The sequence below is a fragment of the Calonectris borealis genome, chromosome 18 (assembly GCF_964195595.1).
Source record: "Calonectris borealis chromosome 18, bCalBor7.hap1.2, whole genome shotgun sequence".
NCBI classification, from domain to species: domain Eukaryota; kingdom Metazoa; phylum Chordata; class Aves; order Procellariiformes; family Procellariidae; genus Calonectris; species Calonectris borealis.
The window spans coordinates 11,727,630-11,797,260 of NC_134329.1; the positions used below are offsets into that span (position 1 = coordinate 11,727,630).

At 45.2% G+C, this 69,631-nt stretch overlaps 3 protein-coding genes and 2 long non-coding RNA genes across 7 annotated transcripts; 4 read left to right on the plus strand and 1 right to left on the minus strand.

The window, feature by feature from the left end:
* The first annotated feature begins 981 nt into the window (after positions 1-981).
* Positions 982-19,571, plus strand: UBE2L3 (ubiquitin conjugating enzyme E2 L3). 2 transcript variants are annotated; one of them, XM_075167968.1, is made up of 4 exons: positions 982-1,147; positions 9,747-9,842; positions 13,795-13,981; positions 17,435-19,571. In XM_075167968.1, the coding sequence occupies exons 1-4, from the start codon at positions 1,121-1,123 to the stop codon at positions 17,587-17,589; spliced, it is 465 nt and encodes a 154-aa protein (XP_075024069.1). In that variant the 5' UTR covers positions 982-1,120; the 3' UTR covers positions 17,590-19,571. The 2 variants fall into 2 exon arrangements, with proteins under 2 accessions (XP_075024069.1, XP_075024068.1); XM_075167967.1 differs by lacking the exon at positions 982-1,147 and adding an exon at positions 1,809-1,865.
* On the minus strand, positions 17,539-36,923 carry YDJC (YdjC chitooligosaccharide deacetylase homolog). Its single transcript, XM_075167965.1, has 6 exons — positions 36,866-36,923; positions 35,865-36,037; positions 27,046-27,205; positions 26,193-26,292; positions 25,052-25,229; positions 17,539-22,877 (listed from the first exon to the last, which is right to left on the minus strand). The coding sequence occupies exons 2-6, from the start codon at positions 36,020-36,022 to the stop codon at positions 22,547-22,549; spliced, it is 927 nt and encodes a 308-aa protein (XP_075024066.1). The 5' UTR covers positions 36,023-36,037; positions 36,866-36,923; the 3' UTR covers positions 17,539-22,546.
* Positions 36,924-37,285: 362 nt separating this feature from the next.
* LOC142090303 (uncharacterized) lies at positions 37,286-40,890 on the plus strand. Its single transcript, XR_012676488.1, has 3 exons — positions 37,286-38,315; positions 38,995-39,260; positions 40,152-40,890. It is a non-coding gene; the product is annotated as an uncharacterized LOC142090303 (long non-coding RNA).
* A 76-nt stretch (positions 40,891-40,966) lies between these two features.
* LOC142090304 (uncharacterized) lies at positions 40,967-43,944 on the plus strand. Of its 2 annotated transcripts, none has more exons than XR_012676490.1 (2): positions 40,967-41,208; positions 42,872-43,944. It is a non-coding gene; the product is annotated as an uncharacterized LOC142090304 (long non-coding RNA). The 2 variants fall into 2 exon arrangements; XR_012676489.1 differs by having other exon boundaries at positions 40,967-41,152.
* A 3,441-nt stretch (positions 43,945-47,385) lies between these two features.
* Positions 47,386-53,568, plus strand: SDF2L1 (stromal cell derived factor 2 like 1). The gene is made up of 3 exons (XM_075167966.1): positions 47,386-47,635; positions 48,464-48,660; positions 50,622-53,568. Exons 1-3 carry the CDS (start codon positions 47,467-47,469, stop codon positions 50,898-50,900), a joined length of 645 nt encoding a protein of 214 aa, XP_075024067.1. The 5' UTR covers positions 47,386-47,466; the 3' UTR covers positions 50,901-53,568.
* Positions 53,569-69,631: the final 16,063 nt, after the last annotated feature.

Genomic DNA, 69,631 nt, shown 5'->3' on the forward strand with positions numbered 1-69,631 from the left:
GGCCAGGCCTCAGCAGGGCAGATCTTGGAGTAATTCCTGAGTACACAGGGTCAATGGAGAATGTTTTAGGGAGCGAGTCAGGTGCCTGGACACAGATGTCTGGTGACATTTTAGATGTCGTATAGTACAGTAACTTCTGTCCCCTGCCATATCTTCTAGCCCTGTGTCTTGGATACCCCAGGGCACCTGAAACAACACTGGATGCCTATGGTTAGACACCTGAACTGCTCCTACGAGGCTGCTAGAGGCCAGCTGGGCAGGATCAGAGCTGGAGAGCAGTTACAATTAGAGCTCCATTAAAGAGCTAAAAAGCACATGGCAAATTACAGTCTTGATTAATACTGACAGAGACATTATCTCCTCTTCCACAGCTTTCTTTTCCTCCAGGAGATTGCAGGACACAGCAGGCTGGAAGCTCGGGGGCGAGGCTGGGTTGAACCGGTCGTGGTAAGGGCGGGCCAGCGATGCACTCAGAGGTGGGTTTCGTCAGAGACCAGCAGGTACCTCTCCTGGAAACTCTTTCCACAGTATTTTAAGAAACTAAGAAATAAAGGTTGTGAACGTGATGTAGACTCATTTGATAAAACCTGTAACTGCAGGTTGTTGTCTCTTTCCCCACAAGGAAGACGGTACCGAACGGGGGGTGATGCAGGGTAAATGCCGCACCAGCGTTTTAAAGCATTGGTCGATGATTAAAAAACGCACTCGGACAAAAGACATCACCGAGTACTGGAGGAGGGCAGGCAGCCGGCCTGCCGCAGCAGCCCTCAGCCCCGGGCCGCAGGAGGGGCCGCACGGCGGGCTCCGGGCCGGCACGGAGCGTTCCCTGCCCTCTCTCCCCGCGGGACGAGGCCGTGCGCCCCGCACAGGCGCTGCCCGAGCCGCCGAGCGGAGCACGGCCCCGCGTCGAGGAGGGGCCGCGCCCCGGGGGCTGCGGCGCGAGGAGCCGCCCGCCGCCCCCCGGCAGCGCTCCGGCGGGGCGGGCCCGGCGCGGCCCGCGGGCAGCCGAGCCGATCCCCGCCGCCCCGTCCCGCCCCCGCCTGCCGCCCCAGGAAGCGCAGGGCTTTAGCGCCCTGCCCGCCGCCGCCATGCATTGTGGGGCGGCAGCAGCAGAGCCAAGATGGCGGCCAGCAGGAGGCTGATGAAGGTAACAGCCAGCGCCGCGCCGGGAAGGGCCGGCGGGCGGGCGGCGGCGGGCAGCCCCCTCCGCCCCGGCGGCCCTCCGGGTACGGGGGGTCGCCTCCCCGGCCGCGGCCCGGCGGGGCGGCCTCCTCCCCTCCCCTCGGTGGCACCCCGGGCTGGAGCGACCGGAACGGGAGCAGCCGGCACCTAGGCCGCGGCCGTGAGGGGCCTCGCTGTCTTCCCCGCCGCCGCCCCGGGCTCCGGCAGCGCTCCGCCGCCCCCGGCCGCCGCCCGGGGCTGGGCGGGGGCGCTCGGCGGGCGCCGCGGGCCGCCCCGTCCCCCTCCCTCGGGGGGCTCCTGCGGTGACTAAGCAAAGAGGAAGGGCCGGGGGGGAAGGAAACGCCGCTGCCGGGACGCCTCGGCCCCCGCCCGGGACCGGGGCAATCCCCGGGGCGGTGTGAGGGGTCGCCCCGCCGCCGGCGGTGCCGCAGCCGCGGCGCGGTCCCCGGCCCTGCCCGCGGGGAGGGCTCGGCCGGGCGGTGGGGAAGCGCCCTCTCCTCCCGCCCTGCGGGTGGGGGTTCTCCGCTCCCCCCGCTCTTCCCTCGGTAAGGAGCCTTCCCCAAACGCCCAGGGATGAAATAATTTCGTTTTCGGAGAGTAACCTCTTCCTTGTATGAGTAAGAGGTTTATCACACTGAAATATGGACCTGGGTTCAGAAGTTTCCTCATTCACGGCAGACGTGGTAATGTTTTTGTCTTCACTCTATTTATTCTAAAGCGTGGAGGGTACTTGTAAATGTAAACTCAGCCTCAGTTGGGTTTTAACCAAGAGCACGTATAGTTTATTGTAAAATACTGTTTGGGATTAAGTTTCTCATCATTTTGCTTGAGAAGTAAGGTGGTACTTAGCAAGAAAATGATAACCATTGCCCCCAAAGCATACAAGTTTGTTTTATGTGTTGTATGTAATTGCCAATTAACATTACAAACTGTCTGCAGTGGGGTTTGCCTAGGACACGCATACATAGTGGCGTAAAATTTAGTCATCTGTAAAACGCTATGGCAATACCCTACAGTATTTGCATGCAGAGTGCCTGTAACGTAAATCAATGAACTTTACAGGCTAGCCCTGAGAAATGTAGGGGAAGGACCCCGTAACTGTCAGGCAATGTTTTAGCCATAATAAAAAAACCTGTCCCTGTGGGGTGCAATGTAACCATGCACTAGGATTTGACAGATATATGGGCGATTTTGTTAAACTTAGTATTTTAATATCAGATTTGCAACTGGCTTCAAGGACGTGGACCCCTAATAGGGCTGGGATTTCACTAAGGCATGTAGATGGTAGGTTTTGAAGTTGCATTCCCTTAATTGTGTAGATATATAATTAACCATTAGAACTCCTTCATGTTTGAAGGAACCAACAGCTCAGCAGTGCTTTCATAAGGCTAGTTTTGTTGTTTTCAATGTGCTATGGAGCGATTAAAAATTAAATAGTAAATACATTGTGTGCAGAGTCATTCATATATACTAAATCAGTAGGTGTAAATCTTTAATTGTCCTTAAGGATCCTGATGAGCTGGCATTAATTTTTTTATTTCATTTTTGATAGCTGTTATGTTTTGTCACAGCTTTAGTGTCATAATCAATATTTCTGTTGCTTTATCCTCAAATAAGGTTCCCCTTGGTTTTGGATAGTAAACAACCATTTAATTTTATCTTTGTAAGGCAGTTTTTCTGCCTGTTCTGAAAAAATCCATTAATTGTTCAAAAGCACATCACTATTACTCTGGTAGGAAAAAAATATATTTCCAATTATTTTTTATTTTTAGATTTAAAATAGAACATAAACATCTGAAAGGCAAGAAAAATTGTTCTTAATATCTGCAGTGCCTCTTGCTTTTCAGCACCCCCCCTCAGTTCCACTATAGTTCTGAAATGTTAGTTAGGACTTTAATCTTTCACTAAAATGCTGTAAAAATGGTTTTTGACGTGACCTCCTCCTTTTCTAGAAAAACGGTGTGGCAGTTGCTTTTCAGAGGGAGTGGTGTAGGAAGGAAGGAAGGAGACATTGATAACTTCCCTCTTACATTTTTACTTTCGTTTTTATTTCCTGACGTTTGTGGGTTGTGCATGTTGTGTGCATTTTTTATGCCAGTTCAAGAGCTGTGAGATTCTGTATCATATGACTGGTAAAGGCTATTAAATAAGCAGCTACCATGGTGCCTTTTGGAGAGTTGAGTCAGCCCAAATGGCTTTGGGTTTTGCCATTCATCTCAGTAGGAGCAAAGCAGAGCTCTTGTACAGGTGATGTAATCTGGATTCCTGCACCATGATGTTTTGAAGGTCCAAACTCGCATGTGTATCAACCTAATATCATTATTTAAGTTCCAAATTCACAGATCCACTTTAAAAAGTCTTTCACTATTGAAATTTTGCAATATAGAAGAGCCTGTGGTGTGCCTTTCTCAGGGTCGTAGAATGATGAGTGATTATAACTAAAGGAAATAGAGTTTTTCCCTGTGTAACTCAATTATGTTTAAAATAATTTAAGAAAAGCATTAACTGTCTTTTCTTTGAGCTAAATATCAAGTTTGTCTTTGGTAATTGAGAATAATCTTTGAACCTTTTATAGATCACATAAAATAAAGCAATTCCCATTTTCTTAAGGTCTTGCCAACATTTTGAAGCACTGCATTTTTTCTGGACTCGTGTCATGCATCATAGTTATTCATATTAATCACAGTGGCTCAAAGAGACTGGATGTAGCAAGTTCATCATAACGCGCTGTCTGCCTGTAGAAAACTGGGAGTACGAGTGTGGGTGTCCTTTTCAGATTGTGGAAGCCATTTGTATCCTTCAGTTTGCAAACCTCCTTCTGAAAGAAGTATTACAAATTTTGCTGTTGTACTGGTGCAGTTCAATTTTAAACTTAAAGTCAAGTTATAACAAGAATAAGATTGTCTTGTTGTCTCAGGCTCTGTTTGAGCAAATTACATTTCCTAGGCCAAAGACCTTATTTATGGCCTATTTTTGCAGAGCTTTATACCATCAAGTAGTCTAACTGAACTTTTCTCTACTGACTTACAAAAAATCAGCCCTTTCCAGGAGCACACCTAGGTTAGCAAAAATGGGAAATAAACATAGCTAATGAATCATATTCCAGCGACATCTGAGGTGGAGTTTTGATCTATGAGCCACCATTACACCTCTTCAAAGAACCACAGTTGTCAGATCTTGACTCCTCTTGAAATGTGAGAGGTGGGAATAAAGCAGTCTTTGTCAAGGATATGTTGTTATGGACGATCTCTCAGGTTAAAAACGGGCAAATATGGAGTAATTTGGGAAAGGATCTAAGGCTTCTCTTTTAAGGGGGCTACTTTGCTTCACGACTCTTTCTCGTAAAAAGCAAATTGTCTCCAAACATGTATGATTGGGAACATAGATCTCCAAGGGACATACCAGAGATTTCAATGAAATGCTTTTCACAGTTGCCACCCACTAATGTAAAACAAGCCGTTTTCCATGCGAGATCTGTGGCTATACGCGATGTGAAGAGGTGGTGGGTAGTTGCAAAGGGAAAGCTATTTCGGTGCTGGATAGTCATAGTACTTGGTGGTGTAGTAGCGTGTGGTACTGAGATGCACCTTCAAGAGGCGTTTTTAGGTAGTATTTGAGAAGGCTGTCCTGTCCCGTGTGTGGAGCTGCTCCCTTCTGTGCTGATCTGCCATACGATCGAGCTCAGGTGTCTGTAAGATCCGCGCTTTTGTCTCCTGGTTTTTAGATGTTCAAAAATACCTTTCGTATTAAAAATTGAAAATAGATTTAAACGGTAAATAACACTTCACATATGAAGTGAGGTACATAGACAATTATTTTAATCTTATTGTTTTAACTCTGCTTCCATAATTGCACAGTCAAACATTTATGCAACTGTTGAACTCCGTGATAAAATACAAACACAAGGCCACACCCGGGTACCTGCTGTCGATGGCCTGCAATCTCCAGTATGCTGTGGTCTTGTAAACACCATAGCCCTTCCAAATAAAGGGGTTATAACAACTTTGGTATTTGAAAAACAATTCTAAATTAATCCAAACACTGGTTATCAGTAAGCGGGGAAATGTGGTTTTGAGCAATGTATGATCGTCCTTACGCAGAAGTGAGAATACCGATTCATTTTCCCTCTTTGAAACTGAGAATTGACAAAAGGATTTTTAATCAAATGAAAATAGTTTGCCAGTAAGTAGCATTAGTCAGTAAATCAAAGGCATGTGAATATACAGGGTTATAATGTTGCAGTGGAAACTTAATAATAGTTCTTATAAGAGCTAGAATCTATTTGTTTTTTTGGTTGGTTTTGTGGGGGTTTTTTAAGTAAATTAAATTTTATTTTAAGGTGTTCTAACACTTCTCTGTACTGTATGAGATTCAGAAAGTAAAACTGGCCAGTTCCTTATCAGTGTCTTGGAGCCTGTTTAACTTTGTCACGCTTCTCTTGGAGAGTGTATTTATAAACATAAATTGTACACAGTAGAGAAACATGGTTTAGAGTTATTTCGGTAGACTTTTGTTTTTCTTTATGCATTTAATAGCATTTTGGGCTTGATGCAGAAGAGCAGTATGAGCTCTTACACTTATTCCCATATTCTTGGATTGCACTCTTACAAGTGTTTGTCTTCACTGCATTTTCCTATCTGGCTTCGTTTTTCTAGAGAAGTCGCAAAATTTGAAAGATGCACGGGAAAAAAACAGTTGAAGTTGCAGGGTTTTTAAAATACTTACTACATTTTAAGCTGATGCCACTTACTTTTCTTTTTAATTTCAACATTTAATTTTTGCTTTGAACGGCACAAGTGATTATACAATACTGAAAATCAAAATTTGAACTCCTTGTTGATTATATATGAGAGGTAGCATGTACTTTTATGTAAAATATCTTCAGCATTATACTTGAAGATCAGATGCCACCTCTGAAACAATGTTTTCTCCATTTCATGTGCTATGTATAACACTTTCTCTGAACGTATCCAAACTACAAACATCGCATCTCGAGAGAGCCCCGTGAAATAAGAAGACATTTCTATTTTACAAATGGGGAAACCAATGCAGCAAGGTCACGTGCAAGGTTGATAAGAGTGGGGAATGAAAGACTGATTGAAATTCTTATTGCAGTCTTTTAACCTTTAGTTACACTCCTCCTGTGCTCCTTTAATTATGTTACTGGACAAAATTAAGGGGTGGAGGACAAGAAAAGGAATTAATCTATTTACTGTCTGCCTGGACTCTTAAGTATTATTTTGACATAAATATCTGGACTATATCCTTTTACCTCATCAAGTAATTTTTGTCCCTTTGGAGTTGCTCAAGCCAATGTTAAATGCAGTATTAAGTTTTAATCTGTGCTGTTTGAAAGTATTTAGTAGCTCATTCACTTTTTAACAGTACGTTTATACTGTAGTTGTGTCTGCCTCTGTATCTCTGAGGCGGTTAGATCTTTATTATGGGTTTTGGCAGTTGCCAGGGGAAAAAAAAAAAACCCTCACAAAACACACCCCTCCCCAATCCTTAAATTGTGAATGCTGAATCTCTTACCACTCCTGATGCACTGGACACTAAAAGCCTAACTTGCAAGTACAGTATTACATTGTATTTGTGGGGATAGTAGTAGGAAAAAAAAGCTATTTGTAAATAAGTCTAACATGGAATTGATTAATTTGGAGTGGAGTATATGAAATCTTAAACACTTCTAGTATAAGAAAAGTGATTTCTCATGTAAATTGGAACCTGTCTTAAGCGTGTAGTTCAGGCAAGTCCTCTGCTCAGGTGGGCTTGATTCTGCGTGACCTTTGCAGTCATGCCTGTGTGTGAGGAAAAAAATTGCCTGGTTTATCCCCATCTAGTCCCTTTTTCGGTTGTCAGTTATTGCCGCGGGACCCAAGGCAGCAGAAGGAGAAGCACAGAATATGGTCCGGATACGCTGCAGTAATTTACCACTTTTTTGATGTTGAAAGTGAATTCCTGCAAAGGCTTCACGTGTCAGTTTAAAGAGGAAGATGTCCTGAATCATTTTTTGCCAGTTCTTTAGTGTCTTCTAGGCTGTTTAACTTCCTCTCTCATGTGGTGGACTTGAGGGAAAATGGGGAGCAATTTGCATATTTGTTTTAAACTTTTCTTTGCTTTCATACAAAGTTGTACGATTTTGTAATGATCTCTGTGCTGGATTCTTGCATTTCTTAATTCAGCATCCAATTTTTTAACCTGAATCTAATTATGAAATGTAGGTGTTTAATTTTCCAGTAATGTGAAGCCATGCTTTTCTAATTTGTTTTATTAGCTTAATAACATACCTGAATTATAGAGTCATAGTCCTCCCTTTTTCTGTGTCTGGGCAATTGTTCTCTGGGCCAGAAGCAGTGTAATGCTCTCATCTGAACCTTGATAAAAGCTTCTGCAGGGAAACTGCACTCCCACTGGGATGTTATGGGGGAGATTTCTGTCATATGTATATGTTTTTAATATAGTAACTAGAAAATTGTCTAAACCCATTTTCCTTTCCTTATTTTAGAGTGAAGGCATTTGTGATGCATATTTATTCATGCTTACATACGTACTGGTTAATTAGCTTATTTTGTTCCCAATGTTTGATGCGTTACATCTAGTGTGGAATGGGATTTATCCCTTTTACATGCTGTGGAGCAGTGGTTTGCCAGGACTTCCCAGTTCTGTACGCGTAGAGCGAGCTGCTCAAAACGCTGTTCTGAGCAAGTTCCTCCCTGACCCCGTCAGGGAAGAGAGAGCCCGGTATCAGTCAGGCTCTCCTGAGCTGCTGCTTTGTGCACTGCGCATTCAAAGCCGGCTGTAAAGCACTGTGTGGATTTGCAGTTTCAATGATTGTAAAGGATCCCTTATAGCTGTGATAGTAAAGGTTATTTTCTTTTGAATATTTTGGTTTGCTCTGTGCTTCATGGGATTATTTTTATGTGTTTTTTATATGTTTTCCTGCTTTAAGGAAATAGATAATCCTCTTACCCTTTTTTTTAAAAAGAAGCCCAAACTGTCTGTGATACTGCATAAATCTAGCAGCAGTGGAATTTGGGGATTAATCCACAGGTCTAGACTAAATAGTCGGTTTTAGTGTCGTGAAGATTGTGTTGGGCATCAATTCAATATCCAAGACTCCAAGGTTAAACTTCTGTATTCTGAATATGCTCTTGCTTTCGTAGGTGCAGAGGGTGGGAATGTAAATGTTCATCTTCTGATGTGTGGCCGTCATGTGATTTTTGTTTCATGTGCATTTGGAAATCTCGTTTTCCCTTTGGGTTTGCATTTTATCATGATGCTAAGTTTATGCAAGTGATTACTACATGTATTAAATTTCTGCCAGTCAGATGCAGAAAGGTTTGATCTAAGATGAACATAGAGCTATTTTAAAAAAAAAAAATTGGACCGTACGGCACTTGTACCAGGAAAACTGATGGGTTTTGTTTTTCAGTGTATAGTGCCTTTGCTTGTAGTTGGTGTCTTTATCGTGATAATATACAGTCTAGTTTTGCAAATAGGCTATCACCCGGTGAAGAACTGTGTGCTGGCGGAGTGCACCTGTGTTGCTGTAATAGCAACGTTTTTCCTAACCTGTGTAGACACATAGGCATGTGCTTCAGTTTTGAAAGCACTGGGAAAGTTTTGTATTTCACTGTGGATGACTTTTGAATTTGAATTCAGTTAAATTTTCGTTAAAGATAGAACTTGGGAATTCAACAGCAGAGGGCTATAATTGTTGTGGAAAAAAGTGGAACCTTGAGGTGTTTCTTTTTTGGTCTTATGAAGTACTCCAAGAAACAGTTGCTACACTACGGCTTATACATAATTTTAAATATAAAAATGCCTAAATACTTGTTTTGGTGATACCTGGATCACTAGCTGATCAAAAATGGTTTGACTGGTGCGGAAGTATACCTTGTTCAAGAGTGATACAGCTATAAAGCGAGATATCTTAACGTATGCTGTTAACTTTGAGGTACAAAACAGAGATAAAGCTGTATCTTAAGTTATTGGTCTAAATAAGGCTAGTTGGGCTTAGGTTAATATTTTTGTGGGTTTGCATCAATTTAAGTTGGTAATGCAGGAATTTGTTAGTTTTCAGTTGAAATAATTGTTCAGTGACTTTATCCATGTTTAAAACTGTTAGGAAATAATTCTTCCAAATCACTATTTTCCTTCAGTCAAGTCCTAAGGTGCACTTTATTTCTGTGCTTCGCAGAGTTATCAATAATCTGTTACCAAAGGCACTGATTTGCATTTGAGATATAAAAACATGTTTAAATGCACTCTTTTTAATACTTCTACTTCATTGTGTCTGTAATGAAGTTAATAACAAGGCACTTTTGTATTTTCCTGACATATCAAAAAATAACATTTTTTTAATACCTTGTCTCAGAGAATTTTACTGCTCACAGGTGCAAAATTTTCTTTCCTATTTGTGTGGGTTGCCACCGCTAAAACCTCAAGCTTCTTTAACATTAAAGAAACCCACATTGACCTCTAAGCATTTTGAAAAATAAATATGAGCATCTTGCTTAATACTGTTATTAACTTACACTTACACTTTGCTTGCTTTTCAGGAACTTGAAGAAATCCGCAAATGTGGAATGAAAAACTTCCGTAATATCCAGGTTGATGAAGCTAATTTATTGACCTGGCAAGGGCTTATTGTTCCTGTGAGTATAGACTACTCCTTATTCTACTGAGCTTTAAAATAAAATGACGATCATTTGTATCTCATAAATCCACAGTTTAATAGTGCTGCTGGTGACCATTAGACAAGAATCTCTATTATTATTATAAAACCTGGCTTTCAGAGTTGTGGGTTTGTACAGAAGCTAGTCATTTATAAATACAACTCAAGTTTGTATAGATTATACTGCAGCATCTTAAACATGCTCTGGGTGGTGAAGTGTGGTCCTGGATTTAATTCTTGTCTCTCTTCAGAGATCTTGTGTAATCTTGGTCAAATAATGTAATCTTCCTGTCTCATTTTATTTGAGTGTCTTCTGTGTTTTGTTTTATCGAAGTCTGATAATGTTAGTAGGTGTTTCTTATAACTTGTGTGAAGAAAAATCCATACGTAATTGAAAGGTGTTCTGGACTTCTCTGATCAATACCTGCCTGGATGCTTCATAATCGTAGGCCTGGTCCAACACATGGCTGCAGTTGGCGAGGGCTGTGGACTCAGTGGTGGCACTGGGTTACCTGGGAGAGGTGTTGGAACGGGGAAGCAAATGAAGTTTGTAGTTTATTACATTAAGCTAAAAGTACAAAACCTATGTTATCATAGGAAAAAGCCTGAGGTATGAAATATTTTGTTTACTCCTTAATAGATTTTCTTTTTTTAATCGACTAGATTTATTTCTAGGGTAAAGTTGAGTATTGGAAAAAGTTTGATGCAAGGAAAAGGTTTGGATTTTCAGAAGTGAGCTCTTTAAAAGTAAGTCTCTTTATTTAGGCGTTAATTAATGCAAAAAAAAACCCCAACACTTTGATTTTTTTAAAAGCATTACAATCTTTTAAGAGAATGTTTAAAAGAAGTAGATAACCACTGTATTAGTCAAATAGAGAGGGATTTGCTAATAAGGGGAAAGCAGGAAATCTAGTATGTTGAATTCCTTGGTTGAAAGTCACTTGGATTTTCACCGCCTTTATTTTCCACTGCCATAGCTCATGCTCCCTTTGTTACATGAGCTACTTTTAAGTCTGCAGGAATAGAGGCTGTGCCACTAGGGCATCAGTTCTGCTTTTCCTTGGGTGGTACCAAAAAAGTCCTCTGACCAGTGTAAATCTGTCTTTTTATTATAAGACTTTGAAACATCTCTTTAGCAGTGCCTCTGCTTTGTTAGTTTCCCAAATTCAGATCACACAGGCTGAGATAATGAGCCTTTGCACTTTAAATACTGTAGAATACATTTAGTTTACTGTTTGCTTATATTCCTGCAAGTAATTCCTTTGAGTGGTTGAGGCTACTCTTCTTGCAAATAAAGCAAGCAGGATTCAACATTAAAATTTGACAGAGCTGAGAAACAATACGCTTTAATAAGCCACTCTGATATTTGTGGTTCGTGTATAACAGTTTACTGCTTTGATAATACTTTGAAGTAGTATAAGGTTGGTAAATATGACTAATAAAGCAAAACACCAAAATACTTGTTCATTCCTGTTAAAATAAGCAATGTGATGTACAGCCTCTATTTTTAACAGTTTCTGTTCACCAGAGTATGGCCTTAGTGTTTGTTTTGCAAAGGTTCACAACATCGCAAGTGCTTAAACATTGTTGCAGTGAATTGTGCTTCATGCCTGCTTTTTGGTTTATAATGTGCCCTGTTAGAAGGGAAATAGCTTTAAATTCACTACAGGTGTATTTCAGAGGGAATTTTGTCATGAAATTATACTCCCTGTAGTAATTAATAAAATGTTGTGTTGTACATGTTCAAAGAGTAGTATAGTTTATTATTTTAAGGAAGATGCTTTAGTCTTAGCGTAGTTTTTTTTAGCTATTGCAATGCTGGAGTTGATGGCTTAAAAATGTAATATACAAGCTGGTTGCAAGTTTAATTTTTTTGCTGAGTTTTTGCTTTTCAAGTTTTACATGCTGTTTCCATTTTAGAAAATGTTCTTGCTTAGGGTTTAAAGACATATTACTCATACTTTAGTAGGACTAACCAGTTACTGACTGTTAAACTCTACAACTAGGCATTATTTTGGTCAACTTAATGAAGGTTGAAAGATACAAAGGTTAATATTTTTAACAGTGTTCATACAGAATTACTGTGAAAGATACTGCTTTAAAAGTTTGTGTCGTATGTGACATGTTTTGTTCCTCGGAGCAACTGTTAGTTTTTAAGGGTGTTTGCTCGATTAAGAAGCAGATTGAAGATAGCTTGTCAACTTCTTTTCCTGTTCCAAATTGTAGAATAAGGTACTTCATGTACTGTATGTTGAAAAGGTACACTATTTGTTTGATTTCAACATCAAAATGAGACTGTCTACCCCAGGTTCCTTGCTCTTGTAAGAGATACTGTTGGTATATCATGAATTTCATTTCACTTTATCAAAACTGCTTGCTATGGACAAACTACAGAGCAAAAGGAGAACGCAAGTCATGTTTGTCGTTTGTGTTTGGTATTTATAATTCTGACTCTCTCCCTTGTCAGCGTCAAATATAACAAATTATTGGAAATTAATTGTTTGAATATTCTGTGTTTTGTCTACTTAAAACATGAGCGACCTTTTATATACATTTTTGTTCAATTCATTGAGTAATAGCAAAGAACTGTTCTGACTGAGAGTCAAGCAGAAAATGGACATTTTTAAGCCAGGTCAGTTCCCGTATCAGTTCACTGAACAGCCTGACAAATTATAGTATGTGATGGAGGTAAGAACAAGTGAGCCATGGGGGGAGAGGGCACGAACTGCTTAAGTTGTCACCACCACCAAAAAGTTATTTGTTAAACTTCTAAAGCCTTTAGGATTGCTTGGATAAAAAATGCCACTCTAGTTACCTCTTCCCTTGACTGCAAAAATTATGCTGTATTTCTTAGAAACACACGACCAGACTTCTCCATATGGATGAAACTAAAATTAAATGTTTTCTGTGGAATAATATTTTAATAGAACACTCCCCACCCCCAAATATTGGTGAACCTTTTTTAACTTCTGGAGTGGGTTTGATTGCAGGGAATGGTCTGGTTGCTAATGAAGAATATGTGTGATTATATTTTACACCAACTGGAAACTCTCAGCCTTTGATTCTTGTTCCCAAGAAAGTGTTTGGAAAGGCTTCATGCCATGGTTACTGTTTTCAATGCAGAATGGTATTTTCATAAGCTTTAAATGTAGCAATGGTTTATTTTTTCTTCTGCCTTTCTTCTGCAGTTAGTATTTGAAGCAGTATCAATAATCTCACAGGTTTTCTAGATGAGATTCTGGGCACTGGTTTTTTTCTGTTTCAGCATGAAAAACTACTATGCTTACTTCAGGGTTCTCTCATCATGCTCCTTCAAAAATGAACTGATAAGAGTGGGTGCTAAAACTGCATACACATTCAGAATGTTCTCATCAGCAGACACAGTGAACATCTATCTTTAGTACCAATAAATGCTCAGCAGATTTTTGTGTAGTTAGCACAAAAACGTTCTTGGAACCTATAGGGAAATCTGACAAATCAAATTGCTTTGCTGTTCGTGCCACCATGTTGTGAGACTCGTAAAATAACTAAGTTCAGAGAAACCAGTTTTCCTTGTCAGCCTTCCTGTTTGTATCTCGGAAAGGATTTAGAATGTTTTTTGAAATACAAAGTTGGGAATAAAACTTATTAGATAGGACCTTGAGCTTGAAGTAAATGGGATTGGATGCTTCCTTACCAGTAGAAATGTCAGCCAACTTCAGAGCAATGGTGATCTGCTTTTTCCAGGGTGAATACAAATGTTGTAGAGTTGTATTGCCTCTCTCTTACCAAATAGGTTTTGATGTTTCCTGACACATAGGCATGGCAGTACGTGTTGGAAGAAAGTGCCTTTAAAAGAGGTCATTTGATAGATCGAAGTCTGGACCGTGCTTTTTCTTGATTGTATCCATTAGAATATGCCAGATTCTTGATATTCTGTCTTCTTGTTGCAGGACAATCCTCCGTATGATAAAGGAGCCTTCAGAATCGAAATCAACTTCCCAGCAGAATATCCATTCAAACCTCCTAAGATTACATTTAAAACAAAGATCTATCACCCTAACATCGATGAAAAGGGGCAGGTTTGTCTGCCAGTAATTAGTGCTGAAAACTGGAAGCCAGCAACCAAAACTGACCAAGGTAGGACTCCATGTGGAGAAAGAACTGGATATCGAGAAACTTTGTATTGTGTTTAAATTTAAAGCTAATAGCGTTTCAGCTTGTCAGCTGGTCACTGCTCTTATGGTATATTCATTGTCATAAGGTTTGTGTCATGAATCATGTGTTGTGAGCACAGTGTGCAACTCTTTTGGAATCTCGTTTTGTTACTGGAACGTAAGGTAATGATGCTGACGCGTGGCATGTCCGCCTCCAGGAAACCACAAAACTCTTCATGACTGAAGAGTTTATTAAGGTAGTGTCCTCAGCATACTTAAAAATTCTGGTGGTAGTTTGTGTGGGGGTTATTTTGTTAAACAGTGACTTTATAATCCAGAGGTGTTTGAAAGAAAGGGTCCAAAACCTCAAGGCTTTGTATATTTTATAGTCTCTGCCATGTGGTTCAGTGATTTGAACATATGGTTTGAGATCTCTAGGGAGTCATAAACAAAACCTGAAATCATAACACAAATTAACCTCTAGTTCTTAAAAGATCACTGCTGTAAGGCTTACTGTGTAGAGTGTCTTTGGATAAGAATTTAAATATTTTAAGGAAAAAAGTTTCATCAGTTCTGTGGCAGACTGAGAGTGTGATCCGAGTAGGTTTTTTCTGTTGTTGTTGCTTCCATTAGTTGCTGGGGTGAGAACTTCCTGTTTTCTGTCAGGTAATGATTAGTTTGATGTCAAGCATTTATTATTGTACCTATAGAAAGAGCAAATATCCTTGCAAAACTGCATATTTTTTAATAATATTAATTCAAATGAGTAGCAGTTTAGTCCAGTGCAAGAGCTTCAGTGACACTGAAGTATCCTGCTCTGTAGGAGAAAGTATTTCCTTCTTCCAGACTCTTCTTTGAGGTTATTTTCACTTGAACTGTGTTCCTTAAGTACAATGCTGTACTTAAGATTTCTTTTTTCTGTGTACTTCTGTATGCTAATAAAACTACTTACAGTTTGTGTGATTTTACCCCAAAGACAAAATAGGAAAATTCCTGTAGTTGTTTCAGAAAAGATCAAGCAGTTGAATGTTGGGGAAAGTGGAGGTGGCAGCAAAAAAAAGCTATTAAACTCAAATAGGTCAGTGAAGATCTTATGATTTGTTGTTAATTTATGCCAGATTATACAGGACAAAGATCCTTGGGAGAGATGAAATGGAAACAATGTGTAGAAGGTTTCTGTTAACACCTTAGCAGTTGTCTTAATCTTATGAGCCTCTCTAGTTAAGTTACGGAACAACATGTCTCTACCTAGCTTGCAACGCAAATTGGTGTTAGTTGTGGAACTATTGAAGCAATCGTTTGCATGCAGGAGTAGTCAGTGTCTCCCTGAGAAGCAGCAATTCCCTTTCTTTCCGAGAGTGTGAATAAAAACTATGTTAAAATCAGCATTTGGAACAAATCCTGGATACCAAAATATTGCAAATCTCACTATTTCTGCTGTTTTGTGGTCTTCGTCTTTTAACTCTTTCTTCAAGAAGTCGTTTTGGTGTCAATGTCTGTTGTTACTACATCATTGTATGAACCTGCAATGTTACTACAGCCATGCTTCAGTGTCTATTCCTTTTTCTCCAGAACTCTTCTGCAGTGAAAAAACTTCAGTCTGTTTGCTACTTGGGCCTTTCTCAAGGAAATAATGCAACATTATTAGTACAGCATCAAAGTGATTGGTTTTTATCAGTCAGGTGTCAAGAAAGCAGAGAGATTAGGTTAATCATAAATCATTAACTCATCTTTCATGTACTAAAAGTGCATCTTAATGCTGTACTTTTTATTAATTTATGCTTTATATTAAAACAGACTGTTGTGACAGTATAGCTTTAAAATGCTGTGGATATTGAAGCAACTCCTGTTATGACAATCCTAATTTTTTCTGGCTTGTGTGTTAAATAACCTTAATAACATAACACAGTAGCACTTTCTCTGTAGTATTTTAGTGTGTGTTACTGAGTGAAAAGGGATTGTCATGTGCAGTATTCGTGCTAGTTTCATAAGTACTCATTAATATGATGACAGTTGTCATAAGTCCAGGACTGGTAAATTCCCGTGAAGTAAGCTAATACCAATTCTACATTCCTTAGATAGTTTGTTGCAGTTTAAACTCTGGTTTGTGGTAAGAAATGTTCCTGTTTAGCAATATAGCAACAGGTGTACTTCTCTGGATTTTGAGTATTTGTTTTGAGGCATGTTCCCCATTCCTATCAGGTAAGGGTGGAAAAGAGCGTGAGCATGAAAAGACTGATGCTCTGAAAGAAGCCACTCTGGTATTCTAGCATCTACTGGAGTGATAAGTTTTGTAAGAACTTAATTGCAAAACTAGGGAGAATCCAGTTAAACTGCTAAGTAGCAGTTTCAGAAATGATAGACTGACTTTTCGTGCAACATGTAGCTGGGCTGTGGAAGTCCCTGCTGCTGGGTGGTGTAGGTGTCAGTATTTTATGTGAGTTCAGGAGGAGGCAGCTGGCTCTAGTGTGCAATGCCTGAAGGTAACACAGTGTTGTTATACTTCCTTTAAAAACTCTTGGGGTGCTGCTTTGTATTACTCTGGGTCACCCGAACGTACCTCAAATGGAATATTATTAATATTGTCGTACAGTGAAATGCTTTTTCTGTGTAGCCGCTTCCTGTGGACTAACGCATATACCTGTTAGCGGATGGATATGAGAACTGATTGTTGTGACCTAGCTAGCTTTAAATGGTCATGAGAATGTATATGAGGAAAATGTAGCAATAAATGTCATTATAGTATGCGAGGCTCACTGCGTAAATGTCAAGTACAGTTCAGTTATTTTAAGGATGACATTTCCTGTGAAAGTGATAGGGGAACGTTGACGAAATGGCTGTAAACAGCGGGGTGAAAAGCATCTTGCAGTCCTTATGCGTTTGTTTGCCCGGTGTATCTCTACTAGTGGATGTAGTTGGCAGTTCAGAATAAAGGGAAGAATTGTCTGCTGTTTATAGGGAAAGTAAGAGTCATAGAAAAATAAAGCTGAAAAAAACGGTTTCCAAAAGCAGGCCCAGTTACAACTGCATCATTGTGACAGGTATTAGGAAAAAATGTTTCATGATGGAAATTCCATCTTTACCAATTTCTTTGAGATGAACTTGTCTTTGAAACTTCGTTTCTTTCTTAGCCATAGGAGAGTATTTCAGATAGGATGCCAGTTACATGGGAAATAATTTGTAGTGCATTTTGATCTCTATTCAAGTTGATTTTGTTTACAAATACGATTTTCTGGTGTTCGTTCACGGTCATTGAACTAACTCTTGGCATATTGCTATAGCTTATTCATGCTCTGCTTTTGAAAAGACCCTAGATTTATGGGGATGTATTTAAATGCAGTTAAAGCTCTTTTCTTACTGAGGAATTTTGCTTACATTTCGATTTTTAAAAATTAACCATCTTAGTCTCTGACGGTATTTATACTTCTTTTGACAGTAATCCAGTCCCTCATAGCACTGGTGAATGATCCACAGCCCGAGCATCCCCTTCGGGCTGACCTAGCTGAAGAATACTCTAAGGACCGTAAAAAATTCTGTAAGAACGCTGAAGAGTTTACAAAGAAATATGGTGAAAAGCGACCAGTGGACTAAAATCTGACACAATTGATGTCAGCAACATATGATAGAAGATCGGAGCAGTGCATTTGAGACACCCCGTAAAGCAGGACTCTATGGAAAATTGACAAGTGCCACCTTTCGGTGTTAACTTGTGGCTGTTACTAACTTTCTACAGTTTTCTTAATCAAAAGTGGGCTAGGTAACCTGTAAAGAAAGGATTAAAATTTAAGATGTTCTAGTTCTGCTTTCTTTGTTTAAAAATCACTGCTTCAATATACTTTAAAGTATGCTGTTTTCTTTTTCTTGTCAGAATTTATCAAAAATATCTTAGACTTATATTCTGCCCTTAAATTGAAAAGGTTGTGGCTGTCATTTCTTATTTTTTCTTGCAGTTCCCACTATCCTGAGTTCATTTAATTCTTCATTGAATTTTATCCCCCTCCCCAAACTGATGTCTTAGAAAAAATATCCCAGTTCTGGCAGAAAATGATTGAGTGTTTGGCAGTTTTGTTTACTTTTCTTTTTAAATGTTGCACTGTGCTTTGTGGGACTTGTTGCAAGTTCCCCTTAACTTCAGTTTGTAACATAATAAACAAAAAACAAACAAACCCCACAAAAACAATCAGAAATAATGTCCAGGTCTTATGTAAATCTGGCTGATGTTACCACAAAATGTTTATTAAACGGGGAAACCCAAGTTTTTGTGTGCGTCATTGAATTAAAATATGGCTTATGTCCTGCTTTTGGAAAACTTTGGAAAAAAAAAATTCTGTAGCAAATGAGTAGTGGAACGTGATGACAAACTTCTTTCACTTTTATTCTTAGTACCTATGCAGAGTAGCTAGGAAAACGTGCACAGAACAACATTGCAACCAGTTTAGAAGAGTTTCAGAAATTGGGGACCAAGAGGTACCAAAGTGATAAACTGGTTTTTGAGCTAAAAATCGGTATTTTGGAAACGTTAATTTTGAATTCAAGTACTAAATCTGACAGCACTGGTAATCATTTTAGAACATTTTTCCATCGGAATGTGTAAAAAACACCTGTGTTTTATGGGGTGGTACTCGTGCCACTTCCCAGCCCAATTGTGTACAGTTCTTACCGAAAATGGTATGAGAAGAGGATTAAGCAATAACCTGTAATAGAGTACGCTTCGCTACTACTGTTCCTATGTTCTCAAAATACACGGGTTAGATGATTTAATGAGTACTTCAAGTATCATTCTATCATTCTAACTCAATCAGGCAGAGCTGTTTTCCCGTTGCTCCAGGGCACACCTACGCGTGCTGAAGGAAGCCCTTTCTGTTCAGAATTGAGCATCCTTTACTGTGTCTCTGCTTTCTCCCAGCTGCCTGTCTTTTTTTCCCCGGCTAAAGTGTGATCATAGCTCCACAGTCAAACTGCCATACAATCAAACTGCTGTCTCTTCCCCGCCTGTCAAACTTGGGTATGCTATTGAGCAAACAGATTTATCTCCAGAAATTCTTAGGTATCTGGGAGTACATATCATTTCGATGCGCAGGAAGTCGAGTTAGAAAATCCCTCACCCAGATGGTTGTCTGTACTCCTAAATTCTGTTTTAATACAGCCTCTGCCTTTGCAACCTGTCAGAACTAGTGTGTCAAGCGGTAGGTCTCTTTCGGTTTTCATGTCTTGTATATTTGCTATTTCTTCATTCATCCCTCTCATCCAGCTTTCATTTCCGATTTAGTGTAAACAATGACAGCCCAGTACCTCACCTCTGTTGAAAGTAAATTTTTTTATAAGTTAGGGAGCTAAGAAATTTTATGTTTAAGTGTTCTTAGACAGATTCTTTGGCAGGTAAATAAAGCTAAACCACATTCACCTTATTTACGGAAACTTGCATTTCCTAAGTGTTTTCAGGCTTGTGAGAGCACTGTCTATTACCAAATTTTCACATCTTTGTGTCTTCATTTGCAGAAAGTTGGTACTGATTTTGTTTCATTCACGCTCACTGGGATTCATAATAAAATAATGCCAAATTATCTGTCAAACTGAAGTGTGTGTAACTTCTGCATCACGTGAGTCACTGTACCTTTCGATCATGTCTGTTGGCATGGAAACTTGCCATTCTCTAAATTTTCTTTTTATTTAAAACAAAACTGTAGCACTAGTTTGCTGCCCTCGTTGCTACTAAATGGTATACTTTCTGGTTGTAAGCCTCTCAGGTCAAAGACTGCATTTATTTGAATCGGTGTGACTTGGATGCCGTTGAAAGGGAACTGGAAGGGCTGTGTAATTCGAGGAACTCCAGTCGATTCATACAGGCCTACAGCAGCGCCATACCAGCTGTTCCGATTTCATCTGTAAAGGTCACATAGAAGACAGATATTGCTATCGGTTCTCTTTGCGTGCTCTTCATAGTTCAATTCTAAACTACAAGATGTGTAACCTAAGTGATGGCTTTTATTTGTAGGCAGCCCTCTGAAAAAAGACTGAGATCAAATACTGTACTGTATGGTTGAAGTCTGAGGAGAAAAAAAATCAAAGTACGAAGCCCTGCGTTAACTCAGGAAATCAAGCTCTTGTTCTCTCTGGTTCCCTAAGCCATGCTGAATTCTAAACGTGCAGTTTAATATCCAAAATAAAAACAGCGTATTGGTGAAACTACACCCAGGAGTACTGGTATAGGCTTTCTGCAATTCCATTCTGCTACCCTAATAAAAATTGCTCTCAAAGGCTTTGTGGCATGGTTTTATTTTCAGAGAGATCTGGGGTTTAGACTTCTGTTTTTTAAGTATCCTGGTACAATGACATTGTAGGTAGTGGTCTGAATATGGTTTTAATTTGAACTCAGTGTTGTCTTTAAAGCTTTCATAGAGCCACTGAGAAACTTCCTTACCTCCGTATGTTTTACGCAATTGAAAGGTTCCTTATTTAGAAGTCTTTTCGTAGTTCTTTATTTCTCCGTTTAAAGCTCCCTTGAATTTAAAAGAAAATTCGGGGTTTAATGCTGTTCGTTTAAAAATATGTAATTTGCAAAATATTTTTTTTTCTTCGCAATACAGAACTAACTCAGGTAAGACTGCCACTGTGTTTGCAGCGTTCAGCTAGCAGAAAATGCATACAGCAGTCAACAGGTGTGTAACGTCCTGAGGATTGTGATGAGAGCAAATTCATCGGTTAGAATATGGAGCAATTTAAATGTTAAAAAAAAATCCATCAAAATCCGGTCACATTACTAAAAAGCTGAGATCAGGTATTAAATAACTGGTGTTGCTGTCAGGCTTATCCCTGCACGTGAATAAAATACCGTCCGTCACTAGATGGCACTCACAGGTCTAACAGCGCTCTGGAACTTCAGCCGCTTTCTGCAGTCTAACATCTCTCGGGTTTTTTTATTCTCTGTTACCACACAGCAGGAACTTTGCCATCCAACACCGACGGGACAAGCTTCAGGAATTGAGTCATTCCAAAAGGTAACTGCTGCTCTCATCGGACTCGGCTGTTCGGTCTAGCACTTGCACAGTGCAGTGGATGGGTTTTTTTAAAAACAAACTTGTCATATATCAAACTAACTATGTGACAGTAATTTAGGAAGGAACCTGGAAAAATATTTTCTAAAGCATCCTTGATGTTGTTTTTCATATTTGTACAGAACAAAAACTTCCTCAAATGTTTTATAGGGAAGGTCAAACGTTTCCTGTTAATGATAGAAAAAGACGTCCTTTCAGCACTCTGCAGGCAGCAAGAGCAGATAGGTGAGTGGGTTTAGTTTGCTTTCCAGCTATAACTAAAACCAGAAGCCTCCTGAAGCGTTACAATAGAAAAAGGCCTGAGTTTATTTTTCACTTAAAAGAATGATGATCATATTGAAATTTTTAATATTAGAAAAAGGGTTAACCAAAAATGATTACGTTAAATAGATCTGCGCAGAAAATGAGCATAAACAATCTAAAATATTTTTTTCCCATGTGAAAGTTACACGAGTGACAGGGCTACAGTTAAGAACGCAGTTAAACGTATTAGTATTACTAGGGCTTGTTGAAGTTTGAATGCTTTGATGACAGGAATAAAAATGGACAAATACAAGGACCTTCTCCACTTGAAAACTTGCTCATAGTTGGTACATAGCCACGCATTTTTCACGAGAGACGGTGGGCAGTGCAGGAGCAGTTGCTGGCGAGCTCTCGTATGCAGCAGTTACTGAAATAGCAGGTGGGTCAACAGTTGCTGTTCTTGCAAAGTCATCAAAAAAAAGAAAAGGGAAGAAAAGCCTCTCTGAAGGGGCTGTGGCTGGTGTTACTTTCCTACAGCGGCTTAATGCCAAGAGGCAACGTAAATAGGAAGAGCCGTAATTACTGCTGGCTGAGGCTGTACATGGAATATGGCTGCAGACACTACCATGCTAGACTGCTCTGAGCAGAGAAATGCCCTGAAGTGACGTAACGTGCCCCTGTGCCCCTCGCCATCGATGGGCAGGCACGAGCGGAGGGGAAGGGACCATGACTGGGTGCTTTAAGAAAACCAAATGCTGAAGGTTTTCAGGCCCCCCGTGGGCAACCTACACCAAGGGGTTGCTCCAAAGCAGCACTTGCTCCCCAGCATCTTTCTTTTTTTTTTGCAGTTAAGTCCAAAAAGAGAAATGATCAGAACCCTCAGGGTGCTAGTGCGCTGCTTGGTCTCGCAGCAAAGCCTGTCTTCGTGCTTGGCAGGAACTGAGTGCTGGGAGGAGGGCTGGGCCTTGGCTGCCACGCTGCGCTGGAATGGTGTGCGAGTGGGTGACGCAGAAGAGGTTTGTCACATTCAAAGCAGATGCCGTGGCCTAAGAACGGCCAGTCAGGGCTCTGGGGTACTGCCTGTAGCGGCTCACAGGGTGTCGCTCCTCCATGAACATCCTAATGCTGTTCCCAGCTCCTGTCAGCTGTACCAGGAGGTATTACGCTGGTAACAGTGGTCTGGCTTCTCGGGACATAGCAACTGCGTATCTTCAGAGTATGAATAAATGTATGTATGTATGCTTGTTTACTTAAAGATCTTTGAATGAACAAAGCTGAATGTTCCTGGTTTTGTAATGGCTCTGCAGCTCTGGCTTAATTAATGTCTGGAGTTCATGGAGGCGCTCCCAGGACTGTGAGAAATCGTCTGGTCCTTCCCCACAGCCGCCGACGGGTGGGACGCTCGGGTACCCTGGATGCACCATCAGTTCAATCGTTACTGTCCTGCTCTGTAGCATCGGGTCTGCGGGCGAGGGCGCCTTGGACACGGACTCCACGATGGCGGTGTCGATGGCGCTCCAGATGTTACTGACAGACATGTTCTTGCCCATGGTACTCAAACCTATGTAAATGTCTGGCCACCTGTAGCCAGAGGAGGGAACACTGATGTTAATGCTAACGAGGTAGTTAGAAAGGAGTGTGTTACATCCAGTAGATTAGGAATCAAAATGTACCTAAAACTTAAGATAGAAAAGTTTAAAACTTTTAACTCTAAACAAAAGTAAAACCAGAACTACAAGCCAGTAATGCTTTTTCTTTCCTTATCGAAGCCAGGATACTATTTAAAGCAGCAGTTCTTCGGTCTGACAGAAAGTCCCCGCAAAGCCCCAGTACTGCTATTATTACTGTATTTATGTGTACTGTGTCACAGCACAAGCATTGTTTGGCATCTGTGAGCTTATAGATGCATTTTGTTGGCACAAAAGGGAAGAGCAGAGCTAAACTGAAAACTACCACACTATCAAAATAACTTGCTATTGCTAGGCCAATTAAAACCTGAATAATAACCATCTCTCGATAATAACCCTCGGCTAAGTGGAAACAAAAACATGACTGAAATAAAATGGAAACCACCCTGCTAACAAATCATTCTACTAGAATGTATCAAAGAGCCACAATAAAAGACAAAACACTGGACAAAACATCATTACTACTAAAGACCATACAGCTAAGGGGACACCAGCTAGAGGCTGTTTCTTATGCCGCTTCAACACCATTCTTTGTTCAAGTCTGGCTACAAACCTCAGTTCTTCTAGCGTGGCGTGTACAAGCCCAGGAGGGCTGTGCAAGTGTATGCGAGGGCAGAATGAGACAGTTTTTGGAAGAAACCAAGGCTGGGGTCTTTACCTGCTTGATCAAGGAAGAGGCCGGCTGACCACTCAGCTCTGAGAAGAGTTTGCAGGACTTAAGAAAAAAAAGTTTTACTTTTTTTAACTGTAAACTGACCAACTGCAACTGCTAACGCCTCGTTCCTATGGTAAGCAGTCTTGTGCTCTCCAGTGTCACAAACTGAACTCGAGGGGCTCAGTGTGGTACCTCTTTGCACAGATGCTGAAATTGAGTTGCAGAGTTGGGTTCCCTGTGACTTCAGCTGACCGCGCTCTTCCCATTTTCCTGGGTTTCCTTGTGTTACATGTTTCTTTTGTAAGAGTTTGTCGCTCCTCGCCTCCCCCGACATCAGGAGTCGAGGTGGAATGCGATGCGTGTCTGCGCTGCGGCGGGTATAGACGCGCAGGTCCCAGGGGCAGCCCCATGAGTTCCTCCCTGTGCCCCCGGAGAGGTGGATCGCCGGAGCAGCGGCTTCTCGGGGAGAGACTGACACCACCCCTGCCCTTCAGTAGCGCGAGAAGCCCTGGAGCGTTTTCACTAAACTCCCCTGCACTGTTCCTCTTGTGAAACTGCCCTAAAAGGAGGGTTACCCTCTCCTGAACTGCTCTGTGAGTTGCTGTGCCCTTCTCTCCCTCAGAAATAGGCTGTTCAAGTGCAGTCTGTGTGCTCTGGCTGGAAAGAGCGTGGTGAAATGCCAGCCTGCTGCTAGTGTTCAGAACAACTGATACAAAAAAAAAAAAGAAATCCAAGAAAAGAACTTTTTCAGTAGACTGAGAAAGTAATGAAATCTGCCCCAAAGGAGATGTGACTGCAGGGGTCTCAGATGAAATGTCTTTAATCCATAAAACACTGTCTAAGCTTTTAAAAGTATGTTATTGGGGGAAGGGCTGAGCTTTTTGGGTTTGGCCCCTGAGATGCAGGACACTGACAAGACTGTTTGCTTAGAGCCGTGATCACCTGCTGTGGCACTGCAAGCTCTCTGAGCTTCTTGCCTCCCCTTAACAACAAACGCTTGTTTCTAATTAGTCTCTTTCCTGCTACTTAAAACCCTTTCTCCACTATTCCAGGGAGATGAAAAGTTATTTCTTGAAAACTTTCCCTAGATCATACTTTTAAAATTCCAGAGTTGATACAGCACTTCAGGTTCCTACAGTCCCAGACACCAGGCTAACGCACCTTCACTAGAAAGGCTGAGAAACGTACCCTGAAAAGCACAATCCCTTTCAGGTGGGAAGTGAGTCATCTCTGTTCAAACAAATCTGCTTACTAAGCCCTAGTGCCCCCAGTACTTTTGTACTCCTCCTGAACTTTCTTGTAAGCCCCAAAGTGGAAGGAGAGAGGTGGTGTTCCATTCTGAAAAGATGCTATCAGGAACTGGTAAGATCTTAAAGCTTTACTAGAAAAAGAATGAGTAGTGCCTGTCTTACCTTATTCCGTGCCTTGTAAACACATCCACTGTGTTAAAAGAATCTTCTTCTACTCCCAGATAAAAGTCCATCAGGGATGGTGGAATCCAGTCACAGTTATGAAGGCCTGGCTCTATCGGGACACGTGTGTACTTAATCCCATATTCCTCTAACACCTCTGCAAATACGTGCCTGACCTCTGTAAGTAAAAACACAGACACTTCAGTCAGGAATTGGATAACCAGCTCATCACGTCCCCTGAAAGCTGTTTGCACAGAGAGGTCTTTCCTTTCCACGTTTAAGAAAATATAATCCCATTTGGCTTCTCTTCTGCTGAAATGGTTTTCTTCATCTGGATGGGAGTCCCCTTCTATACGGGAAACATTACTTCCTCAACATCTGCTATAGGTGCCTTGTCCCCTTCGGTGCTGAGCATTTAGTCCAGCAACCCCTTCTAAGTCAGTGACTCTGGTCCTAGAGTGCCCCAGAGGTGACTGCACCGTCGGTTCTTCATCAAGTGCCTGCACAGCCGGATCTGTTGTGAGGGTAAGTTGCCAGGAGTGCTGTCATCCAGAGGCAGCTAAGTGCTGGAGCGGGGAAATCTGGATTTTTTTGCTCATTCAGTTTCCCATTTCTGTACCACAATGACCTCGTTTGCAAAACAGGGACAAAGATACTTGCCCACCTCTGTAAAGCATGCTGAGACCTGCAGACAGGGATTGGTTTGGAAACACAGCTGGCAGGATGGAGTTCTCCTAGCACCTGAAAGAGCTACCAGCTTTCCCAAACTCAAGCATTCCAGTCTAAACTGGCCAGTTTGCTGCCTCCCTCCTTTGATGTGGGCGGGAATTAGGAATGGAATTAGGATGCTGAGGTGAATTATCAGTCGTTGGAGGAAAAGGTGTAACCTGGGCCATCTGTGCCACTAATCCCCTTGTGCTGCTACAGGAAAACCCAGGTCACCAAGCAGCCAGTTTGGGCCCGGGCAGGACCGTCTCCCCAGGGCCCAGGTGGGAACATTCAAACTGCAATTGGAGAGCGAGTATCTTACGGTGAGGTTTATTGCCCAAACAGGGAGCTGTGGCAAGGGGAGTCCCCTCTGAGCTGAATCTCCGACTCTCTCACCTGCTCGGCGCTGGGAAGAAGACTCCCCCCTTCTTACCTGGGAGGACGTGGATGTGCTGGTGCCCATCCATGTGAGGAGGTAGGTGACCTGTCAGCTCATGGAACAGCTCCACCTGGGCCTTTAGCTCCTGCTTCACCTGCGCAGCAGAGAAGGGTCAGAGCAAGACCTGTCAGCAGGCTGAGATCAGGAGAGCACAAGGGGGCTGCTGGAGACCATGCTGGCCAGTACTGGGGACCTGACCCTGGGAGGCACAAAGTGCTGTGATGTATCAACAGACATGCAGTGCTGCTGGGTTGCCCAGACCTCCCCTAGGTGTGGGTCTCTATGGTGCTGGTTATGTGGATGGTGCTGATACTGGGATTTTTCTAAAATACACAGGATGTTTGAATACCTGTTTCCCTTTAAAATGAATGGGAAAATGGGTGCACATATCCCATAGGCAGTTTTGATCACTTGAACGCATTCATCCTTGCTCATGGGGCAAAACCAGCCATCTCCCTAGAGGACAAAAGCCTCTCACAAGGTGGTGAAAAGCCTGCTGCCTGCTTAGCACTTCTCTGGCATTTTCCCTTTACTGATCTCTAGGGTTTTTGTAAATATCTGTTCCAATGCTTCTTCTGCCCCCTCAGATAAGTAGTTAACAGGACATTAGCATAGGCAAGCACTGAAGCAGGGATGAATGAATTCTCAAAAGCTGCAGAGTCTTTGGCAGAATTAGGCCCAGGACCCAGAAAGCCAGCTCCAGCTGCCCAGGCAACACAGTCAAGATTCATCTCTAAGCTTACAGCTGGGATCTGGGAAAGATCTTCAGCTGTTATGTGCTGGGATAAGTGCAGGCTGATCTGTATCAGGAAAACAAGTTGCATGGTTGTATGTGGCTTTCTCCTACCTCTGACATATTCAGGAGACCTTCTGATAGAGCTGTTCTGAATCCCATTTTCCCATGGAAGAATCCATCTTGGTTGAGCAGAGAAGAGTTTGTCTTGAGCACCTCACATACAGGAGAGCCCTCGGAGAGGTTGGCATGCAGGCCTATTGGGATGTTGTATCTGTAACAGGAATTAAAATATCTGTTAAGCTTTGCACCTCTAGCTCCCTTACTGAGGCCAAAGGGGGAGATTTCAAGGAAAGATCTAGACTGATCTAAAAAGTGGTGGTGTACTTACTGGAGTACATCTTCATATCTCTGCTCTTCTAGAAAGGAAAGCAGAACGACACTAACCAGAGCAGAATATCTCCAGGTAACAACCTGTGCAGTCTGCCAAGGGCCAGTCTGTGAGACTCCGCCAGCTCTCTTCTCACCCTGACTCCTGTGGAGAGAGCTGCCACGAGGTGTCTCAGGCTAAATGCTATAACTGCATTAAAATGCTATAACTGCACTAAATGCTATAACTGCACACTGTTAGTAACTGCCCTGCAGTCACTAGTGACTAACAGAAAAATCCGGACCTTGCAACCCTTTTCTAAAGCACTTCATTAGCCCTTGCTAGGTATTCCCTTGAGTTGTTCACCCTATTAAAGATGCTACATTTATGAGACATTTGAGTTTTACTTGACAACTTCTAAAGCTGCCTTTAAGTAGAATCCAGTCATATATAAACAGTGCCCAAGGCAGCTGTTATGGCAACAGCATAGGCTGCAAGTGTAAATACTGTCCGAGTTTAAGGGTTTCCTGGTCCAAGAGGCTGCAGCTGAAATTCCCCACAGTGGCCAGGTTTCTGTCTCCTGGTGCAGATGATCACTCACTGAGTGACAAGGCTAAGCTGTACAAACTAGCGTCTCTCTGGCACAGACGAAGGATTACTGCAGGAGGTCAGCAGTGTAAGCGTAGAGCCTTGCTAAGGAATCATAAGGGTACAATTTATTTACTAGTTGCACTCTGCAATGTTAAAAAAAAAAAAAAAAAAAAGAAAGAAACTATGGAGTTAGTGTATCTGCAGAGCTCCTCTCAGCCACAGGCCTCTGCAGAGTGCTGGTGTTTCCTTCTTGGTCTGTGCTGTGGATTCCCCTACAACAAAAACAGGACCTGTGAGTGCTCAGATTTGTGCTGAGTTTCATTAGCACTTCTGGAAATCCTCAAGATCAGTGGCCAAAATGATGCTATGAAACTTTTTCCAAGACAACCCCTGGCCTCTGGCTGACCCAGTAAGTAAATGACAGAACTGCAATGTTCCTTCCATGCTGCCCAGGCTGAGTCACGGTGCAGAGTTAATTTCAAGGCAACAAGTCTGTGACGCTTTAAATTCTTCCTGGAACTTCTGCATGGAGCTGCTAAAACTGGGCACAGTCTGTCCCTCTTACAGCCCTTGTACCAAGGAGGAAAACAAAAGCAATCCCCATTTAAGCAAAGTGTGCAAAAAACAGATCTCCCCCTTCTGTCTGCTGCCCTGAAGCTGACTAGTGAAGTACCAAGTTACTGGGAACAGAAGGATTGCAGATGGATGGACCAAGTCAAGAGTCATTTAGCTCCTTCGGGTCCTAAGGCTTTGGCCCTTGCAGGACTGAAAGTCTTTTTTCCTGGCTCCTCCATGTCTTGTGCTCCAGGTGGATGGGTAGTCTGTTGTTAGGTACTGCTCCTTCTCAAAGACACAGATGTTATAAGTCAAGTTGTATGGACAGCTCTGGGAAACAAAATGAGTCCATGTCTTTCCAGCCCACTGTGTGATTAGGGAGCTTAAATGTTTGCTTAATGGAGCAAAACAGCTTGTGGAGAGACAGTCCTCTCTAGCGTTTCTGATTTGGTGATTTCTCTGCAGCAGGGCCTGATTGTATAACTGATGATAAACGTTCATCTGGTTTTCATACATGGGGCCTGAGCACATGATGTGCGCGCTGACTCCTTGCTAATACAAGAACTGGAAGGTGCTGTCATGGGGAGTGGGGGCCCTTAAGCAGGCAGCTGATGGCAGGGCAGGAGGCAGCTACAGTGCAGAAGGGGTGCTGTGGCAGGAGGGCTTCCCCTCCATCCTGTGACCTGCTGTGTACCCTGCATGAGCCCAAAGGCAGAGGGGGAGCCTGTGGTTTTGTTTTGGTTTTTTAAGTCCACCCCAGATTCTTTATCGTGTCTCTGGGAAGCTCTGACTGTATCAGCTGATAGCATTATTTGTACCACAGCCACTGCTGTCTGCAAGAAAAAGGATTCATGTGTTACCATGAATCAGCAGATGGAAGACTTTTTTTGTTGAGCACTCTCCTTCTCATGTGTTGTGGGAGGGCAAGAAATGAACAGCTGAGCCTCTCAGTGTTGTCTCCCAGGAGCATCAAATGAACTACCTCCAATTCTGCAATGCCTCAAATGCCGTGAGGGAAGCTATTTCCAGGAAAAGGCAAGCCCCTCCGACAGGTGTGGGACACCAAGGAGCCAGGCGCTGCACTGCGTAACATTAGAGCCGCTCCTCCGCCTGAGCTGAAACCAGCCCCAGAGCTGGGGAATGTGCAGAATGTGGAAGTGCAGAGAGAGCCGGCCTTGTTCTCACTGTAAGGGGAAACTCTGACTGTGACATTAGAGCATGTTTCGGAGCTTTGGCTAACACCAGCTGAATAACTTAATAGTTTTCTCTTAGTCTGTCAAACCAGCCAGGACTAACTCTGTCCATGCTGAGGCATCTAAAGAGGAACTGCTAGTGTTTAACGGCTCTGGGATACAGGGACTGAAACCAAAACTCAAAATGCAGCACGTGAGAAACTTGTTCAGAAATATTCATCTGTGGGAGATGCACAGAAGCAGGCATGCTGAGAAAGCTGTAAAGATTCGGGAAGGAGGACAACGCAGCAGGCACAGCAGGGTTCTGCTGCTAGCTAGCATTTTCCTGTACCTAAATATGTGTGTTTCCTCTGGGTGCAATGAGCCAGATGATGCTCCTATTCAGCACCAAATGTCCTTTTGCCTGGTGTTCATTCCTAACAATCCTGACACCGCATGAGTATCTGAAGTCCTAAGTGCAATGAGATGAAAACATGAGCAAAACTTAAAGCATTATAGTAATTAGCTGGGCTGTACCTTGGGAGACAGGGCTCCAATCATGCTCTGTCCTGACCAGAAGCTTGGGCTTTAAGACTGAACCAACAGGCTTTTTTCCCCACTGACTACTACACACCCTGGACTAACTCTTGCTCCTGAGTGCTTCTCACCACTGAAATATAACTCGTGCAACCAAAAAGCAGTGCCAAGGCATGCTGTATTGTAAAAAAGGCAGGGAGAAAAGTCAAGTTATGGGAATATTCTGGAAGGGCTGCTTTTTCAGAGGGCAGGTGATTGTTTCTGCTACACAAACATACTTTACAGTTGCCCACATCTTTTCAAAGACTGTAAAGTATCTGCTATTTCATTGGCTGAAATACTGAAGCAGAGACCAGCAGCTCAGGCAGCTTATACAGCATGTGATGCCACACTGGGAACAGAGCTCAGCTGTTGTGGGTTTGGCCTCATACCCACTCCTCTGCCTCAGTCCTGTATAGATCGGACAGGCTGAGCCCTGCTGGTCACTGCCAGTCAAGTCTAACTGCTAATTGCCCCTCCTAAGATTCAAAATTAAAGGATTGGCATTGAGCTTCAAGCAACAGTTTAGTTTCTGCAATAAAAGCACTGCAGTAGCAAAACAAAATGATGCTGAGGAATCTGCTTGGTGTCTCTAAACTCATTTTAGTGGTTGCTTTAAGCAGCAATGACCCTTCCACAATCTGTTTCGAGAGGCCCATGTCTAGATGTTTGCAAGTCTGTCCCACTGCCCTGGAGAATGCACAGACATGAAGCAGGATTTAGCACAAGGGTTCAGTTCACTCCTGATAAAACCAAAGGACAGTGTCTACAAGGGTGTGCTCCTGTAGCATAAGGAGCATTAGGCTGGGCTGTCTGTGAGCTTGTTGAGAAGAGGTTCAGGCCAGTAGCTTCTGCAGGCTTCATGAAGGTTAGTCCATTAGTGAGCTGATTCCACTCAGAGAAAGTTGGCTGTTAAAGCCAGCCTGGCTCTGGTTCTCTGCTCAGCATCTGCTGTAGAGGTGGAGGGGGGGGAAAAAAAAAAAGGAGATACCCTTACAACAAATGCTACAAGGGGCAACAAGGAATTCAGTCTGGAAAGACTTCTGAGTCAAGCCCAGCCCAGTTATCAAATAGAGAGAGGAAATACAATCAGCTAAACTGCCTCTTTTTCAAGTAGTTTCTTGTTTTGCCACAGGAGTTCTCTGAACAAATGTCTGTGCTGAGGCAATGGGCTTTTGTGCAGTTGCAATCCCTGTTCATTCATATCCTTAACAGTAAAGAGTCCCTGGAGACTATTGCTATACTGAGTCACTCTTCAAAATGCCCACCAGCTTTGCACGTTTCTGAGCTTGGTGGATGAGTAACAGTGCCCTGGGTCCTGCCTGGCCACAGCATGGACTCCGTGCAGTCCCTGCGTTCCTGGGAGCAGTTGTAGTGGCTGTGGGAATTATGTGATTCCCCAAGCCCAGTCCCAATTGTCTTGCTGAAGGCTGCATGCTCTGGCATAAGTATGGCACTTACCCTTTTCCTTGATGGGTAAAAAGATCCCACCTTCAGCATCCTGTTTGTATCCGGGAAATTACTGGTTCATCAGGTTTCAGCCCAAGTGTGACGCAGTTAAGAGTCTCATGTAAATATCTGTATTTAGACATCCTGCTTCAGTAAACATCCAAGTGTCTGAAGCCAGACAAAGCAAGGCTGTGCTTTGTGCAAAAGAGTTGCACCTCTTAGTTCCTCCATGTTGGCATTTTCACACTTTATTTTTTTGGTCCCCAATTTCACCCTTCAGCAAACTGTAAGATCTAACTGTCTTTCATCAAATAGCATCTTGTCTTGCTCCATTAGTGCTAAGGACTTATTTCTGCTGGAAGAAACACTCCAAAGCCTCTGCAGCGTTAAGAACTGGTACTGTAACATAACTTAGGGTTGTGACTTTTTTGTAATTACGTCTTTGTATCAACTGAAGCTCCTGAGTCCATGACCTTACATCAGCAAAAAGTGCTGCTGCCAGTAAAGTTAATAGGAACTGGGATTCTAGTTTAAGGCCTCAGATTGGGGCCCACCCCTAATCCAAACACAGTTCAGCAGTGGAACTGTCTGCCTTGTGATTAACAGTCAGATAAAAGGGTGATGAGAAAGCATGAGAGGCTTCTAGATTAGTCAGATGTTGACTGGGAGGGTCAGAATTAAGCCACAATTTACACACACATTTTGCAATTAGTGTTGATGGGAAAGGAAGTGAAAACATAGACAGCAATTAAATGTGGTTTTGTTAGATTCTTCTGTTAAATGTACCCAGATGTTGTGGGGGCTTCAGCTTTTGTGTAGCTGATGTTCAGCATTTAAACTGCAAAAGACCCAGGAAGACTGAGGTTGTGTTCTAAAATATGTCACTTTTCATGAAGTATTTGGATATAATCATCTGGAAAAGGGTCCTAATACTCAGTCACAACTGAGCTGGTTGATAAAAGGGAGGGAAAATATGGCAGCAAACAATCTTAGGTCTCTCTATTTCTGCTATCTCCACATTTCTAACAAAAAATGAAGGGAGCTATTTCAGGTAACAAAATAACCCTTCCAATCTCTGGGAAAGGCTCTGGAATAAGCACCAGGAAGACTGGTTGACTTCAAGGTGGGGCTTGATAAGTAGAAAATCAAGCTTATATTATATGGATAACCAGGAAGTCGCAGTCAGTCTATGTCCCATAAAGAAAAAAGTTTTGAGTTACCGAAAAAAAACCTGCAGTGGAAGTCTCTTTTCCCACCTGCTGTTCTGGTTATGTACTGTTCTAGCAGTTGCTATCAATAGGTTTGTCATTTGGTGATGAATCGGGCCTCTGCTGAAACTTCTATTTTGCCTGAAGTGAGTGGGTCCCTCCTTTTAGCCCAGTTGTGATAGTGAATGAGAAAAGCCCATGATCCAGAACCTAGATGTTAAGGAAGGTGTATTATTTACTGCTTGGTTCTGCTGTTTTGCAATTAGTTTGTGCTAGAGCTGGCACAAAGAGCTGCTAACTACCATCACATTTTTGCCAAGGCTTCTAATCAAAACACAGGGCAACAGATGGTATACCCAGAAGCCTACAGACTTATTGTGAAAATGAAGGGAGGAAAGAAATTCCAGAGGAACTGTGTTCCTTTCTGAAGGATGCCGAGTCCTAACATTGCAGGGCAGCATGAGGTGCTTAAGAAGGACTATCCTGCAAAAAAAAGTTGTCTTGTTACTAATTAGCTTTGCCTGCATCGAATTAACTGAAGACCAGGTGAGGAGAGAGAGCTCAAGACCTGCAGTGACGAGTAACCATGTCATAGACAGTTAATCAAGAAGCACCCAGATAATCTCCACAAGCCATAGAAACAGTCCAGCACTCTGACAATCCTGGCACCGTGTGTGCAAAAGACCAAATCGCACAACACTGGAATGCAGCACAAGAAAGAACAAGCTACTTGCTTCAAGCCTCTTCTCTCAGCTGGTGATAGATCCAGTCTCCCTGCTTACACCACTCTCTAGTCAAGGCTGAAATGTCTGCTATGGAATTAAGCATATATGCATGTGTGTATATATATTGTATATATACTACTTGCTTAGTTGGGTGTCTGTGGGGGAAGACAAACATGGGGGGAAAAAACAGGGCAGACTTTCATCCCATAAAACACAAAATGTTGCAAAGCCTCAATATTCACAGTGGGATGGGAAACAACACCAAGCAGGGGAAAGAAAGGGAGTAACAGTGGCAAGGCAGTCAAGCAACAGTGATACTTTCCCATTTTTGCACCACAAGATGAGGAGGATTCAATGACACTTCTATTAAGTCTGATCTGTTAGACATCTGTGTCTAAAAAGAGTTTGCGTGTACCTTTGCAATAGAGGAACAAATATCTTAGGGGTGACAGAAGAGTTTGTTTACATGCACAGGTGCCAATTAAGTGCATGTGTACTAGCAACACCTGAAGTGGGGCTTGCATTAGAAGATGACAGACCCTTTTCCCCAAACCTGCAAATGCTTCCCCCATGCGTGGGTAGGCTGAATACAGCTGCAGAGAGTTACACAAGTGAGGAATTGCAGAACCTGGGCTGTTGATCTTCAGTGCTGACAGATGTTCCCGAAGTCACCCGGCTTATATTCTCAGAAACAGATTTAAATCCATCTCATTCACATTTACAATTCAAAACTATTCCCCAAAAGAATGAAATTGTAGCAGCAGGTTGCAACTTCTGCTGTCACCTGCTCTCCAACCTGTCTTTTCACACCCGTATCAGCTGTTAACACAAATGTCATGACCTGGATTCAAAGATGCTTTTTAAACCTCTGATTACATGGCCTACTTTCTGGCTATGGAAATGAGGCCAGGTGGATTCTATATTTAAAAGCCTGCTAAAGACCATGGCTAAAATAGCTGACAATGTTACTAGAGCATTGGGGCTTAAAGGGTTTCATGGTGCCTCCGTGTCTAAGAGAAGTTGCTGGCTTTTATCTCTTTGTTTTGTATTTCATTCATTTCATTTACTAACAGGATTTTAGGCATCTGAACAGTGTTGTGTCCTTCTGTCTCTCCCCTTATCATCCCAGAGGCAGTCCCTCTCTCAGTGTTTGTGTATAATCTCTAACCTTTTTACAGATGACCAGTTTGCCACTAACAACACACCCTGCCTTCCCTGTACCACCCAACACCAGAGAAGCTACAGGCTGCAATTTCCAAGTATCCCTAAAATCACAGCCAAAATGGGGAGAGATGGTCAAGGAGAACAAGGACAGCATGACTGTCATGAAACTGTCCCCTGCAGCAGCTGTATTTGAAGCATAAGGTCGACGTTATTCTAGTACCAGTACGGCTCCTTTCGTTTTCTGCTTTCCTAAATTGTTTCTCAACCCTGCTGCTCTCTCTTTCAGGACATACTCCTGCTTCCAAGTGCCTGCCCACACTGGAGCTGAAGCATTAGCTGGGTTTTACCTTCTAAATACAAGTAATACTTCCTATTAAAGGATTTGCTGGGCTAGTCTATGAGAATGACACATAGCATTTGATTTGCTACAGAGCCAACTGTACCAGCAACCTCTGAAAAGTTTGTGAAGGAGTGAAGGTGGTAGGTACAAGGCAGGTAAAAGGTATTGTCCCTCTCTTTATGTATGCAGTTTTTACAAATGGATTTATCAAGCCTCAAATTAATAGAAATATTGAGATGTTTTTTAAAAGGTTTCTGGGGTGGAAAAATCAAGTTTTCCACTGCCCAGATTTATAACTTAGCCCTTGCAGAATCACACCTTTCCCTGGTTCTGCAATGAACCTGGCTGAAATACATCAAATTAAATAAGATTTAAAGATTTGTACTTTTAAGCTCTAACAGTTTTAGGGGTAGCAGCTTGGCCTGGGTATATAGTGTGGACTTTCATTCTGATGGTGCATCTTTTACAAGTGTGGGAAGATAAAGTCCAACAAACCCAAACTCTACTAGTCAAATTGTGTAAGTGGCTTTCTATCCCAAGGAAAAAAAGGTGCAGTGCAGTGGCTAATACCAAAGAAAGAGCCATTATGGGTATGGTTGGCAGGTCACTGGTTTTACTATGAAGAGTCTTAGTAAATATGCCTGGAATCCAGTTTTCTTATACCAGCCTGGGCTATGATACAGGGTTTATACTGGGGCTACAAAATACTAAATTTTACAGGCTTGGCTTTCCGTGGATAGCCTGTGGAGGCTGCCCACAAAGGGGCTAAAGAAAGTAGCTTACCTCCTTGCCAGCTTGGCTGCATCTGCTGCAGCACTTCCGTTGACTAGAAGGGACACGTTAGACACCGCACCAGCCAGGAAACAGTCCACGATGCCTTGGTTTCTCCGAGGACAATAGCCAAAGTCATCTCCAGTTACTATTAGCTTCACCTGAAGCATCCTTAGAGGTCATCCCTAGCAAAAATGTAAAGGAGGGAAAATCGGAATAATCAGCAGTCTGCAGATCACAGGCAAACAGGAAAAGACAGGCTCAACGGGGGCGAACCCTGTCGTGACTCAGCCCCTGACTAACTCCTCCTGCTCCACCTCAGCCTGCCGCTGTCTCGCCGCTTGCACACTAGCCGGATTTGCGTGTGGCCGCCTGGCTCACACCACACCTGCCTGCTCCTGCAGTGGGAGCACCGGAGCCTTCCTTTCTTTGCGGGAGCAAAGGCCTGCCTGCACTTTGTACTCTTGTAGATGAGGAGTGTGCAAAGCTCAGGGGCTTCGTGGGCTGATTTAATCGACTGAGGGTGCGTCAGGGGTTCAAATTCCTTTCCCCGCTGCACACCCTCGCCCGCGGTGCCCGGTGAAATGGCACCGGTGCGAAGCACCTAAGGCAGCCCCGCAGCCGTGACGCCTCGCTGTCACCGATCCCCAGCCGCATCCAGCGCGGCCGGAGGGAGGTGCGGGCCGTAGTGCGGCGGAGCCGTGTCCTCGGGACAACAGGAAAGGAGCGGTCCCCGGCAGCGCCGCTCAGGCCCTGCCCTCCCGCTGCGGCAGGGGCAGAGCGGGCCCCGGAACCCCCCCGGGGCGGTGCGTACCTCCGCTCCTGCCCGCTCCCGCGCCCAGGGCCACCGCCAGGTGTGGGCGGCTGCAGCCGCCGCCGCCGCTCGCGCAGCGGTCCCGGTCGCCGCCGCCCCGGGGGGGATGCTGGCCCCGGCGGCCGAGCGCTGCCCGCGCCGCCCCGCCGCGCATCCCGCCTCCCCCGGTGCTGCCGCGCAGCCCCAGCCGGCAGCTCACCCGCGGCGAGCGGCGGCCCCGCCGCAGAGCCCGGCGCCTCCGCAGTCCCGCGAGCGCCGGGGCGGCCCCTGGCGGCCGCGGCTCGCAGCGCCGCCCGGCCCGGCCCGGCCCAGCCCGGCTGCGGTCAGGCTGCCTGCCGGTGCCGGGCGCCGGTGGGGCTGTTCGCGGGCAGGGCGCTCTGGCGCAGGCCGGAGCGCCGGGGAAGGGCCTAAGGGCTCGCCTCCGTGGCGTTGCCGCGGGGCCAGGCGCTTTGCTGTGCCGCCGGCAGCTGCAGGTGGGATAAGCAATTCAGGTCGTGCTCTTTGGTTGCTTCAGTGCAAAATCAATCATCCCAACAATGCCATGAATATATAATCCCTCAATCCGTGACCTCCACACCGGCCACTTGCTTGTTCCCCCCCCCGCCCCGCCTTCGTTTGCTGGCAGAGTGAACCCGCTGTGAGTTCAGAGCTGCAGTTCAGTAAACCCTGGTCAGGAAGTCCCCACGGTTCTTGACGCGGGGCTGGGGAAGGGCAGGGAGAACAGAAGAGAGCTCCAGGAAGAGCAACTTCCAACGTGCTATCGTTCAGTGCTGGATGAAAGCCAGTTCTCCATCAGGCTGCATGTGAAACCCTGTTTGTCCTGGCATTGAACTGCTGCTTTTTCTTACTGCAGAAAAGCTATTCTTGATCTACCAGAATGAAAGTGAAAGCACTGAGGAGCTTAGAAAGGTTGAGTGGGAGATATTATCAGCCTGCATTTTTCACCTGTGGAAGGAGAAGATGAAGTTCTATCAAAGTAGAACTTCTCAGTCTGTAATGTTATTCCAAAATATTCACCCATGCCTCCTATTGCAGGAGAAACAACAAAGAGATGTTTCGGGCAGGGAAAAAGTGATAGTTCAGAAAGTGCTGGGGTAACATGTCCATGGATTCAGGGTAGCTGTCTTGGTGGTTGCTGTTAACCTGTCCTAGGAAGCAGGGATCACACTGGGACTGAGACCCTTGCATGGATGATGGCGATTTCCATGCCTGAACCTGTGCCAACGTGGAGGTAAGAGGGCTGGGGAAGAGAAGAAACAGCTGCCAGGCCAAGCACGGGCTTCTTGGAAGAGCAGCTGGGGTGGAACAGGTTGGAAAGGGCTTCTATGGGAATAGACTGACCATCCTGCTGCTTAATTTGTGGCTAAGGCAAAGTCGTTTGGGCTAACTTAGCTCTCCTTCATTCCAACCTGTTCTCAGTTCTGGGCAATCCTTGCATAAAGAAACCAAAGCCTCCAGGTGTTCTCTCTTTCTGCAGAATTCACTTCCTAAAAGACAGCCAGCCCCAAGCCCCAAAGTCAAGGCGATGACGTGCAGGCACAACCAGAGACTGACCGTCCTTCTCAGCAAAGGAAGAGCCATCAGTTGGTGGAGACAAAGAAGCACAGCTCAGTGGAGGGAATTCCACTGCTTTCACACCCAGAGCTGAGGTATGACACGTCTGTATGGGGGGGGCATGAACACCTGTGTATCCAGTGGTTCTCCATGTCTGTTTCCTCACAAGGAATTTGGAATCAGTGAATCGAGGTAGGTTGCAGCCCTGTTGATCTTCAGGCTCTCATCGATTGCAGTCCACATAGCAAACTGCTACAGAACTTTGGAAGGGGAATGCCTCTGCCTCCCACCTCAGATCGCTCTGCAGCAGTAAAAATGCTTCCATTAGCCTGAGAGCACTTTGCAGGGGCAGCTAAGATCTGGAGGATTGTTTGTTAGGAGTATTTTGATACTTTGAGGGAGGAAAATAAAAGTAGAATGGGTGGTAGCAATGTTATTCATGGAAGAATTTGGTTCCTAGGCTGTGCTCTCCCTACAGGCCCTGAAATGGGCAGCATGGAGACTTGTGCTGGATCTAGAGTGGACATCAGCTGTCCGTCACTTTCTAGAGCTTACTCTTCCCTGACATGTAAATGAACACAGACTACAGGAAATCATGGTGAGAGCTGGAGACAGCCTTCTGCCCCCTTAGCAACTCCCTTCTCATCGAAAAATTATATGGAATGAAATTCCAAACAAATCATGCTAAAATACTGTAGAGAACTTTCTAAATCTTCATTCTTGCAATTCCTGTGAGCATTTCCATCATTTAGTAGTTGTACGTCTCTGTTACAGAAAAGTTTTCCAGTGCCCTTGGCATTTCAGAGTGGATATTTGTGCAACTGCTACTTCCTTCCCCTTCTGGGAGATGAACCTCACAGCCTGCTCACATTCCCCCAAGGCTTCTCTTACTGATGAGGACTATTACTATAACAGATGAAATCAGCCAACTCTGAAGTAATGTCATGAATCAAAAACAAGTACCTCCTGCCTTTGCCAGTGCAAACTCTGGGGTTTTCTGCCTCTTTCTAGTACGGTCAATGCTGCTTGCCTCTGCAAAGGTGGGAGGCACTACATAAGAATCTTAGACAAAGCTTGGCTTCTCAGCCTCTTAACCTTAGTATGTGTTTAATGCTATTAACGGTAACATCCTTCTTAAATACTGAATGCAGTTCCTGGAGGCTTTTCTTTCTGATTTTATTCCTGTTTATCCAGTTCTCCTTCCCGTGACCGGAAGCAAACACTCCCCAGCAAGCAAATCTTGCCACTGTGCCACGTGCCCCTCAGATCCCAGCACAATATTTCCTCTGCAGCCTGTGTTACCCCAGCTGGCTGCCAAAATAGCCCTTGCAGCCAACCCCACGTAATCCAGAGGAAAGTCTCTTACAAATTCAACCTGGAGCTGAAAGGCAAGGCAGGCTTCCTCTGGCTAGTCTCTCCTCTTCAATGAAGACATGAAAGAGAATATTGGCCAGCATTTCTGGTTCAGCTGCATAAGCCAGGACATATACTAAGCACAGGCTACATCTTCTAGCTTAACTGAAACAAAACACAGCCCTACCTTATCTTAGTTGCAGAAGCCAGCAAGAGTTCTTTCCATCCTCAAGTGCTTCACTGGTTTTGAGCTTGAATTTCTTTCCCTGAACTTTGAGTTATTCAGTAGCAGATTTAGAGGTTTCCTGTGTTTCACAAAAGTATTTCCTAATGATTAATGCTTCCAACAAGCCGTCTGTTGACATGTTGACATAAAAAATATATTTTCTTTTTCTTGTTCCCTTGGCTGCAGTGAGTTAGTTCATTTGGGATTACAATGGTAGCACAGTAGGACTTAGTTTGTCCTTTCCTTGCATGAAATTTTGTTGAAAATGTGAATTGTAAAAGACATTTGAATGAGACAAAGTAAAATCCTTTTTTTTAATGAAAGGATATTAAAATTTTCTTCTCTTCCCCAGCGTCAAAGATTTACAAAATCTTGGAAGTTCAGTGGCTTCTGTAGAAATGTTTAAATTAAAGCCTTTTCATCCCTCTACTGAGATCGGTTTTCAGAGGAAACAAGGTATATGTGTTCACGCTGTCGACACCCATCTCAGTCTCCGCTTGGTAGCAGTGGGATGCCTTGGCCAATTCCAACCTGGAAATCCTGCAACAAGCCAATGCAGCATGTGGCTCTGAGGCTGCAGTCCCCAAAATGATCTATAGCCCAGGTGCAAAACTGGCTGGTCAGTCGGTGATGGCAGAAAACAGAGGGCACTGCGGTGAGGCGTAGCACAGAAAGGAAAAGAAAATGAGTGGGCTTTTGCAGAGGTTGTGGTAGGTGACATGCAAGAATGTGGTAGGGGCATGTGTTCATTAGCTGTGATGTTCAGCGTCTGAGCCGAGTGAACCTGAATAGAAGTGAAGAAATGTAACTATGAGGAGAGCTGGACTGCCGGTGCCCGGATTTCCTAAAATTCACGGGCGTGACCAGCCTTGGGTGAGACAGAAGAGAGCTTTCCTCGCCTTTTCAGGAAACCTGTGCTGTGTGGGGCAGGGGTGAGGGTGTGGGCCAGCTCTCCGAGGGCACCGGACCCAGGGTGAGGGTGCAGACCCGGGCCCGTGAGGGTACGAGACCCGCTGTGAGGCACAGCTCGCCGATCGGTGGCCGTGGGGTGCCCGCCCTGGAGCGGTGCTGCGCCCGCCCGCACTACAACTCCCGGCGTGCCGCGCGGCGGAGGCGGCCGTGGCGCTTGCTCAGCGCCTGCTCCCGCCCAGGCAGCGGGCGCGGGGCTGCCTGGGTAGGAGGCAGCCAGGCACGTGGGCGCCATTTTGTGCCGAGGGAGGGGTTTTCTCTTCTCGTTTTTCTTCTAGGCGGTAACGGTAAAGAGAAGCCCGAAGAGGAGCAGCACGTTCCCTTCCCCCCTCCTACCCAGCTGCTGAGCCGTCCCCTAGCTGTGCGGGCTTCCCTGCGACGTGGGTGTGTTTGACAGCGACTGAGAGGGTCTCCCCTGGGGGGCTGGGCCTGAGCCGAGGGTAGGATATGTTGCTGGAGGACAAAGAAGGAGCGCTTCTGCTCCCGTCCTTTCCTACCGCACCCAGCTTAGAAGGCGACTGGAAAGAGCAGTTCATGGGCAAATCTGAGTGTGCACAATGGCAGGGCGTGCCAGATGGATCAGCTGCCCAAATCCCCAACAGCGAGGGGAGGTGGCGGGTGGGTTCTGCCCAGAGGTAGCTCTTCGAAACCCTGAGATGGAAGCGCTGTTACCTGAGATGAAAGCAGCAAAGAGCATTGCTCCAAACTGATGCAAAACTAGTGCTATAATGTTGGATAAACACACCCAACTCCTGTGGTTAGTCCCCTTGCTTGTGACTTGTGATCTGCTCCATATAACATCTTCCTCCATCTTGCATCAAAAAGGGTTGAAATCCCCAAATTCTAGGGTACATCTGCTAAGAGCGCAAAGGGCTTCCCTGCACGCAGTGTAAGACCGGCTAGGCGGTATACCTGTCACCTTCCCTCTCCCTTTTTCTGAAATCATCTGAATTTACACCAGTACAAAATAAGGTCCATACCTTAAGGTTCACAAGGTGCATGGTGCTAGCAAGGTGGCAGAAAGTGAAAGGCAAAATTTGCCATCATGACCTTATTATTAACTTGACACTTGCATTAAATTATGACGTACTGTTAAAGTACCAAACTCAAATCCTCCCTGATGCAGATAGCGGGCCTCTGGTCTTCAGTGAGACTACGTATTGCTCATCGATAATGAATTTTAATCCACCTTCCCGTTTTTCAGAGGGTTTTTTTCTCGCAGAGGCTGCATTTCCTTCACAGTGTCTAATGTGCAGTAAAAATTAATATTTGAATATGAACTAACTACAGCATCTGTGATTTCTGACTGGGTTTGAGATGATGTAAAGCCTGCCCATTCCTATTCCAGATGCCTCTTTGCCTGATGTTGAGGTCTGTTAAATATACAACGATGCCGGGTCAAAAAAGAGTTGGGACAGGGAATCCTTCTACTAGACAATTAAATGATGGGTCCAAAATAGTTGCTGTTTAACTGTGGAGATTAATAGCTTAACCTAGACTATCTGATTCCATCAACCGATTGCATCCAGACTTCAGTTTGCCCTCTCTGGAAGTTATTATACTATCTGGAGCTCATTTCTTGGTATATATGATAAAGGTACCTAGAGGAAATGATCTCTAAGCAGAATAACACATTTATGGAGGTCAGAAAGGGGCAGATTTTATAAAAGATCCGTAGATGTTCAGTAGAAATTTCAGAATTACATGAATATTTACCTACCATTGAAACAGATAGATGTCTAGAAGTTTTTCAAATCCCATTAAGCACAAAATTATTTTAAAAGCTGCCTGAAATGATGTAACATACATTGCATTTTTAGCTTCTTATACTGAAATAGAAAGTTAGTCATCAAAACTATAATTCCAATCCATGTCTACAAATTCAAAATTACTTCCTCAGTTTCAGTTTACACTGTCTAAGCAACAGCAGAGTTAAGCCTGAATCTGATTTTGACAAGTGTTGATCAGGAACCGTTAAAATAAATTAAAGATACCAGGACCAGGTCCTCATGTTAAGAAAAAAAAAAAAAAAGAGCTATATTTTACATATAAAGTATTAATACATAAAATTTTTAACATTGTCTTTGATTTTTTTTTTGACAGCTGGAAATAGTTTGCACTTCCTCTACTTCTAAGCACTCTGCTTCCTAAAGCAGTGGAGAAGCAAAAAAAGTAAAGTTGGGACGATACAGGTTTTTCAGAAGTCACAAGGAGATTGTTGAGTCTGTCATTAAAAATGCAGTCAGTCACACTTTTATCTAACTGTGAAAAAATACTTTCAGATTACCTTGGATTTATGTTTTTTTGTGTTACAAAGGTACACCTTGAGATGATGTTTGGCTTCAAAAAACTGAAGGGCAATGGCATAAGGCTATCAGCATGAATTAATAGGGCTGAAGCAAGGAAGTCTGAAGAGTTCTTATAAATCTCAAAGGCTTATGTCAGAAGTGGGGGACAAAAAAAAATTTGCCTAAGCAAAAAATGAGTATCAACAAAGCAGAATTAACCAAGAAACCCATTAGCTGAAATATCATTCCTCTGCCAGAGATGACAGAACTACTGCCTCCAAAATTCCCTGAAAGTCTACCATGAGAGGTAGAAGACTCTCTAAAGCACGCTACAGTTGAACTTTTAAGAGAAACAATCTCTAAAAAAATCTAGTAGTACAAATGACAGCCAGGGAGAACTACCTATTTTATCAGACTTGGAAGAAGAGACTGTTGTAGAACCATGAGTATTCCTTATCATCTCAAAAGAGTTCCTTCTACAAAGGAGCTAGTGTTTCTAATGAGACCATCGGGAACTCTTCAGCAACATTACTACACATATAAGTTAATCTGGCAGATCACTTACAGCGATTGTTGTCGTCTCCCAGCATCACTGAAACCACCTGGAAAATCTCAGCTGATTGAATGCAAATGGACGATAATTCTTTTGGAGCTCTGAGGGGAGATTCCATATTCTGAAGGACTAGCATCAATCAGGAGAGTAGCTGAGAGATGCTGACAATGTTACCGGACACAGATCGCCAGGACTCTGCAGAACTTTCAAGGAAGTCCTCCCTTCCTCAAAGACTAAAAACAGAAGTCAGCAATAAAAAAATCATTAACTCTTCTCCCCTAGATGAAAAATTCTTTGATTTAAATATGTATATGTTAAAACTTTTTTTGTCAAATGTCCTCTGCTTATTTACTTACTCTGCTTATTCTTACATTATGTTTATATCTACTGAATACAAAAATCTGAATAGCTGATTTTGGGTCTCTAGTCCTTAAACAACATGGGCTGAGTGATAAGAAACTGTGTAATTCTATAAATTTTTGGCAAGCCATCTTTTTTGTCATTTAGATTTCTCCCTGGGTGACAGCATTTTATTGTTATTACTACTGTTTGCTATTTGTATTCTGCTTAGGGGTCGCAGTTAGAAGAGCTCTGTTGTAAGGCATGCCGGTGGATAGAAATGTTTGATCTGAAGTGAGGTTCATAACCATCAGTTCATCAGTCTGGGGTGAAAGAAGGAGACAGAAAGAAGCACAGAATGTTTACGGGCCTGATTCTCTACTGTTACTCCCTTGATTTCAGTACAGTTCATCCCTATTGATATCAGAGAAAGGACCAGATGCAGAGAAAAGTCAATGGAAGAGCTCATGTGGACTTATTTTTGTATCAGGTACTAATAACTTCAGAACTGTGCCCTATATATTTTGCCTGAGGTTAGTGACAATCTGAGAAAGAATCCAGGCAATGTTACTGCAGTGTTATCCATAAATCAAGGGCTGTCTATACCCAAAGATGCACCAGTGCTTTTTTGGGTGTAGACCAAGCCCAGGAGTTGCCTGCTATGCTACCTTAGTTGTCAGTCACTGCTTTTGTCATGCAAAGCAAACAGAAAGCTTAAAGCATGTTTTACAAAGGCCAATATAAAAAGAAGGAAAATCCTTTTCTATAGTATGTTGCTTTGGGCCAGCATACGCCCTCTGAAATTTTCTTGTGCCACAGATTTCTCATTCCTGTATGCTAAAAGCATTTGGCACTGCCAAATCCACTAAAACCTGTTTTTCAGGGAGGGCCAGGGTACACCTACAAGTGCACCTGAGTGGAAATGGTAGGCCTTTTCAAAATCCTTGAAAACCAAGTGTGCACAAGGACTGTGGGGTTAAGTGATTGAAGGCAGAAGGCATTCTAGTTACATTTTACGTTCTCCCCTCTTACAGCACTGTTGCATTATTTTGTTTGTGTGCATAAACAAGAATCCTAATGAGATTCCTATCAAAAAATCTGATGTTTCCATTACCAATGTGCACCATCACATAATTTCTGAGGCAAGTTTACCTGTAGCTTACAGCAGTCTACTAGAAACAATAGTGGGCCCTGTAGCAATGAGGTGGCTGTTAATTGCCACGGGTGTTTGGCATTGATGGGGTTCTTTGTTGGCAACCGTTCTAACCCAATTATGTTTCTAAAGTAGGACTGAAAAGCATTGTAGGGAGCACCATGTAAATGGCACTAAATGCACTGAGACTGAGCGACCTCCCAGAAAGATAGACAGGTGCCAGCTAAAGCCCCATACGATTGATTTTCCACGGCTAAAACAGCAACCACAGACATCTGGTTTTGCCCCATTTATAACAACAGCAGCAAATGCGAGCTGTTGTCTTAGTTAGAACAGCAAGGCTTCTTAGAATGACATAGAAATATGGCATTTGACTATCAATGGGCGATCTTTTGCTTTTCTGTGAGCAAACATTGATACTTCCGGCAGTAGGAAATGAGTTTTTAGTCCTCAGAAAAACACACTGAGCCTGTGTGTGTACATGTGCGTGTATGTGACTGAATTTAGGACTCGGGCTTGTTTTAGTGCAAGCCTGACGTTTAAATCAGAGGGTTTTTGTAGATGTAGGTATAGCTATATAAAATGGGCCAAAGCCAGCATAAAGAAAACTAACCATTTAATTGAGTATCACATGGGTAGGAAAAAGCCTCAGATCCACGACTGGTGGAAGAGATAGGGAGTCAGCTGAGCATCTTATGATGTTTCCGCTAGCCAGCAACACTAATGTGCTTTCTAAATCATCCTATAATAGAAAGTGCAGTGTTGCAGTTCTTTGCTGTTGCACGCGCAGAATACCATTGTTACAAAGACTTAAGTCCCAAGGCAGGTGCCCTTCTACCTCTTTCCTTGCTGCTGAGAAGGTCAAAAGCTTTTGCTCTGTTAAATTACTTTGTATTCCTATGAGTGTTACACGAGGCTCACACCAGGCAGCGTGATGTGATACATGGGTCAATCCAATGAGCAGTTTCAGAGGCAAAAGCTAATGGGCTATGTAGGAGTTCCTGTGTCCTTTGTCCATGGTTGCTTCGTATTGATAAAGGAGACTTTTTTTTTTTGGAGAGGGGGGGGATTGCTTTGGTCTGCAAAACTATGCAGTGAAGGACAGTATGAATGTTAATTTATGCAGCTGTCTTTTATACAGAGTAGAGCTTAATAATCTCTTTTTGTTAGAACTTCACAAAAGAGACTGAATCACAGAAGGTGAACTTCCAGATCCAAAAGCAAAGATGTGATCACTACAGCTTAATGATACAGCAACCATTGTTAGTTCTTCTTTGTATGGTATTTATGCCCTATCATCAGAAGCTCTAATATAATCCAGGAATGACTGGACCAGTGGTATATTGTCACGCAGGACAGTTCACTACCATGAATTTCCTTTGGTTTTCAACATTATGTTACATTTGCCTGTAAATCCCCAAAATGGGGACATATTTACACAAGTCTAAGAGCCAGAACTGCAGGGAGGAGCAGACCTAAACGTGCCACCTGCCAGCTCTGAGCTAGAAGCGGCCTGAATGCAACAGCACGGGCTGATTGGCCTATTTGTGCCAATTCCGGCTCCCCGAGGCTGTATCTAGACCATTACCCGTACCTGGGCTAGTAACCTTAGACCTGGTTTATGTGTGACAGTGCTCTCACTGTGAAGACATTTGTTCATCCCAGGCTCTGATGATAATCGATCTACCAGTCCCACTTGCAGCATGTTTTCTCCCAAGGCCCTTAACAGCCAGGTTGACCCCGCTAGTATTTTTCTTACAACCCAGACCACGCGTTAGATGAGAGGCTGCTGCAACAGACCTGGCCTGCTCTCCTCCGACATAAACCTATTCGCAGCCAGAGCAAACTGCCAGTGAGAGCAGCACAAGGATTCCTGTCAGCGCTGCCCTGGCGGCGCTCTGGGCTATCGCCTGCCGGAGGGCCCGGCAGCCGGGAGTGACAATGCTCCGGGCTCGGGTGAAAGGCACCCGGGGTGAGGCACTGCGGGCCCCGCTGGGCGCTGGCCCAGCCGACGGGGCCGGCCCCGGCCGGGGGCCCGCCGCAGACCAAGGATCCGCCTGAGGCGTCGCTAAGGAAAAAGCGCCGCGGCCCTCCTCCGCGTCCTTCCCTGGGAGGTGCCACGCCGCTTGCTCTGATTGGTCACCTTTTTCCCTTGGCCCAATGAGCTCCTCCTGCTGGAGGGCTCCCGCCGGTGAGGTCACTAAGCTGTGGCCCAATGCGGGAGCGAGGCCGAGCCGAGGCCGGGCGGGGATTGGCCGGCGGCGGTGCTGGAGCGGGACGATTGGCTGGGCCCGCGGACGGGGTGCGGAAGCGCGCTCCGCTGAGGTCGTCGGAGGGGCGGCGGAGCCGGGCGGCCTGCGGCGCGATGAGGGGCGGCTGCCGCCTCTTCCCGCTCCTGCTCCTGGCGCTGCTGCGCGGGCTGTGTCACGGCAGGGAGTCGGCGCCGGGCGCTGTTACCTGCGGCTCGGTGCTGAAGCTGCTCAACACCCGCCACAGCGTGCGGCTTCACTCGCACGAGGTCAAGTACGGCTCTGGTGAGCAGGGCCGGGCCGGGGGGCGCCGTGCTGAGGGGCCGGGGGCTGAGAAATGGCGGGCGGGGAGTCGTGAGAGGGGCTGGAAAATGGCGGGAGCTGGGAAGCGCTGGGGGGACAGAGAGTGAGAGGGGCAGGAAAATGGCGGGGAAACAGGCTGGGGTGGGGGGCAGGGAAGTGGTGGGGGGACAGGCGATGAGGGGAGCCGGGAGTTGGCGGGATGGCGGGAGGGGGCGGGCCGTGAGGGGCGGCAGTGAAGGGGGAGGAGGTCAGAGGTTGCAGAGGTTCGTGTCTCTGGTGCAGAGGGAGCAGCAGGCCGGGGATGGGGTTGTGGGGTGCACTGGAGACCGGGCAGCCTGGCAGGGAGAGGAGATGCTGAGGCCTGGGGTACCGGCTGGGCTCCGCAGGGGATGTGACAGGGATGCTTTGCCCTCATCCGTGAGGTGAGCCCTGTTCTGTGTCTAGGGCTGCAGCAGTACCTTCCCAGCATCTGTTCTGGCAACAATGCTGCTGGTTTGTTTGGGGACACAAAGAACTTTGCAGTAATTTTGAGAAAAGTGGGGTGGTGTGAATAGTATCCATCATGGATCAGATTTTCTTCTGATGTGTTTACCATGAACTTTGACAGTTTGCACCTGCTAGCATATGCTGTGTTTAACTTCGTCAATCTGAAAGATTATTTGGTACCTGTATTCCCATTGCAGTCAGTAAACGGACTATGAGCATTAAAAATCTCTTAAACATGAAGGCACGAGAACATCAAGGCAGGTTTCTTTAGTCCTTTCAGGAGAAGTGGATTAAGTCTCCTGCCATTTAATTCTATTCAAACAGGAAGCGGGCAACAGTCAGTGACAGGAGTTGAAGCTTCAGATGATGCCAACAGTTACTGGCGGATTCGTGGGAAGAGTGATGGCAGTTGCCAACGTGGAACACCAGTGAAATGTGGGCAAGCTATACGACTTACCCATGTTAATACAGGAAAAAATTTACACACGCATCACTTCCCATCACCACTCTCCAATAATCAAGTGAGTTGTTTTAAATCTCAAGCTTTTGTATAAATAGTGCATGCTGTTGGCAATATTCTCTCCAGTTTTTCATGTTTTTGAAGAATCGGGAACAGTTGCCAAAAACAGTATGTCTATGCATAGCCAGAGTTCAAGTATATGCTTTTCTGCATCTTGGAATAATGTATTTAAGTTCTTGAGGTAAAGTTTACTATTTACCAGTATCGGTATTTCACAGTAGTTTGTAAAATCTGCATTTTATTTTTATTCTGCACCATTACTACTGGGAAGACTGTTCTGAAATGTTTAGCACTTTCAAGGCATAGGAGACTGGGCACTTCCCTCAGCATTGTGAAGATTGCTCTAGAGCAAGGCAACTAATGATGTGTTGTAGCACTAGGTATTCCTATATCCAAGTTCCTTGGTGATCCAATCTATTAGTCTCAGTCATCTTCTCACTATCCCTATCTGAGTTCACTGTTCTTATTTATCTGTCCTCCTTCCACAGGAAAAATTAATCTGCTCCCACAGCCCTATTTATTTATCATTTTGTACATATCTAGAAGAGTGTAAGTTCTAACTGTAATTAGGTCCCAGTCTTGTCCTTGAAGAAATGCTTCTCCGAGATTGAAAATCTGTCTTAAAATAAATAATGCAAACTTGCTGGAAGTTTGTCATTAGTAGTCATTTTAGTCTTCCTTCAGGCTATGTATATAGGTCATTACATTCAAAGTTGGAAGACTGTGAAAAAGGTTTATCTGTTACCGTGAGTAAAGTGGGTGAAACAATAAGGTCCAGTTTTGTGTAGTGTATCTAGATGATGTGGTTATTAAAACAGAAGAAGTGATGGAAAAATAGCATTTCAGAAGAATTATTTAAAGAACAGATTGACTCTAAAACCTTTCCCCAGTTTTAATTTGTCAGTTTAGACAATTTGTATAACATTGTCATTAACATAAAAATGTTCAGCCGCTGTCATTGTGTTCTTTGGTTTTGCTATGTGTTTGCACAGTATCTAAGCGAAAGGCAAGTTTGCTTGACTTCCCAGAGATTGACAGGACTGTGACTTATGACGTTATTGGAATATGATGTAGTTATGAACACAAACTTTTATTTCATATTCTTAACAGAAGTTGGATTTTCAATTAGTATGTTGTCTTTCACACTTTTCGGACTACATAAACTTGAATTAACAAGTTTTAGGTTGCTAGGTACAAACTATTGCAGTTCTATTTTCAAGTTGTTCATCACTTCCAGTTATCAGATTTTTTAAGAATTAAAGGCTGTCTGGAGTCTTAAACAGTTGGTGCTTAGCCTATCCGATTTCTGCAAACACTTGGAATTTTTTTTGGTGCCTAATGAAATCTAATCTCTAACTTTTGTTTTAGCAGGAATTAATTTGCTTTAATGGTCTTCTTTATGTTTTTAAAGAGCTATGCAGCTGTCTATCTGAAGAAAGAGTATAAACCAGAATAGTTGTTGATCCAATTGTAAGCTTGGTATAATTAAGTAAAAAAGGAATATTATTTCTTAATAAGCTAAATTGTTGGGATGTTGTGATAAAAACACGCTGGAAAAAAACTGTTGCAATGGTAACTATGAAGATGGTCATACTACAAAACTAAATGTCTGCAGTTACAAACTTTTTTGGATGGGGAAAATTTGCATCAGCATTAGCCTTGTTTCTTCTGAATTTTTTCTCAGAAGAATTGTTCTGATCTCTGCTTAAGTCCTCTTTCATTTCATTGTATGTTGGGGTTTGTTGGCACTTTTTGGTCAGATTACACTTTGTGTTCAGATTGTAGTGGTAGAAAGTTACTGCTGCTGGATTTGGTAACTGTTGACAAAGCAATGCAACAACGCTTTTTCTTTCCTCTCCATCCTTGCCTTTAAACTCTGCTGACTTTGTGGTTGATATTTTTGTGTATGTATTGGAGGTATTTGCTTACATTTTCACTTCAGGAAGTTTGTGTCTCTAACAGGAAGTAAGTGCCTTTGGTGATGATGGCGAAGGAGATGACCTTGATATATGGATTGTGCAATGCAGTGGGACTTACTGGGAGCGGGAGGATGCAGTGCGCTTCAAGCACGTAGGAACTGAGGTGTTCCTTTCAATAACAGGGGAACAGTATGGCCATCCCATTAGAGGCCAGCGGGAAGTTCATGGCATGCCTACTGCTAATCATCACAACTATTGGAAAGCAATGGAAGGAGTCTTCATCAAACCCAGTATGGACCCTGCAAAACATGATGAGCTCTGAATTGACGGAGGATCCAAAACGCTTCAGCTTACTCCAGTGTTCAGAGATGCTAATCCGTGGTCTCCTATAAGTCCTGCCTTGCCTAAGTGACTGACTTTCTGTATCACTGAAGGGCATTAGTTCATTCTAGGAATGCTGCACTTCTGTGGGGAATGGCATCTACCAGGTTCAGCCATTGAAATTTGGCGAAATCCTTTCTGAATTTTCAAGCTTAATTGATGAAACTAGTACATACATCTGTTAGTTTTCGTTGTCATTTGTTTTGCTTGTTACTTTTTCTCGAATTTGAAGGAAATGAAAAAACTGAAGTAATACGTTTCTGTAGTCCCAAATACAATAAAACATTGTATTTTGTAATCTTTTTCCAATTATAATTAAATATTTGGAAACTGATTTCTACATCTTAGTGAGAGAATGTTATTAATGAGGAGATGGAGTAAGTCTAGAAAGGGAAAAATAGTTCTCAAATATAGTGTCTTTTGAACGGCTTGCAGTCAGCTATTCAGCCTTCCAGAAAAATGAGCTTAATTGTGTACTGTATTGGAAGAGTTGAAAATATTGTGTGTGTTGGAGTAAGAAGACAAAGTTTTAATTTACTCACTTTCTCCAAGAAGTTCAGTTTTTCTGGTAATGGTGATACTGCTAATTGTCAAATGGTAAGACTGCTCTGCTCTATGAACTGGTGCAGAAAGCTACTGTTTGTTTAATTAATATTAGAATTTTACAAAATTCATGTGGTGCGAAGGAACAGTTGAATTTGACTCATGTTGTACTCACATGTCACTCTGCAAGATCAGTATGACAATCCAGATTAATAAATAGTGGGGCATATGCCCATGTGGGGGGGTTTTGTGTGAATCCAGAAGAAGAGAAAAAAGCAGCTTAGACAATGGTTTGGTCCTGGATTTTTGACAGAATGGTATGCTCTGGAGTGCTAGCAAGGAATCTTTACTGAACAAGTTACGAATTTCTGTGTTCCTCTCCCTCTGTGAAAAGAGAAAAAAAACTAATTCTCGAATGTGTTCGTTACACATTGCTACTAGAAGTACTGATTAAAATTCAAAGTACCATACATTTATTATTTGCTTTAAATAGAAAAACTCACAAACTGAGTGTGAAAAGTCAGAAAATTCAGATGTTCTTGTCTCCATGTGTAAATAGTTTACTGATTATGGTCTTAATTAGTCAATCAGTTAGAGAAGTAGGAAACTGATTTACTGCTTTTACAGCTCCAGTCACGTGCTGCAGTGTTAGAGGGAGTGTTGTGTTGAGAAGGTGGAACAGGCAACTGCAGTTAAGCTTTATAAATATACTTACTGGTACGTGCTTCATACTCTGTGATCCCTCATGTGGCTGTGCTGTACAGGCTAGCTTCAGGTTTTATTTAAGGATTTACTACTAGTGAAGATCCTTCGTACCCTATGGAACAAGAAACCTCTGTAACAGTTGTTTTGTATACCTGAATGTTTTTCTTCGAAGAAAAAGGTAAGACTGATTTTTTATGAATCTTAGTTGTATGTGGGTATTTAAGGATTACGAGCATTTTGGAGACTGGCTTTTGCTGCTTTGTATTAAAATTAAATATGTGATGTGATGAATCTTTTATGTGATGAATCTTTTAGGTTCACTGATATTCCTGACTAATTGATATTGAAGTTGTAGCTATAAAAGATAACTATTTAAAAACAAAACAAACCTTCTGCATAAACAAGCTGACTTCCTTTCCTTTATTAAAAAGGAGGGCTTTTCTTTTGAAGTTGGTATATGAGTAAACACAAAAAGAGTGGTAGCATTTGGCAGGAGGAAGAAATAAATTGGCAATGAGTTCTCTGTCACTAAGAGCTGAGTGCTTTATGCCTAAACCATATGGGCTTAGTGTTTGTGCACCTGTGGAATACTGGGTTGGCTGAGAAGGGGTAGAGCTGTGTGGCTCATCTTAGTTAGTGTGCCAGGTGTATCCCTACCCAATGTTTATCTCTGCCTGGATGTTTCTGTCCCTAGAAAAGGTATTTAGTAGTCTTATTATGCTTGAATGGGATCTCACTGGACCTTCCTTGTTCTGTTCTGGATTTTAGCCAAATTGATTTGCTGAGGCAGAGAAAGAACTGACTTTTAGTTCTTATTGCTTACTTTCTGATATGATCTCAGTTTTGAAAACGTACCTTCTGTTCCTAAAGAACCAAGATTCCCCGCACACATGTATCCATGAATGCCTTATTTAAAGACATATTCAACAATATTCCTGTGAAGCTGAGTTTCCTTCACTTTTGATTCTGACCAAAGTGTAGAAGTCACTTGGCCTTAGTATTTCACTCGTGCACGTGTCACAATAGATTTTTTTTTTTCTTTCTTTCAATTCTTACCACTATAAAAATTGTGCTGAAGGACTCTTAAATAAGACCAGTTGAAGTACATCTTACTCTGGAAAGATCTAAAATAGTACTAAAATAACTATTGGTACTCATAGCGTGCTAAATGGAGACTACAAAAGTCATAGGTTAATGTAGGAAGTGCAAAAGCTTATAGCTGTGAAAAATGATGGCTTGTGATCAGCAAGTGCTAATGTGCTTTTCTTTCTATGTAACTTCTAGATTTACAAGACTTGCATTAGTATCTGTTTAATGTTGTATTTTATGCTTTAAACTGAAGCACTGAGGTTTCAAAATCTGATTCAGGTGTGTTTATTTACTTTGGCTGCTTACAATTCAACGTTTCAGTCCTTCCCCCACAGTTGAGGACTAGAGACTTGGAGAATCCAGTTTTTATATTGTTGGGTTTTGTTGTTGTTTGTTTTGCATATGTCTTTTATCATCTGCCTAAAGATGTTGGGACTCTTGGGTACAACGTGAAATACTGAGAGATGTAGAATGAGAGTTGGGAACACTGTTTTGCTTCTTTCTTTCTCTTTATTTTAAAGTGATAAACTAAATTTTATAACACCTCTTGCCAAAATTCTCTATACACTTCAAGGTTAAGTGAAAACTATTTATTTTGGCTTCTGATGCTAGCAGAAAATAATTCTTTCAAATAGCTGACAGGTGCTTTCCAATTTCTTGCTTGCTACTATTTGAACTCTTTGAAAAGATGCGCCAATGTTGTTACTCTTCCTTAAATAAACTAGAAAGGCTTTTGTGAAAAGAGAGGGATCCTTATTTATAGGTGTTCTCAGTGGAAATAATTGCTAAAGACAATCTACCTACTTTAAACTCTCTACTTTGAAAAATCTGTCAAATACTGTGTATGTATACATATACACATATGTATGTATCTAGTTCAGTGTAAAATTACGGAGTTCCTTAGGCATGTTAATTTTGGAGACAAGTTTGTGTGTCTACAAACATTTTTACTCTTTATTTCCTGAAGCTTTTTAAAGCTCTATATAACTGCTCAGCACATGAAGAATTGCCACACATTTTGAAATCTCGGTCAGTATGAATGAGAACTGGTTTTTGTTCTTTGAAAGTGCTAGAAGGGATGTACTGCTCATTGATTCTTCATTCTGAATGTCGAGGCTAAGGATAAACTGATGTTTTAATTTCATTGATTATGTTTGGGAATACTAATTGGGTATATCTGTTCTTATTGTGTTAAATCAGCATATATTTTTAAAAATCAAAAAAAGAAAAAGACATTACAACCCTGTAACAGTGATGCTTACTGAGCAGTGTTTTTAAGCCTGTTAGTTTTGCTGAATCTTCTCTTTCCTGTGCCTCTCTTCACCACTGAAGTGCTAGCTGTCACTGTAGATGTACCATGTTTCACAGCTGTACTAGACCTGAACCTTAGAAATATCTCCTTCCAGAGGCAGCATCTTGCTGGGTGTCTGACCCCCTGGTTGGCATGCTTGCTGGCTTTTTGGTTAGGTTCCCTGCTGGCAGCTGGGAAACTGGCTAAGAGCTTATGAGAGGTTTGTGTATGCAGGGTGCCATGATGCTGCCTGCCCCTCTTTCCTGTTCTGAATTCTCAGCTGTGCTCTTTTATTTTGCAGTTCTCTCTTCAAACACATCTTCCTGTAATCCAGCTCTGGGCCACCATTCAAGTATCTTTTGATAATTAACTGCTTCATAACATGGCTGTCTCATCAGCTGCCTTTCAGGAACCCATGTGTTTGGGTTTACAAGACAGCATCCATGGTTGTGTCATTAAGCTTTTTAAGGAAACAGGTTTTTTTAAAAAAAAGTTACCCTTAAAGAAGAATACTCGGACCTAAGGAAGTGCTTTCTTCCTATAGTCTCCTTGATTCTCTTCTGTGGGGTAGGAAGCAGAGGGGATGGTTTGCTTCCTCAAGAAGGAATAAAATGTTCAACCTTATCAATCTGGAGATGCATTGGAAACACAAGGCAATTCAAAGTTACCTTAGGATATGTAGTGTTTATTATGTATGTAAGTCACAAACAGTAATAAACTTCAGGGTCCTAAGGTTATTTTAAATACTTAGAGGAGTAAATATTGTATACTTTCTCCGCTCCCACTGACATTCTAAGCATCTCAGTGCTCCTATGTATATAAATACTTTACCAGGACCTTGAGTATTTATACGTAATGACTTGTTCTTACAAAATGCAGAACACCAGCATTAGCTCCTTCTAATCTGTTTCCTTAACCAAACTTGCAATAATTTCAGTGATGTGTCAACCAATTCCTCTGAAGACAGTACTGAATTACTTTGGGTGTGTATGAGACAAGGAGGGAATATAGTGAGCACCTTAACATTAGACAGCGGTCGCACAGTTCAACACTTCTTTCTCTTTAAATTGCAACAAATTAAACTGATTATAAAAACCTTTTACTATATTTGGTGTTGTGCTAATTCTAAATTAGCATAAAGTTCACAGTGGAATCCTCCAATGACAGCTCTGATACTGGTTCAGGCTGCTGTTTTGGGAGGTATTCAGCTGTCTTCAGTCCTTGGGGAAAATGGTGTCCTGCTTCATTAGGGTTAGCAGTGTTAGTAGCTGTATGACATCTCAAGGGTACCAAACTCTCATGAAATACATTACAAATTAATCAGAATGTGTGCAAGCTATAAAGCTGGCTAATTAGTTTCTGTATGCTTTTTTAACTACAAAAACAACGTGCAGGTGCTGGCTTTGCATGGCTGGAGGACTGTTGAGCTTGGACTCAGATCTAAGGCTCTTTGCTTGATCTTCGTGATGGTCATGTATTTATTCACCTAAGCTTCATTTTCTGAGAGTACTGGTTAGTAGTAGAGGGTGTGTGCTGTGCTGAAAATGGAAGTATCTGGGGTGAATCTAGTGTAACTCGAACCACAAAACAAAATAGGTGCCCGATGTTGTTATTTTTCTTCTGCTGACGCCTTCTCAGCCCCATCTCTGCCTGCCTGGCCACTGCAGGCTGGAAGGGTCGGGCTGACTGCAAACGCCTTCCCGCTGCTCCCTGGGTTTGCAGGTGCCCCACGAAGAGCCCTTATCGCTGGGGTTTGTTTTCTACTCACTTAAATCCAGATGGCTGCTCTGTCCTGCCTAGGAAACGGCTCTGCAGACCATCTGTACGAAAGCTTGGGTGGCGTAGATGGATCAGGGCCGTTCTGAGGAAAGAGGGACGGGCGCGTCTTTCCCCGTACCTCCGTTTTACAGCCCGAAGCGTTGCCAGAGCCGGAGGCGACGGGCCGGGAGCGGCGGCGGCGGCGCGGCCGCTAGTCAGCGCTGCTCCTCCGCCTTCCGCGCCCGCAGCCCGAGCGCCGCCGGCTCGCCGCTACCGGCCGGCTCCCTGGGAATCGGGCGCCTTTGGCAGCCCAGCAGCCTTTCGGTAGCGTAGCTTTGATCGCCTGCAAATTTATACTCTTCGGGGGGAAGCAAATAACATCCGCTTCCCCTGCGTTACACTGCTGTAAGACCTCCTGTGCGGCCGTGTCTCGCGTTAAGTGCTCTCTGCCAAGTCATGTACTACTCGGTTATTTGAAAGGGAAGTTTAAAGTATTAGCGTCGGCTATAAAGCGATGCTTGAGGCGTTTCTGTTTACTATCTTTCTATAGGATCGATAAAGTGCGGCCAAGGCTGAAGTTGTTTGCTTACAGTAGACATTTAAGGCAATTACCTGTATCATAAAATTAAATACCGGTTTCCGCTCAGTGGGGGGAGGAAAGGCACAAAAGGATCGTTAAACAGGGAGCTCTCCTCCTCCCGTTATCTACCACAATCCCGTTGCATTTTACGAGATCTCGAAAGCAAAAGCTGAAATCAAACGATCTGTTTCTAGCCAGTGTGAGACACGTTGCACGTCAGTGGTAATACTTACATGAACACATCTTGTCCCTAGTGTAACTAGCCCGGCTCTTCTCGGCTCTTGCCTGGAGCGGATCCTGTGCCATCCGCCGTGGATTCCCTTCGGGGTTAGGATGAAAGCCGAGCTGCCATCTCTTGCCGAGACAGTATCGGTTTGCGAGCCGCTGGGAGGCTGCACCGTTGGCTTCTCCCTGCCATCCTGCGGGGCTGCGGCTCCCGTTGGCTGCGTGGGTCGCCCACGTCGCGCCCTGCCAGCCGTCCTCGGTGGGGACTGCGGGCTGGCGGGTCCAGCTCCCCTCCCTGCCGGCGCAGTTATTGCCGAGGGCTTCGTTTACTCGCCAGATGGACGTAGATTTTTCTGCAAATCCGCCTGGCAGTGCAACTTCGGTTTCTCAGCATCAGCCGCCTGCCGATATTCCTGTCTAGCGGAAAGATGATCTTGAATAGGAGCCTTCTGCGATCCCGGGTACCAGTATTTGCGAGCCAGCCTCTGCTAACGGCCATCCTCGGGTGATAGCAGGAGGCTTCCTCCCAAAACCGCTTTCCCGTAGCCGAAACTGTCCTCACGCTGCACTCTGCCCCCTCCCCACCCCTCTCCTCTCCCCCGGCTCCCGCCTGCTCCGCCGGGCACGGTCGCCGTCTCTTTATTCAGTCTCTCCTGCCGCAGCGGGGCGTGGAGGGAGCGGGGAGGTCCCACCTCATGTGCGCAGCCCTGAGCCACGTGTGCCGCCGCCGCTGTCAGCCTGCCACCGGCCCCGCCGGAGCGCCCGGCAGCGGGCAGGAGCGCTGGGGGGGTCGGGCGCTGCGCGGCACAGCACCCGTGGGAGAGCTCCGCGCTCGCGACACGGCACCCGTGGGAGAGCTGCGCGCCCAGACATTTTTCCCTCCCCGCACAGGAGCGCGGCGATGCTTTGCCGCAAGGTCGTGGCAGGGCTGAACCCCAGGAACGGGGCCCCGCTGGGCAGCGCCGCCGCCCTGTGCCCGGTGGTCCGGCGGAGAGCGGGGGTCCCTTCCCGGTTCCTCCGCTGCCTCCATCCAATTTCCTCTGGCCAGATGGCAAGTTTAAAGCCCAGTAGTTCAAGAGCCCGAAAGGCTACAAACAGGAGCATTGGGCTGGGGAATTGCAGGAAAGCGGTGCCTCCTTGTGCCGAGAAAACACAGCAGCGCGTCAATACCTGCCCGGGAGAGGGAGCCGAGGGGCACACGGGCACTCCGGAGCGCTTGTCCCGCACCAGGACGTCCGGAGGGCTCCGTGCTTGTGGAGACTCTAACCGTGTTGCAATAGGACTTGTGAGAGGGTTTCCAGCCCTGTCTGGCTGCTGACACTGTGAGGGAACACGCCTTAGTGCACCTCCACCAGTTCCCATCCTAATTGATCTAGCTCAGTAACTGGCTTCGACGGGCACACGGAGTGTGGTGTGATAATATAATTGTATGGGCACTTATTTAATCACCGGTCTACTCCACTTGTATCCTCCCGGCTTGTTCAAAACGGGAAGGCTCATGATTCGTGCCAGCAACACCTTATACCGGGATTGTGTCGTGTGTGCTTGTGACTCCATCCCCCAAAAAAGACTGTTGTAGTATTAAACTTGTGCGGCTAAAACAGATATCGGAAAGTGCAGAATGCGAGGCTTCTCCTGAAATTGCACCCAAGGGAGCACCATCTGCTGTCTCTCTTGCAAATATTATACTTTTGAATGCATTACCTCTGCCTTCGTTGGGGCGGGTGTGGAGATGATTACGGTCGAGCTGGAGGCAATTTTCTATAAAGCTGCACAGCAAAATACGTTTATGTTGTGCTGCATTTCCTTAGCAATGCAAACGCACGGTGGTGAGGGTGGTTCTCAGTCGAGCTTAGACTTCAGTCTCCGGGGTAAAATAGCTTATATGTTAAAATCTTTGTCTCCCTACATGGCCGCTGTTTTCCCTTATGAGATGGGAGGCTGTTTACTGTGTGTGATTAACTTGCTAAAAAGTCGCAGCAGTGACTCGACAGCAGCCTCGGAGCCCCCCTGTCTCAGTTCTGGGGATAAAATTGCTTCGTCGTCCCTTAGGAAAGCTGCCTTTCTTGGGGCTAAATCCGGGCGCTGGAGGGCAGGAGGGGTGCTAGTCGGCAAGGGGGGGAAGTGACCGGACCGGCCAGAATAGATGCATTTGCTCCTTAGGGTATAAATTCTCAGCTGGGATAGCACGACTTCCTTCCTCCCTACCCAAAAAGGAAGAGGTAATTGTGTTTTTTTTTTTTTTTTTTTTTTTTGAAGTGGCAGCTGGAGTAGACGGGACACCCTCCTCCGGGAGAGCTGTTGTGGGTAGCGGAGAAAAGCCTTGAAAACCCTGCTGAGACTGGAAGTTTCACAATGCAGCTTTTATAGCTTCTTCCCCAGCGCCACCCGAAAGCCCTGCCAGGGAGCGAGCCTCTCCTGGGCGGTGTTTCCCCGCAGCACAAGGGATGGCGGCTCGTGTACTGCGGGGACAGGAAAGTAGGGAGGGGGTCCCAAATGAGGATATCAGAACAACGTGAATATGCGTGTCAGTGACGGAGAACGAAGGTTTCCGAGCCCGGCGGTCCCCAGCAGGGCAGGGGCGCGGACTTGGCGGCGAGCGGCGGTGGGAGGGGGCCGGGCAGGCGGGTGGGGTCTGCGTGGGGCAGGGCGCACGCTTGGAGGGGACGTACAATGAGAGCTGGCCGGAGGAGGTTGCTTCAGCATCCTCAGCCCTTCCCTGCCCGCCGGGGCAGCCCCTGCTCTGCCTTGTCGCACGCCCCTGGCTGGGACCCCGCGGTGGAGCACCGGCAGCGGAGCTTCCGCCGGCTGCGTGCCACGGCACTGGCTTCGCCGGGGAAGGGATGCTGCACGGGGCGGCGCTGGGAAGGCTGGTGCCGAGTGGAACGCTACATTAAAAAGTGTTTTTGAAGCAAAAAATAATAATGCAGAACGGCTCCTCTCTTTCCAGGCTGTTTTCTGCGCTCTTCTCCGTAGGAAATTTGCCCAGTCTAGGCAGTTCTTGCCAGAAAACCACCTTGACACTAGATCATATTTTCTTATATCTGGTGCCTTAAGAAACCGAAGGAAAATGGTTATCTGTTGTTCACTCTGAGACACTATGGTTCATACTGAAAGAATGGCTTAATACTTAACCTAAAAAAAGATCATCTTAATAAAGTGTTTAGAGCTAAAGTCGAGGGATCTTTTGGTAGGAATAGGTGGAGCTACGCTTAAGGTACTGGACTGGGACTGATGACCAGGACTCGGTTCCTAGCTGCAGAACTGAGTGATCCCAAGCAACGTGTCAGTACCTCTTCGTCCCACCTGGAAGAAAAATCATAGGTTTTCTTTGCCTTATCTCTAAGCGGTGCGCTGGGACCCGGGGTTGGTGTCCGGGAAGCCAGCAGGAAGCGGGGTGACATGCCCTGGGCTGACCAGATGAACCCCTGCCCTCCCCAATGCCCTTCCTCCGCAGAGCGGCGGAAGATCCCCCGGTGCCTCTGTCCTGTGGGCCTGCTCAGAGCAGGTTAAAATGGCGACGGCCACCCTGTCCCTCGAAGGCAGCGGCTTCTGCGTGGCCCTGCCCAGGCGCTCCGGGGTGACCGGGCGCAGGTGGGAGCCGGGGGCACGGTCGCTGCCGCCGCAGCCCGGTCGGAGGGCGGCTGGGTGCCCTGCCGGGAGCCGGCGCCCCTCCCGCGGCTGCTCCGGCCCCTGCTCGGCACTGCGGGGTGACAGGGGTTCCTCACTCCCCGCAGCCCTTCTCCGCGCGGTGCTTTCCGCCTCTAGAACCGACCGGCTGCAGGTGGGAGATCCGCGGCGCTCGCTTCTTTGCGGGAAGCGCGGTGAAACCCAGCGCGGCTGCTGGGTCGCCCGGAGCCCCCCGGGGCGCCCGGGCGGGGCTCTGCCGGCGGCACGGTCGGAGCAGCAGCGGGCTCCCTCCAGGCTGGTTTCTCGGGGCATTTATGTGCATCAGCGGGTTTACAGCTGAATAGAGAAGAGCCAGGGAAGCGTGTGCTTGGATTTCGGGGCTATTTTAGAAAGAAATAATGGGAAATGTGTGAGTGAATAGCCTCAGCAGTACTTACTGAACAGTATGTCCTGCTGCGTGTCTCTTCCCCCCCCCAATCTCTTTTATTGTGTGCCCCCAAGTTAATAAAAATATTTCGAGACGTCTATGTCGAGAAGTGGCTTTAGTCGATGTCCGCTTTGCACCGCCCTGAGCCTCTCCTCCCCGTCTCTGCTAGGGCCGGTGGAGTGATTTTTTTGCGTCAGCCTCCCACGGAGGGCAAGGCGGTGGTTTCGAGCACACCTTCCCCGACGGAAGGGGGGCCGTCCTCTGCATCCCTCTAGCCCGGCGCGGGAAACTCCTCGGGCTTGGACGCCTTCGCCTCGGACAGAGCCGCGCGAACAAAGCGGCGGGGCTGACTGTCAGCGGGGTCCTTTCAAGAGCCACGAGCCAGAGACCCTCCGAAATCCCCATGCAATCCGTTTGCGGAGGTCGGTTTCACTCGGCAGCAGCTGTCGGGCTCGGCCGGCTGCGGTGCACCGTCCGTCGCTGAGCACCGAAAATGAGTCCCCAGCACTAAAACCCTTTCCTGATGCCGGTGGCAGCGCGGTTTGGCGCTGCCCATCCCGCTCGCCGGCCGCTCGGATGCTCGCCGTGCCATCGGGGCACCGGGAGCAGAGCGGAGCCGGGGGAGAGCCTCTCTCCCGGGCGGCCGCGCCGCCCCGCTCCCCGCGGAGCACGGCTGCCCCGGAGGGGCACCGTCTTATTTCTTGCGCCGGAGCGGCGAGGCTTTAACGCACCTGCGAAGGGTTTTCCTGCCGTAGTGCCAAGAGCCATTCAGCTGGGCGAGGCTTTAAAGAAGACCCCTTACCCCACTGGCTCTTGTATACAGGGTACAAAAAAGTTCGGCTTCACTTTTCCCGATTTAAATATTATCCTGATTCCCCCCGCCCCTAATTCAAATTCTCTCCTGCTTTTTTTTTTTTTTTTTAAGATCTTTTGGGGGGATTGGTGGTTGTTGGTTTGTTTTTTCTTGTAAACATTTACCTTTCAGTAGCAATGTCTGTGCGTGAAGAGGGAAAGGAGGGGAAGAAGGGATCCATTCTGATCAGAGAATTTGGCCAGAGATTCAACAGGGGAACACCAAAACTACCCTTTCACTTGCTCCAAACGCTGCTATAAACGCCCTAAATGAATCACTTGATGTTTGTGGGTGGGCAGCGAGGCAGCCTTAGCTTTGCTGGTACTTGGTGTCTGTAACAGCTTGCACGTGAAGATGGCTTCCATACTTCTCCAGGGCTGTTAAGAGATCCCCTTTTCCTTCAGAACAGGAAGTTTTTCATTTTCTGCTTGTCTCGGACCAGAGCCTCCCTTTTGTTTGAATTTTTCAAAATAATTTATAGATGTGTTAAAGGTGTAACCACTGTAAAAGGAAAGCCAAGCAACAGAATTTTCTGCTGGTGGGCTGTGTAAAACCAGATTGCTGTCACCCTAAACTTGTTCTGGAATATGATGGGGATTCACAGTGCAGGAACAAACCAGTTTGTCTTCTAGCACTACGTGATAGTGGCTTTCATACTCAGTTAACTCCCTGTTGATTTTAATTGGGCAAACTGCTCGCAAAGATGTAGCAACTCCTGGCGAAGGTATTGCTTCTCAGCAGATCAGTGTTTGAGGGAGGCAGGGGTCTGCTGGTTGTTGTAGTAGCAGGGTGACTAAAGTATTTGACTTATTACACCCATGCAAAATGGTACATATGAGTTTGCACTGTGCACAGCGGCTTATCGTTGTCACCTGATTACTCTGTGTGTCTAAGGAGGTTTACAAGACCTAAGGAGGTTTACGAGACAAGGGCTCGCCCACCTCCCAGGTGAGTGAGTAAGCAGGATTTTTACTGAGACGGTGTTTGATGCTGAGCCCAGGCAGCGTATCTACTTCCGCGCAGTGCCACAAAGACTATTTTGGTTTGCCCCAAGGAACTTCCATTCTCAATTAGCCGCCCACCCGCTGTTCTGCTAGTTCCTTATGGCAGAGATCTCTGCCCGTGGAGCTTCTGGTGACAACGCACTAAAGAGAAGAGCATGGTTTTAAAGCTCTGATGCTTTGAGACTCTTCTTCCCATCTGTTCATTTCTAAGCAGAGGGACAGGTCCTTTGCAAGGATGCAGGGCTGCTAGATCCAGTCTTTGCCTGGGGAAGCTTGCCATTCCCAGGAAGGGTTTTGCTAGAGTCTCAGAAGTTGTGTACAGATTGAGCCAGGCTTCAGCAGAAAAGCTGGGTGGATAATGCCATTGTAAAGTCTCCGGTGGAGCAGTTTGGCCACTTGCTACTCCCTTTGGATGGGCACAGGATGCTAACTGGAGGGCTTATCAGGAAGGGAATATACTTTCAGGTACCTCATGTGAATGGGGTTCTCCAGAGGAGTTAACAGTGAACACATTTTTCCTAATCAACTGCAGCTAGGATTTCGAATTTTTTTTTATATGCCTCACCCTCTTTCTTAGCACTTAGTTTGTCATAATTGCCAGAACATATCCTGTGGTCAGTGTGTGCTGGGATGAATCCTGAGGACTGGATGTGGAACAGTGGCAGGATATGGCCCTAAAAACCAGCAGCTTGTGCTTCCTGTAGGGAAGTGGCTGTCTATGGCAGCCCTTCTAGGGGCAGGGTTCACTCTCCACTGCAACGGAGCAAGCACGATGCTGACCAGCAGGCCTAGGAAAAAATTCTATTGTGCCTTGGTTTTCAGTAAATATGCTATGAGCTACCTAGGGGTATTAGGTCTCATCATAGGAGTTTCCCCCTCAAAGCTGTGGCTGGATTTATGTTGATCACTTTTAAAACAAATCTCACAGATATATTTAGTAGAAGAATGTGTAAAACCCCAACCCCTAAATGGTATTATGTAACCAATACAGTATTTAAGTGCCCTCTGTGTAAACTAACTGAAAAGCCTGCTGTTTGCCTTCTTTGCCTCTGTTGTGTATTGGTCAACTGAAGCCGAGCGCTCTGTTTGCTGTTCTGATTACTATTTTAAAAGGAAAGATCCATAGGATCATGTTATCCAGAAAGTGAAAAAGACTTAAACCCCACTCACTGGGCTTAGAGAGGGCTCTGGGGCTGAGTGAGAGCCCTCTCGTGGGCTGCCCAGGGGTGTGGATTGCCGGGGGAGCTTGTGCCATTTGAAAGTGCACGCACATCAAGGATACAGCCCCGCACAATGTACTTTGACCCTTTATTTTGCAATGTGTGGTGCAGCCGTTCTCGGTGGCCTCTGCAACCTCAGCCATAGGGTTCAGCTGAGCTCAGCAAAGATGAAGATGTGTTAGTGTAGGGTCAAGGAGATGGTGGGAGCTAGTGGGCCAACTGGGAACATGTTCCCACTGCTCTATCTAGAGCTGGTATCAGGTGGAAATGAGAGGTGGATTTTCTCTTGCTTTGAACCAAGAGGAGTTTGTAGGCTTTCCCCCTAATTTACTGTTATTGATCTGCCATCAGCTCCTTGCCCAGTTAAATCCTTTATTCAAGGTGCTGGATCTTAGGAGCACAGTGGTTTCCCATTATTGTTATAATCTTTTGCCAAAGAGAGATTCCCCCTTCTCAGTAATGCACCAAAGTGGAAGTAATCGCTCTTTTTTCTTCTTGCATTTGTCCTTTCCTGTTTCATTCACCGATTGAAAAATGGCTAAAGAGCAGCCCCCATTTCACCTCCCCTTTTCCCTGATTGACTCAGCAGCTCCTGGGACAGAGAGAGGAAAGGGGCCTCGAGGTCACAACCTTCACAATCTTCAAAGCCCCTGCCGCTTCCAGCAGCTGTCACAGCTCTCACTGACCATATCCCCAGAAGGTCAGCAAAAAAATAAACACTGGGGCCCGACAGGTCCCCTTCTCATGCAAACTGGCCATTTCTCTCCCCAGCTCCCATTCCATGCATAGCTTACACATAGGAGACCCCCTTGGATTTGCACAGAGCTATGCAAGAGCAAAATGCCACAGAAAATAAAAGCAGAAGGGCTTCCTGGGCAGGCAGGGTGGGAAAAAGAAAAGCAGCTTCCTGAGCTCTCCATGCCCACCCACAGGCTGCTGCAGCCATTTTGTGTGCGCAAAGCCTGAAGGTGAAGCTGGGGAGGGGGCTGACTTTTCCCTGGGAGAAATACTGCAGGGAAGGATTCAGCTTTTATATCTGCTTGTGCATGTGAGAGACAGAAGAAAGAGAGAATCCAAAAGAAATAGGAAATGAAGCATAGACTGTAAAAGCCTTTTCATCAGGATTAGATTGCATCCCTCTCCTACAGCCAGCCTGCTTTCTGCACTCACCTTCCTCTGCAAAAAGTCATGATGAAGCAGAAACAGTGCCAGGGAGAAGCGCAGGTTCAAAAGGCCAGAGTGGAAAGGTCCTTTGCTAAAGGAAATACCCCTCCCCAGTCCTCTTTTATAGAAGTATCCATTTCACCATGGCCGCTAATAATCAAAGCACTATTTCCTGGCCTTCCCAGCACAGCTCCCAGATGCAGAGGACTGTTCTCCTCTTCATTATTGCAAACCCTTCCCCTCCAACCCCACACACTCGCTTCTCTACCCGTGCTCCCCCACTGCTGAACCCAGCACTAGGGCATGACTCGAGCCCGTTTTTCAGGCTCCACAGTGAAGGAAGACGCTCGTTTTCCTATTAGCATTTTCAACCTCTCCCCACAAAGACCAAACGGGCGATTAGCACACCGGATCCCATCGAGGGGATTTTTATCTGCATACGGCTGCTGGGGAGGCGGAAGGGGCTGGTGACCTGCAAGAAAACCCACCAGGAAGAAAAGGCAGCGACAGGGGACGTGGGAATCACTTTATTTATTTGGTGTTGGCCGGGTACAGCAGAGGGGCGTCCTGCCGCACGCTCCGCGGCCAGCCGGGGGGAGCGCGGCCGGGGCCGGCGGGGCGTGGAGCGGCGGTGGCCGCGGGCCCGGGGCAGGGCGGTGCGCGGAGCCGCTCACCTTGCCCTGCCCCTGCGCGCACGCTCTCCGTCGCTGCGTGTTAAACAAAGAAAATTGCACAACTAAAGCCCCCTCCTCCGTTAAGGTGGCTCTCGGGGGGCGGCAGGACGTTCCGTCCCCGCACGCTGTCACCGGCTCGTCCCCGGCTCTCGCCGCTCCCCGGCGCACTGACGCCCTTTCATTATTGCACTGCTCGCTGCGACCGTGACAGTAGTGCAACAGGGAAAGAGGGGCAGCCCGCCCGGCGGTCCCAGCGCTGGCCCAGCAGCCGCGGCCGCCCCTCGGCCTGCAGCCCGGCCGCCGGGCTGGGGGCACGGAGGGAGAGCCCGGGGGGGTGTTCCTGGCTTTGTCCCCGAGCTGCCCGCCTCCCCCCGGAACGATGCTGGAGGGGGGTTAAACCGAGGGCAGCGGCAGGGTCAGCCGTACAACGGGGAGGCAGCGGGCACGGCCCCGTCGCAGGGCTCCGGGCCCTCCCCCGCCTGCCCGCCCCCGGGCCGGCGAGGCGAGGGCGAGCCCGGCCGCCGCGGGGAGACGCGCCGCAGCGGCCCCGCGCTGCCCGGGGACCGACTCGGAAAGCCCCGCGGCAGCGGCTGCTCCGCCGCGCCCTGATCCGGCCCCCAGTCCCCTCCCACCATCCCTTTCCCTGGGCCCCTGAGGTCCCGAAAGGGACCGCGGGGACCACCTGAAATGGAAGGCAGGGCCACCCACTCGGCCATCCCGGCTGCTGTCAGCCCCCAGCTGATCCCTCACAAAGCGGAGAGGAGATTTAACACCCCCATCCCTGCTCCGTTCCCACGTACCTCAGTGAACAGCTCTCGGGAAGGGCTGGAGGCAGTGCCCAGCCCCGCTGCGCCACCCGACCCTCGAACAGCCCCCGGGTGGCAGGGCCCGGCCCGGCTGCCGAGCCCGGCGCCGTAGCTGGCGGGCCGCGCTCGCCAGGCAGAAGCATGAGCTTTGTTTCGAGGAGGTTATTGGGATTAGAGCTTCAGCCTCTTTGTGCTACGCTCTGCTTTGCACCGCACTGGTTTTCGGGCTGGGATCAGGCACAGAAAAAGCAAGTGTGGCTATGTATCTCCTCCCATCCCTTGGTGGGTGTTTACATCATTATGTAAAATAGGCACCCTTCAAACGTCTCGGGACTCATACTATTCTAAAATGGAGCCATGGTGGGTTTCTCCGGTTTCAATCACTGCTGGTGCGTTTTAAACACGAGGCTGTTTTGAATCCTGTGTGATAGTATCAAAAATATGCTCATTACTCACAACCTGAGTCACCACAATAGCACGATAATTTGTCACAAATAACATCTCTGCACAATTAGTTGCCTATCTAACAACGCTTGGCATTTCACAACTTTTCCCTTAACTCGATGGGCACATAGGATTATTTTTTCCTGCTGTGGCTTTCTTCTCTCCGTGAAGAATAACCCTCAAAAGAAAAGACCCTATAAGCAATATTGCACTACTACCCTGATCACAAAAGCAGAGGCAATATTGATAGGGTCTCATCCTTAAGGTTAGGAAGCTGGATAATGTGTCTTGCGGCAGGTGACTGGAGGGAGCTTCATTCCATGCCTGCAAATGGGGAAGGGGTAAAAAGTTAGAAAGCAGTGCACTGCCCTATGGAACTACAGCACCGTGTGCTCCCAGGAGGGTGGGGATGCAGGAATGGAGTAAACCTCTGACCCCGCAGAATCCGTGCATGGGTGCTACCCCTTTCTCCCAGGACATATTTAACTCCAGTATGGATTTTATCCAGGCTTCTATACCTCCATCCCCAGTTCTCACATTCTTCTTCTGTGTAAATTTCTCTCCTTTATTAATAACCTCAGTCAATTAGCTGCCTAGCTGTTAGAGGCTGGGAAGTGCTATTTATTTGATTAACTGATAGTTGTATTTTGAACCTCTTAGTAACAGGCATCAAGCCCTCAGAGAACTTCCTTTCTAGGGCTGTCCTACTTGGAGAGCCCAGTGTTTTAAAATATCCCTCCCTTCATTGGAAATCACGGGATTAAGTAGACACCAAAAATTAGAAAGCGAAACAGGATCTCCAGGGCTGGCTCTCCAGCACTGACTTCACATTAACGCACACAGATTAAATAGTGTTTGGAGACGCACGCGTGTTTTGCCCTAGCTCGTTTTGTTTGGCTTTTCTTCCCCTCTCCCCAGCACCTTTTCTGTCCTAGGCTGGAAGGCACAATCTTCAGCTGGGGCTGGCTTAGTGTTGAACACACCAACAGCCACAGAAATGATTCCCAGGGAGGGGCCGAGACACCTCCAGCTTCAGGGCTGCTTTGCCAACTAGACTCTTCCTCTGCAATCTGGCTCCCAGTTAACCTGCCCCAGTGCATTTGTCACGTAGGAACACTTGGGAGTCCAGAGGAAGAGGAAGGAAACTTCATTCCCAGGCCATCCCAAACCAGGTCATGATTTTGACACTTTAAGCTTCTCTTTCCTCAGCCTACTTTCCAGTGGATTAAATAGGAGTGTAATGGAGAGACAATCCCCTAATTCATGGATTCCTGGCTAATTTATGCATGCCACATTGATCTGGTCTTTGCCATTAGAGATCCCTGGCATTTGGCACACTGGTGTGAGGCAGCCCTGCATCCCCTTTGATGTTGCCTGACTTGCCAAAGCAGCCGAAAACCAAGGACATGCCAAAGAAAAGGGAACAGGGGAAGCTCCATTAATTGTTTGTTTTTCTAATGGGCTGATAAACAAAATCTCCAATCTGCCCCAACCCCTCCCTCTCCTCATCCTTTGTGATGCTTGTTGGAAGCAAACAGGGATCTTTTTTCCACATTATTTATTTGTATTAACCTTTGCTCACACTAATTAAAAGGCCATGTTCGCAGAGGTTGCTGTAAGCGGCTCAGAATGAGTTTTATCAAACTTCTATATTCTCGTTACCTTGGCAAAATCTCAGGTTTAATCCTGACACTCTGCTTCTCAACAATCCCTGCAACCTAGACATCCAGTTGGACTGAGAACATAAAAAAAGACGCAACTAGGCTTGGCCTTACCTTTCCATCTATTCCCGTCCAGTCTCTATTTTGTTTATTGTTTACCATGTCTTTTCCACTCTTCAGCCTCGATGTTATCTCAAACAAGACTTACACTTAACACATAGAATTTAACTTCTCCAGTGGCGCAAGAGACAAATCCACTAGCAAGTTTACAGTGGAAACATACAGTTCTCACATCAAGTGATATTACTAATGCATCAGTAGTGTGGGGGGGAAGCACGATTTGACAATTTCTACACAACTTAAGAATTTCAGCAGTTGCAGAAGCTACAACTGGCAGGAGAGGATAAGGGATGTAATTAGAAACGTCAGCCACAAGTTAAGTTCCAAGCAAAGGCAATTAAGTTACTTTATCTTTATGTTTCTGGATCTGTGCTGAGAGCCTAGATGTGTCTCAAAAATTTCTTTATCTCCAATTGGTGTATTGGCACAGGACTCCCCGCACCTTCCCTTTTTTTTTTTTTTTAACAAGACAAAAGAA

Bases quoted from the DNA above. Each gene is read 5' to 3' on its own strand.
- SDF2L1 (XM_075167966.1), top strand. From the start codon at position 47,467: ATGAGGGGCGGCTGCCGCCTCTTCCCGCTCCTGCTCCTGGCGCTGCTG. The intron at 47,636-48,463 runs GTGAGCAGGGCC...CTATTCAAACAG, and splicing joins CGAGGTCAAGTACGGCTCTG to GAAGCGGGCAACAGTCAGTG. The intron at 48,661-50,621 runs GTGAGTTGTTTT...TGTCTCTAACAG, and splicing joins CACCACTCTCCAATAATCAA to GAAGTAAGTGCCTTTGGTGA.
- UBE2L3 (XM_075167967.1), top strand. From the start codon at position 1,824: ATGGACCTGGGTTCAGAAGTTTCCTCATTCACGGCAGACGTG. The intron at 1,866-9,746 runs GTAATGTTTTTG...CTTGCTTTTCAG, and splicing joins CCTCATTCACGGCAGACGTG to GAACTTGAAGAAATCCGCAA. The intron at 9,843-13,794 runs GTGAGTATAGAC...TTCTTGTTGCAG, and splicing joins GGCAAGGGCTTATTGTTCCT to GACAATCCTCCGTATGATAA.
- YDJC (XM_075167965.1), bottom strand. From the start codon at position 36,022: ATGCTTCAGGTGAAGCTAATAGTAACTGGAGATGACTTTGGCTATTGT. The intron at 26,293-27,045 runs GTAGGAGAAAGC...TCTGCTGCGCAG, and splicing joins GTCTCCTGAATATGTCAGAG to GTGAAGCAGGAGCTAAAGGC. The intron at 25,230-26,192 runs GTAAGAAGGGGG...TTTTACTTACAG, and splicing joins GCACATCCACGTCCTCCCAG to AGGTCAGGCACGTATTTGCA.